The 60,340-nt window shown below is 40.5% G+C and overlaps 1 protein-coding gene and 2 pseudogenes across 1 annotated transcript; all 3 read right to left on the bottom strand.

Annotated features, from left to right (window-relative positions):
* Positions 1-29,775: 29,775 nt before the first annotated feature.
* Positions 29,776-46,045, bottom strand: LOC105055844 (serine carboxypeptidase-like 1). Its single transcript, XM_073247400.1, is given in 15 exon segments — positions 29,776-30,005; positions 30,008-30,044; positions 30,139-30,184; positions 30,293-30,406; positions 30,515-30,633; positions 33,373-33,444; positions 34,042-34,197; positions 34,278-34,358; positions 35,113-35,214; positions 36,319-36,356; positions 37,074-37,176; positions 37,281-37,403; positions 37,467-37,543; positions 45,582-45,727; positions 45,821-46,045. Coding segments are annotated over 15 exon segments (1,428 nt in total). The 5' UTR covers positions 45,991-46,045; the 3' UTR covers positions 29,776-29,961.
* Positions 46,046-46,772: 727 nt separating this feature from the next.
* Positions 46,773-48,577, bottom strand: LOC105055865 (uncharacterized protein C24B11.05-like; annotated as a pseudogene).
* Positions 48,578-49,238: 661 nt separating this feature from the next.
* Positions 49,239-51,474, bottom strand: LOC109505419 (zinc finger BED domain-containing protein RICESLEEPER 1-like; annotated as a pseudogene).
* Positions 51,475-60,340: the final 8,866 nt, after the last annotated feature.

Genomic DNA, 60,340 nt, shown 5'->3' with positions numbered 1-60,340 from the left:
AAAGTGTATTATAAGTCTCATTCGCTCATTAAAGAAGCTTTCTTTGTACTTACTTGTGCTATTCATTGTTATACTTTGTTTGAGTTATTGTTTTTATTTTGGAAGGGTTCTAAAACAAGGGAAGGTTGATCCGAACCTTGAATTGGAGTGTATTGGGTTGGCTTGTACCCGAAAAATAAGTGGATAGCTTGGGATAGCTAGAGTCGGAGTTTCTGATGTTTGTATTCGGGTTGAATACAAGTTAGTGGATTGAAATTCTCAAGTAGAAGCTTGGAGAGTGGATGTAGTGCAAGGTTGGCACCGAACCACTATAAATCCTTTTGTTTGTGGTGTGTCTAATTGCTCTTCTTTAACTCTTCATTATTCTCTTGCATTCTTCCTTTTAGCCATTAGCCTTGAATTAACTTTACTCTCCCCATTTATTTAGCTATTGTCAAACATTTTTCATAAGTCATAAGTTAAGCTTAAAATTTTTAGAAACCCAATTCACCCCCCCTCTTGGGTTGCATAGCTGGGCAACAAGTGGTATCAGAGCCCGATGCTCTAGCCCTACTTTGATCTAACCAATCAAAGAGCCAAAGATCTTATGGCAACTCAAGTCGGCATTTCTCTAGCCGAGGGGCAGTCCACTAACCGATCTCCACTTTTCAATGGGTCTAATTACACCTATTGAAAAGTTTGGATGAAAATATTCATTCAAGCACTAGACTATGATATGTGGAGTATCATAGTAAACGGCCCTTACAACACCCACTAAGATTATTGATGGTATGGAATCAGCCAAACCGAAAAAGAGTGGGATGAGGTTGATAAAAAATGGCCCAATTAAATGCTAGAGCTATGAATGTTCTATATTGGTGCTCTTGATGCTAACGAATTTAATCGCATTTCTACTTGCTTGTCTGCTAAAGAAAAATGAGATAGGTTAGAAGTAACCCATGAAGGAACCAATCAAGTAAAGGAGTCCAAAATCAACATGCTTGTGCATAAATATGAATTGTTTAAAATGGAGCATGATGAGTCCATAACTGATATGTTTACTCGCTTTACTAATATTATAAATAGTTTAAAGAGTCTTGGTAAGTTCTATACTAACAGTGAGCTTGTAAGAAGATTCTCAGGTCCTTATTAAAGACTTGAGAAACCAAAGTGACCGCCATCTAAGAAGCCAAGGACTTGAACATTCTACCCTTGGAAGAGCTTCTTGGAACATTGATGACTCATGAGCTGAGCATGAAGCAACATCAAGAGGAAGAAGTCAAAAAGAAGAGAACAATCGTCCTCAAATCCACAGCTCTACTAGATGAAGAAACTGATGACACCGAAAATGAAGAGCAGGATGAAGAGATGGCACTCATTACCCGAAGATTCAAAAAATTTTTGAGAAAAAGGAAACAAGGGATGAGGAAGAGGCCATTCACAAAAGGAAAACAGAGCAAAGAAAAGGATAAAGACCAACCCCTTATCTGCTATGAGTGCAAGAAATCGGGGCACTTCAAGTCGAATGCCCACAACTGAAGAAGGGTCCCAAGAAATACAAGAAGAAGGCCATGATGGCCACTTGGAGTGCGAGTGATGACTCAAGCTCCGAAGAGGAAGACTCGACTGAACAAGCCAACCTGTGCCTTATGGCACATGAAATGAGATAATTTCCGAAACTCCTAGTGACTTTACATTTGAAGAACTGCATGAAGCTTTTTGTGATTTAATTGATTAACTAAAGAAACTAGGGATAAAGAATAAAGATCTAAAATTGAAAAATCAATCTTTATTGAAACAAATGAAAGCATTTCAATTGAAAAATCCTCCCTGCTTCAAGAAAATCAAAGTTTAAAAATAAAATTGTCAAGTTAAAACCATTAGTTGAAAAATTTATCTTGAGTTCAAATAAACTTAATATGATTCTTGAAAATCAAAAGGCCGTGTATGATAAGGCTGGACTTGGCTATAACCCCTTGAAGAAATAAAAGTATCTGAAAAATATCTATGTAAACTCTTTAAGTAACAAGTCTTCTAATATTACTTGCTTCAAATGTGGTAGAGTAGGACATAAGTCATACACTTGCTTCTCTAACAAATCTGCAAACTCAAATGTAAAAAAAATATGGGTTCCAAAAGGAACCATTATGACTAACCTAAAAGGACCCAAGAGAGCTTGGGTACCTAAAACAAAACTTGACTTTTGCCTGCAAGTGTGTCTAGCATCCCAAGGAGGAAACAGAAAATGGTATCTTGATAGCGGATGCTCGAGACACATGACTGGTGATGAATCCCAATTCATCACTCTTGATGCTAAGAATGGAGGGATGGTCACCTTTGGAGAAAATGATAAAGGAAAGATCATCGGTATAGGTAACATTGGTATCACTCCCTCCAAATACATTGAAAATATTTTGTTAGTAGATGGTTTAAAGCATAATTTACTTAGTATTAGTCAATTTTATGATAAAGGATATAAAGTTATTTTTGAATCTTCTATTTGCATTGTAACTAGTCCCATTAATGAAGGCATTAAATTTATTAGACATAGACATGGTAATGTTTATATGATAGATTTGAATGATCTATCTAAAATAAACATGCAATGCCTAGTATCCTTAAATGCCAAAATTAATGAGACTAGTTGGCTTTGGCATCGTAGGCTTGCACATATTAGCATGCATTCACTTTCAAAATTAATTAAGAAAGAATTGGTTCTTGATTTGCCAAAATTGAATTTTAAAAAGGATAGAATTTATGATGCATGCCAACTAGGTAAACAAACAAGAGTTTCATTTAAATCCAAAAATATTATTTCAACCTCTAGACCTTTAGAGATTTTGCACATGGACTTATTTGGACCTACTAGAACTACTAGTCTAGGAGAAAAATGATATGGTTTTGTAATTATAGATGATTACTCTCGTTTTACTTAGGTTTTCTTTTTGGCACACAAAGATGAAACTTTTCAAGTTTTCACTAAATTTTATCGAAAAGTCACTAATGAGAAAGGATTTTCAATTCAAAATATTTGAAATGACCATGGAACTGAATTTGAAAATCAAGACTTTAAAAAATTTTGTGATGAAAAAAGAATTGGCCATAATTTCTCTACACTAGGACACCCCAACAAAATGGGGTAGTAGAAAAGAAAAATAGAACTCTAAAAAAATAGCCCGTACCATGCTATGTGAAAGCAACCTTCCAAGATACTTTTGGGCGGAAGCTATTAACACAGCATGTTACATTTTAAATTATGCTTTGATTAGATAAATTTTAAAGAAAATCTCCTATGAGCTTTGGAAAGGAAGAAAACCTAATATTGCATATTTTTATGTTTTTGGTTGCCGATGTTTTGTATTAAATAATGGTAAAGAAAGACTTGAAAAATTTGATGCAAAATCAGATGAAGCAATCTTTGTTGGTTACTCCTCCACTAGTAAAGCTTTTAGAGTTTTTAACAAAAGAACCTTAGTAGTAGAGGAGTCAATACATGTTGTCTTTGATGAATCTAACGATCTTCCTTCAAGGAAGAATGAAGGTGTTGATGATGCAGATCCTCTTATAGAAGGAATGAAAGAGATCACTCTGAAGGATTCAACAATTCAAGATGATGAGGAACATGAAGATAAACAGGATGAGGAAGGTGAAGAACATCAAGAACAACCTCGAGGTACAAATGATCTACCTAAAGAATGGAGGTATGTTCATAATCACCCTAAGGAGCTAATTATAGGTGATCCTGAGCATGGGGTAAGAACTCGTTCTTCACTTAAAGATGTATTTAATCATTGTGCTTTTGTCTCTCATCTTGAACCTAAAACTATTGAAGAAGCTGAAAATGATTATAATTGGATTAATGCAATGTAAGAGGAACTTAATCAATTTGAAAGAAATAACGTATGGATTTTAGTATCAAGACCTAAAAATTATTCAATAATTGGCACAAAATGGGTTTTTAGGAATAAATTAGATGAACATAGAAATGTAATAAGAAATAAAGCAAGATTGGTTGCTAAAGGTTATAACCAAGAAGAAGGAATTGATTTTGATGAGACCTTTGCACCTGTTGCTAGATTAGAGGCAATTAGACTTCTACTTGCATATGCTTGCTTTATAAAATTTAAATTATTTCAAATGGATGTCAAAGTATATTTTTGAATGGATATATTGCTGAAGAAGTCTATGTAGAACAACCCCCAGATTTTAAAAATCATGCTTTTTCTAATCATGTTTTAAATTAAATAAAGCTCTATATGGTTTGAAACAAGCACCCAGGGCTTGGTATGATAGGCTAAGTAAATTTTTACTTAATAATGGTTTTTCAAGAGGTAATGTAGACACAACCCTTTTCATCAAAAGAAATAAAGATGATATATTAATTATATAAATATATGTAGATGATATTATCTTTGGGTTTACTAATGAATCTCTTTGTCAAGATTTTGCAAAGCTCATGCAGGGGGAGTTCGAGATGAGCATGATGGAAGAACTTACATTTTTTCTTGGAATCCAAATCAAACAAACAAAGGAAAGAATCTCCATCACCCAAATAAGTATACAAGGAAATTACTCAAAAGATTTGGAATGGAGAACTCCAAAGCAATTGGCACACCCATGAGCTCTTCATGTAAGCTTGACAAGGATGAAGAAGGTAAAAGTGTAGACTTAAAATATTATAGAGGTATGATTGGCTCTCTATTATATTTAACTGTAAGTAGACCTGATATCATATTTAGTGTTTGTCTGTGTGCTAGATTTCAATCTAATCCTAAAGAATCTCACTTGAATGCTGTTAAAAGAATCCTTAGATATTTGAATGGTACTCAAACTCTAGGATTATGGTACTCTAAGGACTCATTAATTGATTTAATAGGATTTTCAGATGTTGATTTTGCTGGATGTAGATTAGATAGAAAAAGTACTAGTAAAACTTGTCAATTTCTTGGAGTTAACCTAATCTCTTAGTTTAGCAAGAAACAAAATTTGGTGGCACTATCTACGGCTGAGGCCGAATACATTGCAGCCGAAAGTTGTTGTGCTCAAATCTTATGGATTAAGCAACAACTCAAAGATTTTGGTATTAAACTTATTGAAACACCCATAAGATGTGATAACACCAGTGCCATAAATCTTACTAAAAATTCAATTCAGCATTCTAGGTCTAAACATATTGAAATCAGACATCATTTTATAAGAGAACATGTTCAAAATAAGAATATAATTCTTGACTATGTTTGTACTGAAAAATAATTAGCCGACATCTTTACAAAGGCCCTAAGTGAAGATAGATTCTGTGAAATTAGGAGAACTAAAAATTTTTGATCCATCTGCTTAAATATCTCTCTAATTCCAAGGAATCAATGTCAAAAATTCTTTGAACTTAATTCTTATCATTTCTCTCGGACCTAAAAGCTCAAGATTATCATTCTCATAACTGTTCATAGAGCAAAAATTCTTCTCCCAGAGTTTTTAAATTTTTTAAAATTTATTCATCATTTTTTTGAATTTTTATGAAACATGAGTCGACCCCCTAGGGTCGACCCAATGGCATACTTGTAATTTTCGGCCAACATCCCACGAGTTCCTCCCTTTTTGATTAAAAACCCATTCATAAGCTGATCCACTCCATTTTCATCTTCCTCCCTCCAAAACCCATAGCCCTCTTCTTCTTCCTCTCCAAATCTAAGGTCTAAGCCCAAGATCTTCCTCCCAACACCCCTCCACCTCAAATCGCCCCTTGGGAAAGGAGCTATTCCCATTTTTCTCCCTTGATTAGAGCGGTTGGAGCGTGCCCTAGCTTCCACCATTCTCTTCCAAAATGGGGTTTCTCTCCTCCAAAAATCCTTATTCATCCCTAATAACCCTCTACCTCCTCACACATTTGATCTTCCAAGTCTCCTTGCTTGTTCTAGTGGTGAGAATGGCTCCAAAAATGAAACTCCCTCAAAGAAGGAAATCGATCCGTGAGTTGGAAGAGAGCGTGCGCAGGAAAAGACAAGCTTCTCAAACCTCTTTTGCTTCCATTCCTGCTTTGGCATCTGCTCCAGGTTCTTCTCAGTTTCTACTAAGCCCCAGTAAAATTTTTTTATCTGTTAGAAAGGTAGAACCCGAGAAAAATATTGACTTCAGATTTTTTGAAAAAGAGGGGTTCTCCATTGGTTCAAAGATCAAAAATCAAGGTTGGAGATTTTACTGTTCACTTAAAGAAGTTACATATGTGGACTTGGTTAGAGAGTTTTATCTAAATTTGTGCTATGGCAATGGAACAGTAACATCCACTGTTAAGGGAATTGATATCTGTTTAGATCCTGTTATTCTGAGAGAGATTCTTCATTTGTCCTGTGAGGGATATTCAAACATGGAACTCCTAGTGAAGGAAGAAGGAATTAATGTGATTTTAGGAGGAACCTACTCGGGAAGCCTAAATAAACTAGAAGCCAAGATCCTGTCCATTGAAATGAGGATTCTACATCAATTGGTAACAAAACTTTTCTTCCCAAGAAGTGGTAGACATGACCTTCTTTCAGGCCGAGATATCTGCATCATGTTTCATGTGATTACCCAAACCTCCCTAAACCTCCCTGCATTAATGATAGAGGCAATGAGAGAAACACTGAATAGATCCAAGGCACATCTGCCTTTCGGTATGGCCCTCACATTGGTATTCAGGAAGTTTGGAGTTAGTTTTGAGGGGGAGGCATCAGCTAGACTTTCTCACTCTGACACCATCAACCAACATACTTTGCACCGCATGGAATTTACTAGGACTGATGGTGGTTGGATTAAGGGTGCAAAAGAAAGAGTTGAGGACAGAGCTGAGGAAGAAGATCCTTCATCACCTCTCCATGACATCAGGGCAGCATCTCCAGACATCCAATTTGTTTCAGATCCAGAGGCTGGCCCTTCAGAGTCCACTAGGAGGCACACCCCAGTTCAGCAGCCTGACAGCAGAGCATATCCCTCAGAGATCAGATTGGCTGATGATCAGATTGAGATGATCTCTCAGCGTGTGGCTTCCTTGCTTTCTCGTCAGTGGGGCACTTCAGCTTTTGCACCGGGATCCACATCATTTGATGCATCTGATCAGACTTTGATCCCCCACATCTCCACTGTATTTCAGATGATTTCAGATCAGTCAGTTCGCATTCAGCAGCTTGAGGGTTATATATTGAGACTGATTGGGAGGGTACTTGACTTGCAGGGGCAAGTGTTAGCTCTGGCCCATCCACAGCCACAGGAGTGCACTACTGAGGTCTCAGACCTATCTATGGAGGCAGCCAGACTTAGAGGTGTTGGGAATAGTATCCCAAAGCCAATCGTCAGCCTGTTGACGGTTGTGCTCCTTTTGTATTAGTAAATGAATTATAAATAAATAAAAGTTATTTTAGTATTTTTTCATCACAAATGTTTCATCTTCTAATGAACTCCTGTGTTGTGGTGAAGTCCTTAGGACTATTTAGACTCGACAAAGGAGGATTTGTCGTTTAGTCCTTAAACATGTTCGCGATCAAATGATACGTTGTTACCAAGGACGACAATATTTATCGAGCATAGGTCGTTGTGTGCCATATGGGTTGGTTGTCCTCATAACCAAAGAGTGTGGAGACACTGGTATGGCATACAGGTGAGATGTAATGGTACATCTGCACTGAACGTGACCAACTCCGGAGCTATTTCTGCTGTCAAGATTTACTCCGATGGGATATGGGTATAAATGTCCCTCCGACCTGAGACCGCACGGTGACTTGCAAGCAACTCACTGCACTTAGGCACTGGACTACCTGAATTTCTAATTCAGTGACGGAAGGTTGCTGGGTGTAGTCAAGTACTTGACTTGTCGGTGCGTGTGTCAAGATGGGATTGACCACTCCAGTTTAGGAGCTGTGTACAGTCGTGTTTCAATTTAGCAAAACCTTGGCCAGGGTAGTCCTAGTGAGGAGTCACAGGACTAATTGAGTTGAGCACGATTCGGATGATACATCAGGGTTGACAGTTTAACTCTGAGTCATCCTAAACAAGGGGTCAAAAGGGATGAATTATACGGTAACCATATTCACGTAGGTTCTGAATGTTGCGATTGCGATTATTCGACCTATCCGTCGTCGGGTACCATTGCTAGATGGTCACTTCGATTAGTACAGAAATTGGTTCCTGTGCTACCGGTTTAGGTTCGAACCTGCGGGGTCACACACATTAGAGGTTCCTTTCTGATCTGATGGCTGATTATGAGTCTTATCTATCTGGAACTCTATGATTGAGAATTAGGATTCTCTAATCATGAGTTCCACACATTTTGGGTACCGGGGTCAAAATTTTGAATTTCGAATTTTGAATTTGAAATTTGAACTCTTTGATCAGGGTTTCATATCGATGGTCTCTGATGCCTGATTGCCCATCGAATTTGGACTCAATATTTATGAGAGGTTTAATTAGTGATTTAATCACTAATTAACTCAATTTGATTGAGTAATTATTTTTGGATCAAGTCCAATTGAATTGGATTCAGTTTGGATTGACCCGATTAGGTTAAATGTTGACCTAATCGCTAAGGTGGTTTAGTCCCTGATTTGATCAGGGGTTAGGTTTAGTTAATTCCTGATTTGATTAGGATTTTATTAAGCCTAATTAAGCCTAATTATGTTGGGTTTAATTTGGTCTAATTGTGCTCAACCTATTTTAAACTAGGTTGGCTCAATTTGAATCAAACCACCTTGTTTTAAATTCCCTGCGTCACCCAACTTCCTTGCACCCATTTGAATTCACGAGAAGAAACTTCTCGTGAAATTTTTCTCACGTAAAACCCTTCCCCACATCCTCATTTGTGCGCCATATGGATGGATAAATTAATTAGTTAGCCATTCAAATTCAAAGCATGTTTGAATTTGAATGGATAACTTATCACTTGCCCTTTCATCCTTATCCATTTTGTGCGCCACATTACTTACACGAGAAAAGGTTTCTCGTGAAACTTTTCCACGCACAAAGAGCCACGCCCCTTCTCTTCTCACGCCCAAAAGGATAGGGATAAGTTGGTTTTCGTTTGAATTCAAATTTGATTTGAATTCAAATGTGTAACCTCTTGTCTTTATCCTCTCACGCGGATAAGACACGTTCGACGTTGTTTTAAAAAGAGGAGAAAGGTGGGACGTGCGTAGAAAAATTAGGAGAGAAACTTTGGGGCGTGAGGAAGGCTTCTGCATAAGGTGAAGGTCCAAAACCTTTCGAGAGAAAAAGAAAGAAAAGAGAGAAAATTGGGCGCAGGGTTTTTGGTGTGTACCCTAGGGTTTCTACCTAGGGTTCGGGAAGTGAGATTGGTGTGCCACGAGTGTCGTGAGTCCACCAAATTTTAGAGAGAGATCCATCAGCCTCTCAAGTAACTGTGCAGATGATCCGGAGCATCTGAGAAGTCGGCACACATCGATCGAAGGAGTTCGATCAACATCTGCCATCAAAAGGGTGAAATCACGAACTAGCATTCGTGAGGAGCTGATCAGACGGGAGCTTCGTGTGGACGATCCGCAGAGGCCAGACAGTTGGGTGGCTGCGACGTGATGATCAGAACCCTCCGACGGTGATCAGATTGCGGTGATCGACTACCCGCAAAAGGTGATGTGTTCTGAACACAGTACTGTAAAACGTTTACTGATTCAAATTTGAATTTCAAATTTAAATGCATGCTGTTGTATCATATTTAGATCCTAGTGTAGGGTTAATTAGTATTAATTAATGAGATTAATTAATAATTTCGCTGTAAAATAGTAATTTTGAAAAAGTTTTAAAATTACCATTTTGCCCCTGCACTAAATTTTCGCTTCAATTGGTATCAGAGCAGGTTCTAGAATATGATATACATATGCATGCGTAGATTAAGGTATAATCTATAAGTTTAAATTTGAAATTCAAAATTCGAAATTCGAAATTCAAAAAGATTTGAAATTTGAAATTTGAAATTTGTTAGAAGTTTCAAATTTGAAATTCAAAATTTGAAATTTGAAATTTGGTTGAAATCTCAAATTTGAAATTCAAATTTGAAATTTGAAATTCAAAATTCAAAATTTGAAATTTGAAATTTGGTTGAAATCTCAAATTTGAAATTTGAAATTTGAAATTCGAAATTTGAAATTTGAAATTCAAAATTCAAAATTTAAAATTCAAAGATTGAAAATTCGAAATTTGAAATTTGGTTGAAATCTCAAATTTAAAATTTAAAATTTAAATTTAAATTTGAAATTTGAAATTCAAAATTTAAATTTTGAAATTTGTATATTTAGATATACATGATCCAAGTAGCAAGTAATCTAATTGGGTTGGTTGCCATGGCCGTCCGGTCATAGGAGAAAAGTAGGGTTTAAAGGCCCTCTCTTCCCATTCGATGGGGTCTCCTATGGCGGTAGGGGTGCCGATGCAATTATATCCCATGCCGATGAAGCAGCGAAAGGACTTAATTAAGAAATTTATCATGAATGTGTTAGATTAGATCTAAAAAAAAATTTATGATTTATTTTGAGTTATTTTCTGTTATGAAATGAGCAATAGAATTGCTGTTTATGAAATGTGCTGACCCGTTTGTGAAATGAGTTAACACATTTGGTGAACAGAAAATAAAATCTTTCAAATTTAAAAATTGTTTTCGAAATGCCAAACCCTGACCCATCAGCCCAAGTACTTAATTAAAAGAATTAAGTGTTGTCTAGTAGGTCTAGAATTGTGAATTAAGACCTAAGACAATTGCATAAACTTTTGGGTCAATGGGTTAGATGAATTAGGTCCATAATTGGGTTAGACCTAAGGTTAGTTTAAAAAAATGGACTAATTGGAGTAATTGGTCAAATCTAATCAAAAGTTGAATTAGATTAGGTCAAGGATACTCTAGACTCAACTTCAATAGTTGTAGTTGAATGGGTCCATGTCTTTAACTAGACCAAGATGGACTTAATTCATGGCTACGCGGTGGAGCTCTATTTACTAAGTTGATCAAAATTAAAACTAATGAACCGGTTGGTGTCTAAGGTAAGTTCGGCAGTTTTGACCAGTGGTTCTTAAGCGGGAGCTACTCGCATTGATTCGATCATTGACGAGTTAATGGCAAATCCCCACCACTGATCTCACTTACCTGGCCAATCTGGTAAGTTAGATTTTGATTAGATCACTTGGTGATTAGAGCTCACCCATGTCATTAGGTAAATCAGTATGACTGATTTAGGTGCTCCTAATGCCAGCTTTAATTAAATCCTTTTTAATCTGACTTGGTGAAGTCAGTGGGAGGATTGAAATTGGCTGGATGATTTCTTCTCTACTATTCTTTAATAAAATCCTCAAAATTATTAGGTCCCTAAAATGATTAAGTTATAATGATAACTAAGTCATAGCCTCCCATTAAGTGAATGATAATGAGTCCATTAGTTCAATGATCATTGGAGGCCCAAAGGCCTGGTGCTCATTGGCTAATGGAATTATTATTCATAATATGATAATTTGATTGAGTCTTTCTGATGGTGGTTAGGTTGGCCGGCCAAAGTCGGGCCTGATCATTTATTGGTCCGATTCACTAAATTAAGTCATGTTAATGGTTGGACCTAACCAGATCTTTTCAGTGGAGGCCAAAGCCTACTGATTAGGTTCTGGGGCAAAATAAATTACTAGAAGTTGTTTAGAGAAACAACTGGTTAAGAACCTACCCATAGATGCACATGGGTTGACCAACCAAAGTTGGGCTCGTGTGTAGTCTGTGTGGATTCTAGTACCCATTAAGGAATTAAAGTAATTTCTCGAATTGGAGGATGAGGCTACCAGTTCGTAAAAATATTGGAAAAAACTTTAGACTAAAGTCCAAGTCTTTAGTATTAATTTATGTACTAATAGAGGTCTCGTTTTCCTTTAAGCAGCTATGGCCACTACCCTGTCGCTCCGGTCATTATTAGATAATGACAAGCTCATGGGACCCAATTTCGATAGCTGGTATCGAAAATTGAAAATCGTCCTTGAGCATGAACGGATCCTTTATGTAGTAACGGATCAGCACCTGAGGAGCCAGCTCCGAACGCTAGTAAAGCGATCCGAGACACTTACTTAAAGTGGCTCAATGACCGCACCACCGTTCGATGTATTATGCTGGCAGCAATGAATGACGAGTTCAGCCGAAGGTTTGAGAACGCCCAGCCACAGGAGATGCTTCAAATGTTGAACGACTCCTTTGGCACGCCTGACGACGTTGAAAGGCACAAAACTAGTTGTGCTATTTTCAATGCTCGGATGAGGGATGGGGCCTCAGTCACTGATCATGTACTGTATATGATCGAGATGATTGAGCGCCTAAGCAAATTGGGCTTTCCTCTGCACGAGCAGCTCGGTAAGGATGCGATCCTTAATTCCTTGCCCAAGTCCTTCCTCCCATTCCTTACTCATTTTCGAATGACAAAGCCTGCAGTAAACTACCACGGATTGTTGGGGTTGCTGCAGAACTTTGAGAAGGATCACCAACTCCATAAGGAGTCGGTGAATGTAGTGGGAGGGTCTTCTTCTCGTCGTCAACCCTTTGGGAAGGGGAAGAAGAACAAGAAGAAGAAAAATAAGAAGGTGCAATCTCATGCTGGGACAGTAGCACGGGGTCAGACCAAGAAGCGCAAGCATGACCAGAGCCAGGCGGAGTGCTTCTTTTGCAAGAAGCACGGGCATTGGAAGAGGAACTGTCCTCAATACATTGCCTCCCTGGACCCGAACAGGCCAAAGAAGAAGCAAGGTAATTATATGATAACTCCTTGCAACTTTTCGATTTGTGATACTACTGCCTGGGTATTGGATACGGAAGCCTTATCATATTTGTAATTCGATGCAGGGTCTGCAGGTCAGTAGAAGATTTGATGAAGGCGAGAGGTTCCTGAATGTTGGAGATGGAAGCAAAGTTCCAGTTCTAGCTTTAGGAATCATGAGTCTTGTAATCAATTCTCGTAATGTAATTCTGAGTGAATGTCACTATTGTCCAAGTTTTTTATTAAATATTATTTCTGTAGGCCTTTTGGCCATGTACGGTTATGATTTTTTAATAAAAGAAATATTTGCAATATCATTTTGAATGGTGTTACAATATTTGTTGGACAATTAAATAATGGAATTTACTTACTATCACAGCCTGTTAATGTGGTTCAAAAATTGGTAAACGCTCTAGAATAGATAATGTGTCAGAAGTCTACCTTTGGCACTGTAGGCTAGGTCATATCAATAAGAACAGGATAAACAGGTTGGCTCAAGAAGGAATTCTTGAAGTTAGTGATTGTGAATCACTTCCAACCTGTGAGTCCTGTCTTCTTGGAAAGATGACCAAGTCACCTTTTACTGAAAAAGGTGAGCGAGCCAGTGAACTCTTAGGTCTGGTACATTCTGATGTATGTGGACCCATGAGCTCAAGTGCAAGAGGTAGATTTTTCTACTTCATAACCTTCACAGACGACCTATCTAGGTATGGGTATGTCTATTTAATGAAGCATAAGTCGGAATCATTTGAAATGTTCAAACTATTCCGAAATGAGGTAGAAAAATAAACTGGAAGTGTATTAAAACTCTTCGATCTGATCGAGGAGGTGAATACCTTTCCAATGAGTTTCTGACGTATCTAGGGGAGAATGGGATTCTCTCTCAGTGGACTCCTCCTGGAACACCACAGCATAATGGTGTGTCTGAAAGGAGGAATCGGACCCTGTTAGACATGGTTCGATCCATGATGGGGTTTGCTGGTCTGCCGATCTCCCTCTGGGGATATGCGCTCGAATCGGCTTGTTACCTTCTAAATAGAGTTTCGAGTAAGTCTGTAGCCAAAACGCCATATGAGATATGGATAGGACGTAAGCCAGTACTCTCGCACCTTAGGGTTTGGGGGTGTCTGGCTTATGTTAAACGTTTAATTACAGACAAGCTTGGACCTAGGTCTGACAAGTGTAATTTTATAGGGTACCCAAAAGAGACCAAAGGGTATTATTTCTACCTTGCTGATGAGCAAAAGGTGTTTGTCAGCCTTAAGGCAATCTTTTTAGAAAAGGAGTTCCTTAGTGAAGGAACTGTTGCCTCTAAAGTCGAACTTGACGAAGTTCGACAGGTGGAAAAACCGACACATGTTACTGAACCTGAACCGAATTTGATTAGATCATATCCGGAGCCCATTGATTGTGCACCCTTAAGGCGGTCTGGTAGAGTACCACATCAACCGGACAGATATTATGGTTTCTTGGTCCGGGATGGTGATCCTATCGAATTTGATGAAAACGATGAGGATCCGATCACCTACATGGATGCAATGCAGAGACCTGACTCTGAGAAATGGCTAGAGGCCATGAAATCCGAAATGGAGTCCATGAAGGTCAACGATGTGTGGACATTGGTTGACCCACCCGAAGGAGTAAAACCCATAGGGTGTAAGTGGGTCTTCAAAAGGAAGAGGGGCGCAGACGGAAAGGTGGAGACCTATAAAGCCCGTCTGGTTGCCAAGAGATATCGTCAACGTTATGGTATAGACTATGACGAGACGTTTTCTCCTGTGGCAATGCTCAAATCCATTCGGATTATGCTTGCGATAGCTGCCCATCTGGACTATGAAATCTGGCAGATGGATGTGAAGACAGCTTTCCTAAATGGAGAGCTGGACGAAGAGGTGTATATGATACAACCTGAAGGGTTCACATCCACAGATGAGTCTAAGGTGTGCAAGCTACAGAGGTCCATTTATCGACTTAAGCAGGCATCTCGGAGTTGGAACATACGTTTTGATAGGACGATCAAAACGTATGGCTTCGTTAAGAACGGAGAAGAACCCTGCATTTATAAGTGGGCTAATGGTCCAGCAGTAGTATTTCTTGTATTGTATGTGGATGACATTCTCTTAATCGGGAATGATGTCCCTGCATTACAGGAATAAAGATTTGGCTATCGTCACAGTTCTCCATGAAGGATCTGGGAGAAGCTTCCTACATCCTAGGGATGAGGATCTATAGGGATAGATCCAAAAAGTTGCTTGGCTTATCCCAGTCCACGTACATTGATACTATGCTGAAAAGGTTCAGCATGGAAAATTCCAAGAAAGGCTATCTACCGATAGGCCATGGAATTTCTCTCTCGAAGAGGGATTGTCCGACAACACCTCAAGAGAGAGAGCGTATGGGTAGGATTCCATATGCTTCGGCAGTGGGATCTATCATGTACGCCATGACATGTACACGACCAGATGTGGCATACTCACTAGGGGTAGTGAGTAGATACCAATCTGATCCAGGGAGAATCACTGGAAGGTTGTTAAAACCATCCTGAAGTATTTGAGAAATACTAAGGACCAGTGGCTTATATATGGTGAATCGGACTTGAGACTTATAGGGTTTACAGACTCTAGTTTCCAGTCTAATCGAGATGATAGCAAGAGTGTGTCAGGATTTATTTTTACCCTTAATGGTGGGGCTGTCTGCTGGAAGAGTTCCAAGCAGCACACTGTGGCTGATTCAGTATGCGAGGCGGAGTATATTGCTGCATCAGATGCTGCCAAAGAAGCGGTGTGGCTGAGAAAATTCATCACCGAGCTCGGAGTAGCACCCTCCCTTGTTGGTCCAGTTCTGCTCTACTGCGACAGCTCTGGAGCCATTGCTCAGGCGAAGGAACCAAAGGCACACCAGCGGACGAAGCATATTCTGCGCCGCTACCATCTCATCCGGGAGATCGTGGATCGAGGTGACGTCGACCTTCAGAAGATCGACGGGAAGGAGAACCTGGCCGACCCATTCACTAAAGCCATTGCGGTGAAGGAGTTCAACGACTACAAGTCGAAGATGGGTATTAGATACTGCACCGATAGGCTTTAGGCCAAGTGGGAGATTGTTGGGAATAGTGTCCCAAAGCCAATCGTCAGCCTGTTGACGGTTGTGCTCCTTTTGTATTAGTACATGAATTATAAATAAATAAAAGTTATTTTGGTATTTTTTATCACAAATGTTTCATCTTCTAATGAACTCCTGTGTTGTGGTGAAGTCCTTAGGACTATTTAGACTCGACAAAGGAGGATTTGTCGTTTAGTCCTTAAACATGTTCGCGACCAAATGATACGTTGTTACCAAGGACGACAATATTTATCGAGCATAGGTCGTTGTGTGCCATATGGGTTGGTTGTCCTCATAACCAAAGAGTGTGGAGACACTGGTATGGCATACAGGTGAGATGTAATGGTACATCTGCACTGAACGTGACCAACTCCGGAGCTATTTCTGCTGTCAAGATTTGCTCCGATGGGATATGGGTATAAATGTCCCTCCGACCTGAGACCGCCACGGTGACTTGCAAGCAACTCACTGCACTTAGGCACTGGACTACCTAAATTTCTAATTCAGTGACGGAAGGTTGCTGGGTGTAGTCAAGTACTTGACTTGTCGGTGCGTGTGTCAAGATGGGATTGACCACTCCAGTTTAGGAGCTGTGTACAGTCGTGTTTCAATTTAGCAAAACCTTGGCCAGGGTAGTCCTAGTGAGGAGTCACAGGACTAATTGAGTTGAGCACGATTCGGATGATATGATCAGGGTTGACAGTTTAACTCTGAGTCATCCTAAACATAGGGGTCAAAAGGGATGAATTATACGGTAACCATATTCACGTAGGTTCTGAATGTTGCGATTACGATTATTCGACCTATCCGGTCGTCGGGTACCATTGCTAGATGGTCACTTCGATTAGTACAGAAATTGGTTCCTGTGCTACCGGCTTAGGTTCGAACCTGCGGGGTCACACACATTAGAGGTTCCTTTCTGATCTGATGGTTGATTATGAGTCTTATCTATCTGAAACTCTATGATTGAGAATTAGGATTCTCTAATCATGAGTTCCACACATTTTGGGTACCGGGGTCAAAATTTTGAATTTCGAATTTTGAATTTGAAATTTGAACTCTTTGATCAGGGTTTCATATCGATGGTCTCTGATGCCTGATTGCCCATCGGATTTGGACTCAACATTTATGAGAGGTTTAATTAGTAATTTAATCACTAATTAACTCAATTTGATTGAGTAATTATTTTTGGATCAAGTCCAATTGAATTGGATTCAGTTTGGATTGATCCGATTAGGTTAAATGTTGACCTAATCGCTAAGGTGGTTTAGTCCCTGATTTGATCAGGGGTTAGGTTTAGTTAATTTCTGATTTGATTAAGATTTTATTAAGCCTAATTAAGCCTAATTATGTTGGGTTTAATTTGGTCTAATTGTGCTCAACCTATTTTAAACTAGGTTGGCTCAATTTGAATCAAACCACCTTGTTTTAAATTCCCTGCGTCACCCAACTTCCTTGCACCCATTTGAATTCACGAGAAGAAACTTCTCGTGAAATTTTTCTCACGTAAAACCCTTCCCCACGTCCTCATTTGTGCGCCATATGGATGGATAAATTAATTAGTTAGCCATTCAAATTCAAAGCATGTTTGAATTTGAATGGATAACTTATCACTTGCCCTTTCATCCTTATCCATTTTGTGCGCCACATTACTTACACGAGAAAAGGTTTCTTGTGAAACTTTTCCACGCACAAAGAGCCACGCCCCTTCTCTTCTCATGCCCAAAAGGATAGGGATAAGTTGGTTTTCGTTTGAATTCAAATTTGATTTGAATTCAAATATGTAACCTCTTGTCTTTATCCTCTCACGCGGATAAGACACGTTCGACGTTATTTTAAAAAGAGGAGAAAGGTGGGACGTGCATAGAAAAATTAAGAGAGAAACTTTGGGGCGTGAGGAAGGCTTCTGCACAAGGTGAAGGTCCAAAACCTTCCGAGAGAAAAAGAAAGAAAAGAGAGAAAATTGGGCGCAGGGTTTTTGGTGTGTACCCTAGGGTTTCTACCTAGGGTTCGGGAAGTGAGATTGGTGTGCCACGAGTGTCGTGAGTCCACCAAATTTTAGAGAGAGATCCATCAGCCTCTCAAGTAACTGTGCAGATGATCCGGAGCATCCGAGAAGTCGGCACACATCGATCGAAGGAGTTCGATCAACATCTGCCATCAAAAGGGTGAAATCACGAACTAGCATTCGTGAGGAGCTGATCAGATGGGAGCTTCATGTGGACGATCCACAGAGGCCAGACAGTTGGGTGGCTGCGACGTGATGATCAGAACCCTCCGACGGTGATCAGATTGCGGTGATCGACTACCCACAAAAGGTGATGTGTTCTGAACACAGTACTGTAAAACGTTTACTGATTCAAATTTGAATTTCAAATTTAAATGCATGCTGTTGTATCATATTTAGATCCTAGTGTAGGGTTAATTAGTATTAATTAATGAGATTAATTAATAATTCTGCTGTAAAATAGTAATTTTGAAAAAGTTTTAAAATTACCATTTTGCCCCTGCACTAAATTTTCGCTTCAAGAGGAGTATTGGAGAGTGGATTTGATTTTCTGAGGAGAGAGATCAGAAGCTCTAGTGAGCATGCATCCACCCAGTTCACTGCACTACTACAGTCTGTTTCGAGAGCTCTGAACCTTCTAGACACCATCAGACTCTCTCTTGCAGTTCAGTCTGTTGCTTCTCAGCCTTCAGGATCATCTCGCCCACCTACTCGTGCCAGCACCTCCACTCATGGCAGAGGCAGACGGGGTAGAGGACGAGTCTTTGGTCGTGATCCTTCATCTCCCCACCCTATCTTCAATACATCTGATTCTGATCCATCCAGTCATGAGCTCTACTAGATCCTTGTTGTTAGTCTTATCTTTAGTCTCTTTCTAGGATCTATCTTTTGGGCCATGTAATGATTTTAACTGATTGACTTTTATATTTTGGTATATGTATTGGAACAACTATGGTATCAGTCACTTTTTGATTATGTATCTACTCTTTGACTTTTAATGTATGACCTTTGGTATCATTTGTATGCATGCTTAAAATACTATGAATTGCTATTTTATGTCTATGATATCCAATGGTATATTTTTTTGATTGCTGTATTCAGAGGGAGTAAACATTAATGTTAGTAAAATTACTGTTAGTAAAAGAAGCTAAAGAAGTAACATTAGTAAAATTAATTCCATCAAAAGACAAAAAATGTATTCAAAGAAAAAGGGAGAGTAAACAATGCTTTTTTGTTGATGCTGTCAAAAAGGGGGTGAAATTAAAGAATCAAAAGCAGATTAATAAAAGAATTAAAAGCAAAATGAGTAAATTATTAAGCAAAGCAAATGAGTTAATTCTTAGACATGCTCTGGTACCAAAATTAAATAATCAAATGAGAATGAGCAAATTTTCAAGATGCTAAGCAATTTAAAAAACAAGCAAATGAGCAAATGAGATATTTTCAAATGAGCAACTTTCAAAATTCTTAGACAAATTCTGCTTTGCTCTGATAACAAAAATAAATTTTGCTCTGATATCAAAATCATATAATCAAATGAGCAAATTTTCAATTTATTAAGCAATAGGCAAATTGTTTATGCAAATAAGCAACACAAGCAAATGGGCACATGTATCACATGCCAAAAGAATCAATCTTCTTTTCAAGCAAATGCACTTATAAGTAATTTTCAAGTTGGTAGTAAATTTTCTATTTATCTTCAACTACCTATAATGCATTTCATTCCTTTGAAATTCATGCTCATTGTTTCATATATATGCTTTTGTTCAAGTATTTTGTCATCATCAAAAAGGGGGAGATTGTTGCTCCTTGGATTGATTTTGATGATTACAAAGCATTTGAAGGGGTACTAATGATTTTCACTTGAAAAAAACTTATTGCTCTTCAGGGATAAAATCATAATTTTATCAAATCCTGATTTGAAAGCATCAAGTGATAGAACAAAAGATTTGTGATCCATTGATGAAAATTTTATTGTTTTTGGACTTGTAGTTTGAAAGATATTCATGTTTGAAAAATATGAGTTGACCCATGGCATATGAGATGATTGGCACGCTGAATTTTCGGATGGCACAATCTTGGCACACCCTGTGAGTCGACCTATGAGTCGAACCCCAAGGCATGAGTCGACCCATGAGTCGACCTCTGCGGGTTTTAGGCCAATTTTACAGAACCTTGCTTCCCTTCTCATTTTCTGATATTTTTCCACAGAGGTCGACCCATGAGTCGACCTCCAGGCATGAGTCGACCCATGAGTCGACATCTGTGACGGGATTATTCCGCAACGGCTAGTTTTTAATCCATTTTAAGTGCTTTTAATGCTCATTTAATATAGTCTAACGGCTCTATTTCAGCCCAGAATATTTTTCACTATTTCTTGAAGCTATAAAAGAGACAAATAGGTGGGAATCATTAAGAAGAGAGATTTTGAAAAAGGGATTTCAAGCAAACTTTTCAGCCCTAAGCAGAGCTCACTCAAAGCATTCAAGAAGCCTTTAATCCAAGCTCACCAACTCCTCAAATGCACATTCAAGTCACCAACCACCTTGAGAAAATCAAAAAGAGCCTTCTTCTCTTTGAGTAAAGTATATTTAAAGTCTCATTCGCTCATTAAAGGAGCTTTTTTTGTACTTGTGCTATTCATTGTTATACTTTGTTTGAGTTATTATTTTTGTTTTGGAAGGATTCCAAAACAAGAGAAGGTTGATCCGAACCTTGAATCGGAGTGTATTGGGTTGGCTTGTACCCTAAAAATAAGTGGACTAGCTTGGGATAGCTAGAGTCGAAGTTTTCGACGTTTGTATTCGGGTTGAATACAAGTTAGTATATTAAAATTTCCAAGTAGAAGCTTGGGGAGTGGATGTAGGTGCAAGGTTGGCACCGAACCACTATAAATCTTTTTGTTTGTGGTGTGTCTAATTGCTCTTCTTTAACTCTTCATTATTCTCTTGCATTCTTGCTTTTAGCCATTAGCCTTGAATTAACTTTACTCTCCCCATTTATTTAGCTATTGTCAAACATTTTTCATAAGTCATAAGTTAAGCTTAAAATTTTTAGAAATCCAATTCACCCCCCCTCTTGGGTTGCATAGCTGGGCAACATCCAGCGAGCATGCTTCCACTCAGTTCACTGCACTGCTACAATCTGTTTCGAGAGCTTTGAACCTTCTGGACACCATCAGACTCTCTCTTGTAGCTCAGTCCTTTGCTTCTCAGCCTTCAGGATTTTCTCACCCCTCCACTCGTGCTGGCACCTCTACCTATGACAGAGGCAGACGCGGTCGAGATCGAGCTCGTGGACATGATCCTTCATCTCCTCACCCCATCTCTGATTCATCAGACTCCGATCCATCCAGCCATGATATCTATTAGATCCAGTGTAGTATGTCCTTTCCTTAGTTTTTGTCTAGGATCTATCTTATGGGCCATGTAATGTAATGTTGACTGATTGACTCTTGGATAGTTTCTATCCATGTCTTTTATACTCTAAGTCAACACTTATGTATTGAAACATCTATATTTTCAGTCATCTTTTGGCTATATATATATACACTTTGACTTTCAATGAATATCTCTGAATATGATCAAATTGAATTACTTTTAAATTATGAAATACTTAAATAACAATATCTGTTAAATGGGTAAATTGATATATCTTTTACGATTGCTATATTGAGGGGGAGTAAAACAATAAGCAATAAAGAAACAAGCAATAAAGAAGGAAGCTAAAGATGTAAAATTGATCCCATCAAAAGGAAGGAATAGAGAAAATATATTATTAAAAAAAAAAGAAAAGGGTAACAGTAAAGAATCTCAATTGATACTGTCAAAAAGGGAGAGTAGAGAATCGAGATGAAGATTGAGCAATAAGAGCGATAAAGATTGAACATTAAGTAAATTGTTAAGCAAATGGGTACATGTGTCACATGCCTTTTTCTTTCCAAGCAAATGCACTTATAAACAAATTTTAAATTTGTCTTTAAACTGATTATGATATATTTCATTCCAATACTTGGCTATAATATCTAAGTGATGCATCTTCATAAATTTAAAATTCATGTTCAATGCTTTCTATATGCTTTTGCTCAAATATTTTATCATCATCAAAAAGGGAGAGATTGTTGCTCCTTGAATTGATTTTGATGATTACAAAGTATTTGAGGAGATTACTAATGATTTTGGCTTGAAAAAAGACTTATTGCATTTTAGGGGCAAAATCATAACTTTGTCAAGACCTGATTCAGAAGCCTCAAAAGCAAGAACTAAAGACGTACAATCTATTGGAGTAAATTTCAATATTTTTGGAAGTGTATTTTGTAAGAAAACCAGATTTTTATTTTTGAGTTGACCCCATGAGTCGACTCATGGCTTAAAGGGCTAAATGGCACGTTGAAATTTTGGCTGGCACACTCTGTGAGTCGACCCCATGGGTCGACCCCTTGGCATGAGTCGGCCCTATGAGTCGACCTCTGCTGCTCTACAGGCCAAAATTATAGAACAGTCATTTTCTGCTCTTTTCCACAGAGGTCGACTCATGAGTATGAGTCGACCCTATGAGTCGACCCCTGTGACGAAAAAATTCCGCAACGGCTAGTTTTTAACATGTTTCAATTGCATTTAATGCTCATTTAATGTGCTTTAACGTCTCTATTTCAGCCCAGATTACTCTCCACCATTATTTAAAGTTATAAAAAAGGACTTAAACGAGGAAATCAAAGAGAAGAAAAAGATTTGAAAAAGATTCTTCAAGCATTCTTATCAACCCTAAGTAAGAGCCCACAAAAAGAGTTCAAGAAGCTTTTATTTTAAGTTCAACTCCTCAAGAGTTCATTAAAGTCTCCAACCACCTTGAGAAAATCAAGAAGAGCTTTCTTCTAATTGTGTAAAGTGTATTTAAAGCTTTATTCGCTCATTAAAAGAGATTCATCTGTATTTCTGTATAATTAACTGTAATACTCTTTTTGAGTTATTGTTTTTGTTTTGGAAAGATTTCAAAATGTGGGAAGGTTGATCCGAACCTTGAATCGGATTGTATTGGGTTGACTTGTATTCGAAAAATAAGTGGTCTAGCTTGGGATAGCTAGAGTCGGAGGTTCCGATGAGTGTATTCAGGTTGAATACAGTTTAGTGGATTGGAATTCTCAAGTAGGAGCTTGGAGAGTGGATGTAGGTGCAAGGTTGGCACCGAACCACTATAAATCATTTTGTTTGTATTGTGCTTAATTGCTCTCCTTTTAAACTTCTTTATTCTCTTGCATTCTTGCATCCAACTATTACCCTTGCATCAATTACACTCTCCTTACTTATCTTGCTATTGTTAAATATTTTTCATCAGTTGTAAGTTAAGTTTAAATTTTTAGAAATCCAATTCACCCCCTCCTCTTGGGTTGCATAGCTGGGCAACAAAGATGCTGATCACCGATTCACTGAGATGATGTTGGCGAGCTGAGAATATTGGATCCTGAAGTTGTTCAACAAGCAGTCGAGAAGATTCAATTAATCAAAGAGCGACTTCAGACAGCACAAAGTAGGCAGAAAAGTTATACAGATAATAGAAGATGGAAATTAAAATTTTAAATTGGTGACCATATATTTCTCAAAATATCTCCTTCAAAAAGAATCTCAAGAATTGATGTTCGTGGCAAATTGAATCCCAGATACGTGGGTCCATTCAAGATTTTGAAAAAAAATTGGTGAGGTAGCTTATAGACTTGTCTTACCACCTTCACTTGCTGGAGTGAATGATGTTTTTCATATTTCTATGTTGAAGAAATATCTACTAGACCCAAGTCACATTGTGGAACTTGAACCCTTACAAGTTAGAAAAGATCTATCATATGAAGAATATCCTGTACGGATCATGGACCATAAAGAACAAGTGCTAAGGCATCATAACATTTTCTATGTCAAGGTATAGTGGAGTCATCATTCAGAAAGAAAAGCCACTTGGGAACTAGAAGAAGAAATGAAGCAGAAATATTCCTAGCTCTTCGAGACCACAAGTATGAAAAATTTTGAGGATGAAATTTTTTTTAGGGGAAAAGAATGTTATGACCCAGAACTAAGCCCAGCCCAATTAAGGTAATGGCCCAATATATAAAAAAAATAAAAAAATAGAAGATTTAATGGGAAGAAGAAGACTCCAAAAAAATAGAGGATTTAATAGGAGGAAGAAGACTCTAAAAAAATAGAGGATTTAACGGGAAAAAGAAGACTCCCGTTGAGAGTCTTCTTCCTACCCCAATAAGGAGCTTGAATCCGAGCCAATTTCCAACTCTCCTCAATAAAATGGAAGTCCCCTCCCTTCCTTGGCCATCAATCATCGAAAAATCTCTCTTTCACTTCCTCTTTCTCCTGATTTTTTTTGTTTCCTTGCTCTCGGATTGAAGGCTTTTGTCGACGATTTCATGACCCAAAAACACCACAAAGAGCAAGGTAATGAATCAAAGAATCCTCTCTTCAATTTTTTTAATTATAAATCAAGATTTCTACTGATTTATCATTGTTCTTTTTGAAAAAATTTGAGATTTTGAAATCCCTATTTTGGCTGTCCGTGTGTGTGTTTTTCGATGCCATCCATCATCAGCGAGCACCTGAATGTGGAGCCACGGTTGCGCCGCCCTGGGTTGAACCCCCACTCGCCATTCCGAGCGAGACCTCCACGAGATCGAGAAGGAGAAGGGGGACCACGGTCCCCCGTTCTATTTAAAAGAAGGAAGAAGAAGAGAGGAGGAAAAGAAAAAAGAAAAAAAAGAGAAAATAAAATAAAATAAAATTATATATATAAAGATTTTCATTAATAGCTTAGATTGACTAATCAAAAAAAAAAATTTGGATGCTACCACCTAGTCAATCCATGTGGGGACATTGGATTTTAAGAATTTTATTTTAATTATGATGAAATTTTGATCAAAGTATGATATTTTGTCATACCAGGTTCAAAGAAAGATTTTTAAGATTTTTAAGATCCATAGTTTGAATTGCTTTTGAGATAAATAGTATTTTATCTTTACTGAATTTATCGGGATAAATTATAAATTGATAATGTATGATCATATTTCATGTTATGCTTATGATTGAAGATATTTTCTTTGAAATTAATTATGATGATGTATGATCATAAAGAATAATACGACTAATTGATTCGAATATCATTTATGTATATTATTACTAAAATAATATATAAAATTAGAAGATGATATGATTTGACAATCTGACTATGTAAAGGATCCCATCAATGGAGGTTTATATGTTGGCAATTAATTTATCCGGAGGGTTTATGTCACCAGCGAGACCAGTGATATATCACCAGTGGGATCAGTGACAAACCGTCAGTAAGATTAGCGATTTCGAAGGACTTTGCTGCCAGATGATTCATAGTTTACCGTAAGAAGATACGCGGTATCATGACCCTGTCACAAAAAAAATGTGATCATAATTAATGGTTGAAAAGAAGAACTTAAGAAATTTGATGAATTGAAGTTGACAAACATAATTTAAAATTGTAATGAATTGAAAATTGATATATGAATATATAATAGTGCAATGAATTAAAATATGAATTCCTGAACTTATATGTTTATCAATAAACTGATATGTGTAATATTATTTTCTAATTTATTCAGTTAAAGGTATATATTGCTTATTGGGCTATTTAACTCGTGATGAGTTTTATATTTTCTTTTACAGATTCAGAAAATTAGCATGACGTGGAGTTTTTATTGGGAGTGTGATTAGAAACAGAGTTAGCTTACTTTATTTGATTTAGAATTTTCTCAAAATTGATACAAGATCTTATTTAATGTTGACTTTATCAAATATTTATTTTTCTTTTGATACTGAGCTTTGATTTGTTAATTGAACTAAGATTTGATTATTAAATATTAAAATTTATTTAGCTATTTGTTCATGATATTATGATGAGATGCCTTGCATGCTTGTGGGAAAAGTTTCTTATGAGTATACGGTGGTTGCCACGACTTCCGGCTCACAATCTAGATTCGAGGGCATGATAATTTTCAATAGAAAAAGGATCACTTTCTTAGTTGGTGTGATGGCGCATTATTAGATGGTCTAAGATACACGCGGTAGAACGGTTCTAACCAATAATTTCTGTAAAGCAAGGCCTTACAAGTAACAACAGCTCCATCATCCTATCTAGTTGCGCCATCTGCATCTCTGTAAGAGGCTTTCTAACTTTTAATTGCCACCCAGAAGATCTCCAGCTCCACCGCGAAGCCACAACAACGTTGCATTTCACTGCCACGGAATATAAGTCGGGGAAAATGGAGGAAAGAGGTGCCGGATCCAGCCAGGAGTCTTCCCAGAACCGGATATTTTGCCTATTCAGCGAGTGCAATTCTAAAAGGCTGAAAGATTCTTGCAAACATCCCTCCAGATGGGAGAAAAGGATAACAAACATCTTTTGACCCTAATGCCAAACCTCTTTCTGGAGTGATAAGAACGTCTGATCAACCTATCCCAAGTTGACTGAGAATCGTTAATGAACTTCCAGACCCATTTAGCAAGAAGAGCAGTACTATTCATATTATCAATGTTCTTAATATCAACCCCACCTTCCTCCTTAGATTTACACACATAATCCCAGTTTACCAAACAATGAAAGCCACTCACATGACCAGGTGCTTTTCATTTTTTTGATGAGAAGAAGGTTAAACCTCCATTATTTATTTATATATAATAGAGTTTGGTTACATCAGTGATGTAACAAAGCATTACTGTATCCTTATCAGAGTGATAACAACAGGTTCACTACATCTGAGAAAACGCTATTGTTTCCTCAAATTCAGCTTAATATTGAATTTGTAAGATTATGCCTGAAGTCAAATTATCTCCCTTAATCCTGATTCTCTTACCACCAGCAAATTAGACATCCCCCGCAAAGCTTTCAGTATCACGTGGTTGCACTGTAAGCAGCTTCTGAGGAGTGTGTTCTCGATCTTAAAGATGAAAAACATTTCGAATAGGAGTTAACAGCTTCATCTGGTCCGATGTCATTTGAGACGTCCAAGAGAGAAAAAGCCCTACAATTTGTTGAGCGGCTGGTCTTGGACGGTAAGCGTGGAAGTCAAATAATCTTTTATTCCGTTCTTTCCAATGACACCACTGACCAATTATGAGAAGCGCATCTAGTCCATGTCTTCGATTTTGATCTACATTAGTGATCTTCCAAGTGCTCCATAGAATGTCCAGCGTGGAGGTCAGGCAGCTGTAGGTCTGAAAGTAGTTGGACCCAGACTGTTCTTGAGAAAGGGAAATCAAGCATAAGATGGTCATTTGTTTCTGGGGCATCTGCACAGAGTATCCAATGATCATTCTCAATCCTTCCTCCGTTAGATAGATTGGCTTTTGTGGGAATTTTATTGTTGGCACACAACCAAGCAAATAGTTTGGCTTTTTCCGATATCAGGACTTTCCGAATGACCTCACTCATTATTGGTCTTACTCCTCCATCTTGAAGTAAGCGGTAGTTCTTTCTTGTTGTGAAACCTTAGTCAGTGAACCATTTCCATACAATAGTATCAGGTTGTTTGATCAACCTGACCTGTTCAATGCTTCCTTTTAATCTCTGAAGATCATCCAAGAGTCCTTGTGGAAGTAGAGTACCGAATGACCTGATATTAAGTGGGCCACTTAGCACTCTCTCCATGGAGGAGTTTCTATTCAATGCTCTTGTGTATAAATGCAGAAAGAGATCCTTCAATGAATGGCTATGAAGCCAACAATCTTCCCAAAGTAGAGCTTTAGTGCCATTGCCAACATTATATTTGATTAAAAGCTGAAATGAAACATGTGTGGCCTCTAATCCTTTCCAAAATGGAGATGGTGCTCTGCCTTTACACTTCAGTCTCCAATATGATGCTGGGTGGATGGAAGTGATAAGCTTACACCAAAGATCATCAATATTAGAGTAGAGTTTCCACCACCACTTACCAAGTAAAACCCTATTGAAGATTTTGAGGTTGAGCACTCCTAGTCCTCCAAATTTTTTTGGTCGACAAACATTCAGCCATCGCATGCGATAGTGCCCTTGTTTGCATTCTTCACTCCCTCTCCATATGAAAGACCATCAGATTTTGTCTATTTATTGGATGATGGATTGAAGAAGAAGTAGAGTGTTCATCCAATATAGTGGAATCCCTGTGATCACGGCGTTAGTGAGCACTAATCCATCTGAGAGATTAAGCGATTTATCTTTCCAACCAGCTAGTTTTTTCTGGATTTTCTTAAGAAGAGGATTCCAATCCATCTTTCTCAGCTTAGAATGATAAAGTGGGAGACCCAAATAAGTAATAAAAAATGTGGCCACTTTGCTTCCTAAGATGGATGCCGCTTTCTGAAAGCAGCGATTACCAAGCCGAACACTTGGGATTTTTCAAAGTTGATCTCGCCATCATTTTGCCCGTGCCTCCTTTGGGTCGGTGGATAATTTTATACTTCAAAAAGCATCATAAAATAAGATGTCAATCGAACTATTATTATAAACTAAAATTCTATTTACATTATGACTTAGCATCGCCAGTAATATTACAACTGCGGCATTACAAAGAGCATACCTCCCTCGAAAATCACTATTCAAAAGAAAACAATGCCTCCCAAACACTTTCTTTTTTTTCTTTCTCAATTTGGTTTTCTACCCCCCATACCACTAGCGGAGACGAAGATGGCATTGATGATGCCGACCATCGGTCAGTTACCATTATTTTTCTCACCGATTGCTTGATTCCACTACTCCCAAATATACTTGCCGAAATTTTCTTTTCAGATAAAAGCCTCGATCTCATCCTTGAGGCCATGGCTGCGGAGGAAACAGTGGTACTTCCTCCTGGAGGAGATAAAAGCCTCGATCTCATCCTTGAGGCCATGGTGCGGAGGAAACAGTGGTACTTCCTCCTAGTCCTCCTATCCAGAAGGATCTTCAATCGTTCAAACTATCATAGATATTTTTGGCCCTCGATTTCCATCAGAATCTAAGATCGAGGAGCAGACAAAGGAATGTAGTTGTCGAACCATCGGGCAGGCTCCTCAATTTGTTGCTCTTTGTGGTTGGCAAGATTCCTCTTCGGCTTAGGTCATCTAGGATTTTTCCAATCCCTCTTCTTTCCAAAATCTTCTTTCCAAAATCTTCTTTCCTTCGGTCTGCTTCCGCACCACCCCACTTTCTCTACCTAGATGTACTTTCAAGCTCAAATCAGTAGATCGATATAATCCCTTGAAAAAATCTTGTCAAGAGAGAAGATGAGATACTTATTCTGTAGCTCTCACTTGAACGCTAATATTACCACTAACTCATCGAAATCACACATTTCTAGCATGACAGCATTGAAGCGCATGACGTGCACATGCAGTGACTCACTCTCTTCCTGCAGAGAAAAAAGAGAATTGAAATTTCTTGATTGAGCTCGACTACTACCAAAATGAATAACAAACAGCCTACCAAATTGCTCAGATGAATAGATGAACTCAGTTGGAGTCCTAAATACCACATTCGTACCAACTTTGAGGTAGCTGAGAAGGCAGACAAGGAAATGTCTAAGATACCCTATAGCATTACGAAGATTTTATAACTTACAAGCGATGAAGAGAATCCATGGAGCTATCATACGGCTATAGTTAAGGTGCCATGACTTTGACAGCCCTCTGAGGACCATCAAACACTCTCTTCTTCTCCCCCATCCCCCCTCTCATTCTCTCCCCTCCCTCCTCACTCTCTCTCTCTCCCTTTCTCTATTTCCTTCTCTGCCTCTCCCTCTTTTACCAATTTCTCATTTCGATTATCAAAACCATCCCGATCCGCCACTAATATGATTCAGTACGCTCCGAACTAGATAGTTTAAGACGGTTCCACAATCCTTGGTTAGCAGCCTTCCTTTAAAAAACAACGGACATGCAACAAAGTTGGTGTACACATGGGTTTATAATTTTGAAGATAAATTACTCTGAAATATTGGTAGCTCTTCTCTCCAATTCTTGGACTTCTTGTAAGTACATTTTATCATAGAGGACATCAGTGGACCCCAAGCGTTCTCTGGCTTCGGCAGATTACAATCGGGCTACTGATTTTGGGGCCAATATTCACAACTCATGGAGGATAATCATGTTACAGAGGGGCACCAGATAGCCACCTTTGAAGCATAACCAACATTCTTTTGGCCGGTATTCTGGAGCTGTGTGTCCCCCACCCTGCAAGGACAAGAAAAAAACGGTGGATAAAACTTCATTATATGAATAAAGTCCCATATGATCTCCTACTATCGGGAGGCAAATTTCTGTTTACCTTCACAGTTGCAAATGTTAGGTTATTTGAGTAAGTTCTCGTGAACCTGAGAAGTGAACGTCAGAATTATAATGGCATGTTTTAAAAACTACAATGTGAAGCTCCCTAATGAAATTGGTTAGTCTTTTAGATGAATTGTGCAACAAGAGATCACCCTGCAACTTGCCCATCTGCAGACCATGGCCGCCAGTCATCCATGATGGAGAAGTTGAGAGATCTAATCCATGCTTGCGTGCCCACAAAGGGTACAGCCAAGTCATGATCACCACTGAACAAGATAAGCAGCATCAATAACAACATTTTGGCATGGAAAAATAAAAATTTAGTATAGCAGGTAAAATTAAAATGTCTAATGCAAAAGGTGTAGGGACTTCACCTGTATACCAATGCTCGGTAGCCTCTGCTGGTCAGATTTAGATGAAACTTTAGGGAACTTGGGATATCGTGTGCATAAGGTAGGCCATAGTTGCATCTCTGCCAATGTTGCACTGTCCCCTGTTTGGCATCATCAAAAATATGCACCTTCACTCCATTTACATCACTTGTATCCCAACTAGAATAAATTTTAATTTGCTTTGTTGAATTATAACACCATGAGCAAAGCTATGTAACAAATAAAAGAATGATATTCTATGGTAACTCACAAAGAAGCAGCATTTGACTGAGACTATTGAAGGGAATCGTTGTGCTAGCATGCAAGCAAATATTAAAATGTGCTTCTAAAAAGAAAGAGCTCTATATCATATGTATTTCTTGTATTCTCATAACTACTAAGAGAAAATTGATTTACTGATGCTGCATCATAACCTAAACGACTGGTTTCCATACTAGTATATAGTTTAATCTTATTCAGTTCCTCGACAAAGAATTCAGACACATCCTTTGGTAATTCAAAAACAGAACATATTTATCTGATTGGTGAAGATAATATATTATGCTGGTAGCCCCTAATGCAACACTATTCAAGCAAATGAACCCTGAAATCCTATTATATTTGCTTATCAATTCTCAAATTCTTCAAAATTGCATATTAGTCTCTAAAAGTTATACCTGTCAACACATATGCAAGTCCTTGCCTAGTTTAACCACTTTTTGTGATTAAGGGTTACCTGAGTTGTAATATGACTTACATGCTTTTGACTACCATGGGGGATAAGGAAGAATATGAAATTAAGTTATTCCTTAGGTTTCAGGATTTTAGGCCTAGAGTTTCTCTCACCCCACTATTTCCTCCATCACACCCCTTCCACAAAATATAAAGAAAAAATGAAAAAAGAATTGAGGGATTAATATGAAATTAAGTTGTAACTGTCTCTCATCCTTCATTGCTCCAGACAGCTTCTACATTAAATCACAACCATCAATATGCCAGTCACAATGATTTTAGGGACTTATTGCAAAAAGATGTACATAATTTAAGATTAACATGGTCGAGATATTTTGGACAGCTAATAATTAAAACATCAATTAGCGGATATTCTACAAATGTCTGCTCTATCTGTGGTTAGAGATTGTAAAATTGATCCGATCCGATGGGTATGCACCCTACCCAAACCCGGTCAAACCCGAAAAATAGGGTTTGACCGGATTTGGGTTCGGGTTTGGAAAAAATTCAAAAACTGTAGCATGGGTATGGATAGTGCTATTTTCTACCCAAACCCGATCCGAATCTACAGGTATGGATAATACCTGAATATATATATATATATAATCTCTCACTCACTCTCTCTCTCTCTCTCTCTCTATATATATATATATATATATATATATATTCAATTTCTAGTTAATGTGACAATTATATTAGTTTCATCAATTATTGAATTGTATTTGTATATTTTTTTCTTCATTCTCATTATCTTTTAGTATCTTAAGCTTCTTTTTTACTTAATATTTTTTATTATAGAATAAGAAAATTAATATTTTTATATCTTAAAAATATTATAATTTTGAATTCTTTGTCTTTTTGAAATAGTCCTAATAGAGGTAGTCTTGTTTTATTTAAAAATAATACCCTTCCATCTTTATAAAATGAGGAATACAAATTTATTCAAAATATCAATAATAATAATAATTATTATTATTATTATTTTTTTTTCTTCATTATGGTTTTATCTTCAAATAGACAATTCCAATTCATCCCATAAAAATTAAGTTTAAAATAAAAAACACGTCAAGTGTATGTCAACCAAGCCAATAAAGTAATTGAATCTAATAAATAACTATTTCTACACTATATAATCATCAACATATATTTTATAATAAAAGTAATTAGTAGCTTTGGTTCTAAAGTAAAAAATTGAAAGTAAAATATTCTCATCACATATTGCAGCTAAGTAACTTGTGGAGTTGCAGTTGTCACTTCGTAGAATTATTTGAAAGTTTGGTATTCAAGTTCCCTACTTTTTTAACACTATACTGAATTTTCATGGATAAAATAATGGACTTAATGGTTTTGTTCTGTGTTGAATTGTAATTTTTTTTCTATGTTTGATTTCTATAAATCTGGACTTATAAATTATGTTCTATGTTGAATTGATAATTCTATTTTGGTTGATAATATGCATAAAATTATTTTAGTTGTTTATTTTTTTAGGTACGGAATAGGTATAGGACGGGTATGGGTTGGATATGGAGAAATGAGTTACACGTGGGTATCCCCGAACCTATTGGGTATAGGGATAGATATTTCTTTTCTTATCCGATCGGATATCGGATAGGATTTGGATATAGGGTATTAAATTCGGATTTGAGGATGGATAGTACAATACCCTACCCAAACCCTATCCGTTGCCATCCCTATCTGTGGTTAACAGGACATCAAGGACTCTATGTAGTGGACCATATCTTTTCAGGGATTGTTAAGAAATTCTTTATAAATGAAAGGATTGATGCACGGACCAAGCATATTTGACAGACTTCAATGTGACAATATTCTTTTTAAAATGGAAGGATTAGCACACAGATCAAGTACATTTGACAGACTTCTACGCAACAATATCCTTTTTAAAATGGAAGGATTAGTACACAGATCAAGTACGTTTCAACATTACAATGCAGAAATATCCCATGAATAACTTTGGCAAACTGTCTTATTACTACCCTTAAAATGTTAAATTTGTGTAGCAGATATCCATAACATGTGCCATGAGATTCCATGTTACTTACACTATTCTCACTACATAAGAAAAAAAACAGCTCAGAAGTGAAGATAATCAGGTATAGTACTTATAATACCTTATGAATATTGAGAACCTCTCTAACAGTATCATTGTTTGCCCAGAAGTAGGAGAGCAAGTATCCAGAACTCTATAACAAAATACATGGCTAGAAACAGTGAGATTTCTTGTCCAAGAAATGCATTATAACAATTTCAAATTTTATGCAAGTGGGCAATCTTTACATGATTTAGCATGTATAAAAGCAAATAGGAGCAAATCTAAGTGCATATGTGGAGGTCTGTTTGCACTAATTAACAAGCACATACACATTTGTATGGAGATAAACACCTGCACAGCTGAACGTGCTGCACATATCAGAATGCACAACCAAGCACACATAAATGCATAAACATCAGCAGTTATGTTACACATGAACCAACATAGATGCATGTACAAGCACTCAAACATGAAGATAAATTAGGTGTAAGATATTACTTGACGGGCCATAAGCAAACCATATGAACTAATAACATAGCAAGATTCTAAATTTAAGTTTCAAACAAGGATCAAGTTTCAACCTGAGTGCAGTGATAAGAAGTAGCTTCAAAAGTCTAAATGCATTTTAAGATGCTAATGCATTTGCGCACATTGATAGATGAATTTAGAAAATGCATATTACAACACTTGATAGCATCTGAAAGTGTTGGTGCATGTGTTAGTTTGTGTTGGAGGGGTGGGGATTTACTCTACACTCCAAAGGAAGGTCAGCTTTTAATAAAGGAAATTCTTTAATATCCTCTTTAAGCAATCTCCTGCTATATGCAGCAACTATGCTGGGCTTTGGGCTCACAAAAAAGCATACCGGCTCCAAAATTTGGGGTGTGTTTATTCCCTCAATACACTGCATGTATCCAAGAACCTTTTTCCAGTTAAAGAGGTCAAAACAGATGTTTTAGCTTTAAAAGTGAATAGCACACCAACCTTATTTATAGACTGCAGATGACTTGCACATTGTTCATTTGTAGGACTAGCATATTCTCCTCCACAACTTTTCTTGGTTGACTGAAAGAAAGAAATAATACAGAATTAAATATTATATGCTTTCTCCCAAAACTAAGTAATACAAATACAGTTCTTCATAATAAGAAATCATAGTGTAAAAAACTCAATAGCATTAGGCTTGGATACTATAAAATATCTGCGACAAAAGTCTTCCCAAATTACAATGATTGCTATGGCGAAGCTGGGATGTTTAGCCAACTTCAAAATAGCAATATCTATGATACAATTCATATGCAACAATCATGGTGCCCTTTTAGTGGTTGCTTTCTGAATGCTACTTGGACTATCTAAGGTCAGCATGATGCTTAGAATTCTGTAAATCAAACTTAAAATAATAAAAGAATTTTACTATAAATTATCAATAAATTGTAGATTAGCTAGAATTGATATAAACGAAAGAATTTAATGAAAATCAATTATATAACTAACAGACACATCTACAGCCATGGTCCAAGAGAGACCATCATCAGATATCTTGCAAAAGAGGTTTATCTATTTATTGAACAATTTCTATGATGTCATATTTGCCTTCCAACATATATCCTATGGTTTCTTTTCATCTCCAATCTAATGCTAATCATTATTTAAAAAAAAAAAAAAAGGAACGCTTTGTTTGATGCATCTGACAAACCTCAGCAATGGATTCCTTAACATGGATTCTGATTCCTCAAGTTGTTGATGATGTCAAGTGTTCGCAAGGAAAGCATAAAGGGTTTGACATAATCTAGGAAAATGTTTTGATAAATTTTTTCACCTCATAAAGTTCGTCAGATATAAGTCCCATCCCATGAGCATATGGGACAAATGCCCCATTATCAAACTTCTCATCTGTTACTGGGTTGCCAACCAGATAACCCTGGAACCATATCCAGAAAAAAAGTTTACAAGCACGTAAAGATAAGTTGTACATAAGCAAGATTACAGGCACAGGAAATAGACGCGAATATTTTTTTTTGCTTCTTATGGCAGAGAAGATCTCAAGATCAGCAAGCAAAATGGTATGTAAAGAAAAAACAAAATCAAGAACAGCCGCAGAAGAAAAGAAAGGCCTACAGTGTGTAACAATGATCCCTGTACAAGAACATGAAACAAAATTGTGATTTTTGTTAGTGGTCATGCCCCTGTGGATCATTCAGATTGGAACCAGCTCACCAAAAATTTTTTACATATGTTACTAATGGAAATTCCAGAATAATGTGATGATGACATTTTACTGTTATATTTTAAAGTTCACATAAAGACCACTTCTTTGCTTCAACAAACCATGATTATGTTGCAGTACTGATAGTCGTTATGTCTTATCTGCGGTGGATTGGTCCATATCGTACAAGAAAGAAATAATGAGCTACTTTGCTGTGCAATATCTTATTATTAGAAAAAGTGGAAAACACCACATGTCAACAAAAAGGTGGTCCTTTAGTGGTCAAAATGAACTGCCCCTTCATGATCGTTGGTGAAAGGTTTCTTCTGTATACCATGATGGAAATAACATGCAGTTTAAGGTCAAAATGCAGTTAGATTTAACTATCATAGACATTCTCTATCAGCAGTGACGATGAAGAGTATGGATCTTTCTCCCAACAGTCATTCAGATTTTTATTAAAATAAGCTTTTCTATTATCTCAATGTTATTTTAGTCCTGGATGACTCAACTTGGCCATGTATGTAAAGCGAGCAAGAGAGAATTAATAAAGTATGCACTATTGGATGTTAATTTGTGAATAATTTGTGCATTTAATTTCCAGAGAACATCCAAACAGCTATATATGCAGCTTGGTCCTGAACCAGTCACCGTTCATTATTGCTTTCATAGACTGCAGTTCTTATACTTTCTGATAAGGCAAAGAAAATCTAACTGATGTTGCCAATTTATCAGGAAAGATATAGAGGAAGAAGTCAATTATATTTTGTTTATGAGTGCACAAACACTTAGGTATATTTTTTGGTAAGGTCCACCAACCTTGAGATTGTAAAGCAGTTCATCTCCATCTTGAGCACCTGTAACATCACAAACCTTAAAGGCATAAAGGCATATGAATGTATGAATACATCAAATTTATCAGGGGAACAGTACTTCAGGAAGAATTCTGAAAAATTCAAAGTTCTGTATATTCTGTCTGTGCCTCCTGTCTAAACCTCACCTGTACTCCTGGACTGCAAAAACTTCTTTTCTCTTCTTTTGTTCCTGCTGCAGTTCCTTCACCTCTTGTAATTATCGTTACTCTTGTACATACGTTTTATTCAGCTTAATAAAACTGGTGACTAATGTTGCTAATGCACATTAGTCTCCTTCTGACTCAAAAAAATGAAGAGAGCAAGAGAGAGAGAGAGAGAGAGAGAGAGAGCTTTAAAAAATTACGATATCCATGATTAAATATGACCTGCTTAGTAATTCTTAAATTGTCGGCCATCATAAATTATCCACATTATGCGCTAATTAGTTTCCACTATTCAATATCTGGGCATTGTTCTTCAAGCCCCTTTGCATTTATGTTCAGAAAACCTCAAAGAAACTATAAACATGGACAAATGATTTAATGCAATATTGAATGCATGCCGCCATTCTTGTTAGTAAGAAGTGGAAGCTTTCTTCCCTCCTAATAATCATGGTATCTTTTGATTACCAATGTTATAACAGAGACTGTTGAATTGTTATCACATCTGATTTTAGAGAATTATCGATCGTCCAATAAACAATGGTTTTCAAGAAATTACCTTTTGCTATTTCTTGAGCAACAACAGGCACAACAATACCAGAATACGAATCTCCACCGATGTAGAGTGGATTGGAAAGGAACTCCAGGTGATCAATAAGCCACTGCATGACAACTCGGCTGCTCGTAAATCGATCGGACTAATCTCCTCCTGAACATCTTAAACATCCGAATTCAATAAACAGAAAGAAATAGCGAAAGCTCCCACCTTTCTAAGGAAAGTGTGGACTTGTCGGGCCGCTTTGGTGTCCCCCGTCTCGTAGCTTTCCTCCACACTCGAATAGGAGAATCCAGTTCCCACCGGCGAATCGAGAAAGATGATGCTGCACACCTGAAGACCCACCAGAGCTCAGAGAAAGAGAGAGGGGGAGAGAGAGAGGGAATGAGATCAGACCTTAGTCCAAGAATATGGGTTGTAGACCAAGGTTGGCAGGCCTTCAGTGTACCCGGCAACGTCAAATTTTAGAGGGCCTGCAAGAATAGAGACAGGTTCAAATGGCATCAATCCTCTAATGCTTACATTGCAGAGTTGATGACCCATTGCAGCTTATGCAGGTATTATGCGACATGATCGGAGACTCATTCCTTGCAGGATGATCCATGATCGAGCATTAGTCGATCCTTGTATAATACAAGACTCCTTCAATATCAAACCACCCCCTGTTTGCCCTAAATGCAGAGGATCCCTACCTTCGAACCAAACACTGGCTTATTTAAAAAACAAGTGCGTGGTTCTACAAATACATAGAAATGAAGCATTGTTCAAGTAAGAGGTAAATGCTTCTCTGTTTTACAAAAAATCCTGTCAGACTTCTATATGTCAAAGAACCTATATACCATGACTAATTTGGCAGGACATAACATCCTTTGGAACTCTCCGAAAAAATTGCGATCCCCTGCTATAGTCCCGTGGCTGCAAGCGTCCGCTGAAGCGTGACTATTAAATTATTACTATAAGTGATCTCTACTTCATCTTTTTTTTTTAAATCCCCGGGGTAATCAATAGTTGCGCTTATCACAATCTGGATTCTCTATTTTCTTTCTTTGTATTGTACTCTATTTCCCTCCACTCTCTCGTGTGAATATTTTTCTCCTTGTATTCTGTTTTACTTCACTCTCTTTTGTGTAAATATTTTAGCAATAAAAGCCAGGTGACAAACTTTCTGCTTCCCTTTCACTCAAAAAAAAAAAAAAAAAAAGAAGAAGAAGGAGAGAGGAAAATGCTTTGTCTCTGTAATAACCCGCCCCCCCCCTAAAAAAAAAAAAAATCCAAAAACCTCACACGTTGTGCACGAGAGGCTGGGAGAAGGAAGACTCCCGATGGGAGTCTTCCTCTTCTCCGACTTTGGCTGGGGAAAAGGATGCTTGGGGCTTTCAAAAACTTGAATTAAATCCCTAAAAATCCATCTGTAAAAGGGCTCTTCTCCTCCCTTGAATTTCCTCACGAATTCCTCAAGAAACCGCCACCGATTCCTTGGAAAATTGCCGCCAGTTTGGGTCTGTTCATTGAGTTCTTTTCTTGGGATTTCACCGAAGAGGTCGCCGGATCTCTCACCGTGGGTGTCGCCGAACCGTGGTGAGGTTCTCTCCTTCTCATCCTCCTTTTCCTAGCCTGGCCATCACTGGATTTGGTCTGATAAGTCGCCGGATTTCTGAGAAACCGAGATTCCCCCCTGTTTTCTTTTCTTCCTCTTTCCCTCCAGCACCGGTCACCATTGCCGGCCATGCTTGGACTACCGAGGGTCATCGCCACCGCCACCGCCGCCAAAAGGGTTTGCTGGTCGGGCTCGCCGCCATGGGTGCCCGGCCCGGTCTTCCACGACCGCGCGTAGGAGAGGGAGAAAAGGGGAAATAAACCCCCTGTTTTGGGAAGGAAAAAAGAGGAGAGAGGCTTCTTCTCTCTCTTTTCTAAGTTATGATATTTAATTAGTTAATTATTTATTTAATTATTTATGAGAAATTCAAAAAAAAGAAAAATTTTAGAATTTAAAATTTAGAGACGATGGTATGGACCACAGTGAGCTCCGATAGAACATCTACGATATTTAATTTAATTTATTTAATTTATTTTAAAATATTAATTTAAATATATAAAAAAATAATTTTTTAGACTAAAAGATATGGGTAAGTTTAATTAAAATTATAAATTAATGAGCTTCTTTCACTATTTTTTCTCTCCATAAGCTCCACTCTCTACTTTCTCTTGCTAATTTTTTTTTCTCTTCATGAATTTCTCTTTCTAAAGTCTTACAGATCAGTGAGGATCCAGATACTTAAATAATCTCAATCTTCATTGATCCTAGAAGAGATTCTAGATTTATTTTATTAAAATGTTTATTCATAATTTTTTTATATATAATTTTTATGTTGATCTTGATCATGTAAATATGTGACTGTTTGCATAAGATGTCGAGTGAAATATCTTATTTTTGAAATTTAAATTAAAAAATTTATTGATTGCTGTGTTTGATCAATCATTGATAGAGAAAAAAATTTCTGTACATGATTATCATTATATATATATATTTTTTATTGTTAGATTTGTACATTGATTTTATATTATTAAAAACTCATGTTGATAGATTTATCGTATTTGAGATATCATTATTTATTAATTTTTAGTATGAATACCTTATGTGTGGACTATATATATATATATATATTTTTTTTTTTTTTTTTATTATATATTATATATATATCAATGATTGTACAAGCATGTGGATATAATATACTTAAATTGGTCAACTGTAAACTAAAAATTGATATGATGAAAGCAACCTAAATAATTGGATAAGAAAAATATGGTTTGGACTAGTCTCGTCATGTGGACAGTCAGTCAGAAGTTTATGTTTGAGACAGTCTATAGGAGCTTATGCTTGAGACAGCCTTTGGAAGCTTATACTTAGGATAGTCTATCAGGAGCTTATGCCTGGACAGCTCCGTGGACTTATGTGTAGGATTTTGATTAAAAAGCTATTGAGGCATAATCTTGGTTAGTCCAAAATCGAAAAGAAAAAGATTAAAAAATTTGAAATTATGATAAGAAAAATAAATAACGAGATATGAAATAATGCTGGTAAAAGATTTCACTTGTTGGCATATAATAACACATCTCTTTTGACAAGACAAATGATTGATATATATTTTGTAGATATTTATAATATTTTGAAATTGAATATGAGATTTTATGCTATATTGCTTATTATTTTTTTCAGATTATATTATTATAATAGTGTGATATGTGGATTTTTATCAGGCTGTAAAGCTCAAACCCCTCATTTCTCTTTTTCTTCTCAGAGTTACAGGATGCTCATGATTGGCTATGATTTGGACCTGCGGATGAGCGAATGAATAGATAGAGTATTATTAATATACAGCCGAATGATAAAAAGAAATTAAATTTGTAATTGTATAAATTTTGTTCATTGTTATTAAAGTAGACTATTATTATTTATAGATATTAAGGTATTATAAGAAATTTTATGAATCTTGTATATTTTTTAGGACTTGTTCTAGGAGTATGTGGCAATAATATACCCGATTCGGATGCTGGGTTTGGGATGTGACAGTCTCAACAGCTTGCTTTTATGAACCACGAAGGTTTATAAAACCAAAAAATCCAATGAGATAATTTAAATTGGGTCATGTTAGGTTTGGCTACGCAGATTGTGTCTTAATTTCTTTGTGAATGTCACATAAGCAACGTTTGTGCCTGCTGTGTAACTTTGTTGGAAGCTTGTTATAGGATTATAAGTTGTGCTCAAGTTGATTCCTTTCAGCGCTCCTTCCTATATAAGTTCAAGTTCGTCCAACTCGGCAACATGATCCACACAAGCTTGACCCAATCTACCATTGGGTTAATAGCTTCCAACCAAGCTCACTCCAAGGAGCTTATATTTGACCTAATTTGGCACAAGGTGTGGCTGGGGTTGAGGTAGGTCTAAATTAAGCTGACCCAAGTTTCTGCCTCACTTCCTGACTGTCTCTATTGAATATGAGGGATCACATCAACTGAACCCACAGAATGATAGAAGCTCATCCTGTAATCTTTCTCCTTTTTCTTTTTCCAATAGGGAGAAATGATTGAGACTCCATCGTTGTAGGGCTTAAGAAGAGTTAGATATATTAGCTCCAAACATTGAGAGACTATTCCCATACTTCAAATCCATAATATCTAGATCATAATAGAGCTACCTTAGCATTTCACCAAGATTCGTTTTTTGAAAAAAAAAAAAAAAAGGTATTTTAGTGCACAAAACTCGGTTTGAGAGGAAGACTGTATAATATGCACCATTAAAAGAAGATCATTTTCATATTTCAAACATGTAATATCCAAATCACAATCGAGCAATCTTGAAGCAAATCCATAATACTCAGATCACAGCATCTTTTTTTTTTTTTTTTTCCGTACAATAGTTACCTTTCTTGACAATAGATCCCTTCTACTCTTTCAATTGTCTCTGCGGATAAAGAGCAATGATGCAATGACTTAACAATCTCACTGAAAAACAACCACTTAATGGCTTGCAGCTTACATTTTGCTTTACGAGCATATTTTAACTAGATCAATTCATAAAGGATATATCTGCTATACACTAGAATTTATTGTCAGATTTGACACCTCGAGATTCAGCCCACATTGAACCCACAGCGAGATTCACGACGAAAAACGAAGTCCCACGAGACCAAAATCACCCCAAACGGAGCTCGGATGGAGGAGATACGAGCTTTTGAAGTTAGCACGAGACTCGATGCGGTGGAGGACCGCTGGCGGCGGCGTCGTGATGCCCAGGCGGGGCCAACGGCGGGACGCACGATCTAGACAGCGGCCCAGCCCGTGCGCAGGCCCGCATGCGGGTGCGGCCCAGGCCCGCGCACGTGCGCTGGCCCAGGCCCAGCGCCCTGTCGGGCCTGTACCCGATCCACCGTGGACCGGGCGGTCCACGGGTGGGCCTGTGGACCATGTGGGTATTTCCCACGCATTTCTCATGGTCCACAGTACTATTCTGTGGACCGAAATGTGATCGAAGGGCCCAGGGACGTCCCGATCTTGATCCGACGGTCCAGGGGGTTATTTGGCTTTATTTAGGACTCTTAATCTATCTCTAATCAGGTTTAAGCCCTTTAAATAGGGCTGATTGGTGAAACAGAGAGTAGGTGATCCGATTTTCTACTGAAGATGCGCTGTACGGAGCCGTACAGACCCAGAGAAGAGAGAGAGGCGTGAGGCCGCTGTGAGAGAGGAGCAGGGCTCCTGGACAGCGGACGCCGATCACTTCAGGGGTTCAGGGGGTCTTCCAAGAGAGAGAGCTTTTGAGAGGGAAACTTCTAGAGAGAGAATTGGGTGTACAAGGGTTGAGGGTGAGGTCTCCTCTTGTAAATTTTTTTTTCATAGTGAAGTTTGCATGCCCCGTGGAGACGAGCCCTTTTGTGGCTGATCTACGTATTTTGATTGTTTTATTTTGTTTCCTCTTTCTTCCTGCTGCATCGCGTGGTACTGAAAAGGTCTTGGGAGATGGTGTCTTGCCAAACATCCATCCAACAAGTGGTATTAGAGCAAGGTGGTACAAGATGCAGATTGCAGCGGTGGTGAGCAAGACTGAAGATGGAGAAGATAGGAACAATCAAGATGGAGATCAACAGTTTGATGGTAAGAGCAATTTCTCCTTGTGGCAGGCAAGGGTGAAGGACGTGCTCATCCAACAGGAGTTGATTGATGCTCTCTTATGCGATGAGAAGCCAACCACCATGGAGGTGCGGGATTGAAAACGGCTACAGATGCAAGTGGTGAGCACCATCCGCATGTACCTGATGGATGAGGTGGTGATCCATGTGCTGAGCAAGACTTCTCCGACGGTGTTGTAGTCGAAGCTCGAGGAGTTGTACATGGTGAAGTCTTTCACCAACACTCTTTTTCTTTGGAGGCAGTTCTACCAACTGCGGATGACTGAGGGACAGAACATACAGGAGCATCTAAGCCACTTCCAGAAGATCCTCACCGACCTCCTCAGTGTGGCGAGAATGTTGAGGAGAAGATCAGGGCGCTGGTTTTGCTGGCGTCGCTTCCCCCTTCGTACGAGTCCTTGGTGACTGCTCTTCTAGTGGGAAGAGCACCATCAAGATAGACGAGGTCACCACGGCGATACTCCAGAACGAGATTCTCAGGAGGGAGAACTCAGCTTCAAGCTCAGTAGCGGTAGCTCAGCTTTGGTGGCTTCTGGAGGAGCAGGAGGCAGTAGACGAAGCGACAGGAGATCGCAACGAGGGCGGTCCAAGTCCAGAAGGACTTGAGCAAAATCAGGTGTTACCGATGTGAAGAGTTTGAGCATCTAGCAGAGATTGCCTCAACTCAAAAATCGGACAGTGGCTGCTGTAGCGACGGCCGGCAGCAATTCAGATGGAGATGTCCTGGAGATATCTGACGAGGTATTTACTTCTTCCCAGCAGTGGATATTAGATTCTGCATGCCCCTATCATGTATGTTACAGAGAGGAGCAGTTTGACTCCTTGGAGAACAGTGAGGCACTGTATATCTGTTGGATGGATCGAGCTGTGCGATCAGAGGTATTGGACGGTCAGCTAAGGACACATGAGGTGCAGTGAGGAGATTGGGAGAGATCCGATACATATCCAATTTCAAACGGAATCTTATCTCACTTAGCAGACTGGATTCGAGAGGCTACAGGATGATAGCTGGTGGAGGAATCCTGAGGGTGCTACGCGGCGATAGGATTGTGCTGGAGGAGAAAAAGGAAGCAGAGGACATTATTACCTGCGGGGAGCCCAATGCGAGTGGACTTCGGGAGCCAGGTGGAGCCCAGAGTGAGGTGGAGCTCCAGGAGGCGGATCGGGCACGAGACAGGAGATTCGGGAGGACGAGAGGCGACGTCGCAAGGTGAGATTCCTATTGCCGCAGGATGATGCCCCAGCAGGTCTCAGATCAGGAGGAGCACAGCATACAATGGAGATGAGATCGAGCAGTCTGGCTCGACTCCCATGTTTGCCAATCCATGATCAGCAGGCGATTGCCCCAAGGCATGGGGCAAGGAGATCCAGAAGCTCTCGAAGTTTGGAGGAGGCCGAATATCGAGTCAAGATAAAATTGTTAAAATTTGATGCCTCGAGATTCAGCCCACATTGAGCCTACAGTGAGGTTCGTGGTGAAAAATGAAGTCCAACGAGATCAAGATCACCCCAAACGAGCTCGGATAGAGGAGATACGAGCTTTTGAAGTCAGCACGAGACCCGAGGCGACGGAGGACCGCCGGCGGCCGGCGGCGAGCCGGCGAAGCGGCGGTGGTGCGACTGGCAGGCGGTGGTGCACGGCCCAGGCAGGGCCAAGGCGGGACGCGCGACCCAGCGGCACGACCCAGGCGGGCGCGGCCCAGGCCCGCGTGCGCGGGCCGGCCCAAGCCCAGCACCCTGCCTGGGCCTGTACCCCGGTCCACCATGGATCGGGCAGTCCACGGTGGGCCTATGGACCGCGTGGGCATTTCCCACGCGTTTCTCCGGTCCACGGTACTATTCTGTGCACCGATCGCGATCAGATGGCCCAGGGAGTTTTCGATCTTGATCCGATGGTTCAGGGGCTTGATTTGGCTTGTTTAGGAGACCTAAACCTAATCTAATTAGGTTTAAACCTGTTTGAGGCCTTTAAAAGGCCTGTGCCTCAACAGAGAGGTCTTTGCTTAAAGATTCCTAATCCATCTCTAATCAGTTTAAGCCCTTTAAATAGGGCTGATCGGTGAAACAGAGAGTAGGTGATCCGGTTTTCTGCTGAAGACGCGCCGTATGGAGCCGTACGGACCCAAAGAAGAGAGAGAGGTGTGAGGCTGCTGTGAGAGAAGGAGCAGGGCTCCTGGACAGCGGACGTCAGTCACTTCAGAAGTTCAGGGGGTCTTTCAAGAGAGAGAGAGCTTTTGAGAGGAAACTTCTAGAGAGAGAATTGGATGTACAAGGGTTGAGGATAAGGTCTCCTCTTGTAAATTTTCTTTTTCATAGTAAAGTTTGCATGTTCCGTAGAGGTGAGTCATTTTGTGGCTGATCCACGTATTTTGATTATTTTGTTTTGTTTCCTCTTTCTTCCTGTTGCATCGCGTGGTACTGAAAAGATCTTGGATGGTGGTGTCCTGATCAGACATCCACCCAACATTTATATATCTGCTGTACACTAGAATTTATATATGGCTACACTCAAAACTCCTCATGTCATCTCAGACTTCTGCTAATGGCTAATATTACTTCCATCTCGTTCACAGAGCCAAGTGTGACCAGACAGTAACAACATCAGCCATGACATGGTTTGAATTCCCCACTTCCATTCTGATAATTTTCTTACTTGACCCTATGGTCCTCAAGTCTCTTCCTCCTGCTGTTCAATCCATATTTAAACACTTTAACCAATGTAATAGGCTATCAAAGTAAACTAAACTTCTAAGCAGCAAAACGACGTCTATTAAACTGAATTCGTCGACTTGCATCATGATCGCTAAAACTAAAAGAACCTTACCAATCTCAAACACCAATCCTGAGAACGCCGAGCAGCCCGGGCCTCCTGTCAGCCACACCATTAGAGGGTCCTCCTCCGGCTTCCTCTCAGACTTTATGAAGTAGTAGAAAAGCTGCGCATCATTCACTTCATCCACCTTCACGTATCTAAAACACGCAAAGTAGAAGCACAACTTTCCTAAATTTTTCGACAATTGCGAAGCACCAGCCGTGCACCAATTAAAATTATGGAAAGCTCACCCGGTTTCCAAATAGAAGGGCAGGGTTCCATGAAATCCTGGAAGATGGGTGATGGTGTTCAGAGCCGACACAGGAGAAGGACATGAATAAATTTTTAGCAGCAGCACAAAAAGTATAGAAAGTGCCGCCAAGGAAGAGGAGAGCTTTCTAGCTTCCTTAGCTACCGTCATTTTTTGGCCCCTGCAAATTAAAGGTCAACGGCATTCTCCACCCCTTTTGAGAGGAAAAGGGACAGAGCTGGTAGCTGATAATGAGCAGGGTGGGGGTTATTTTAATGGTACAAGACAATGAGCATCTGCCAAGTTTCAGATCAGCTTCTAGATGAAATTGGACCGGCAACAGAAGGTGAATATCGATGGGAGACCAATTTTGACAAGTCATGACGTGGCCAGTTGTTTTTATGGTCTAGCTACTTGCCACTTATTTCTAATTGTTAATTATTTCAACAAGGTAACATCTAGGCCTGCAAATGGGTCGGGCCGGACCGGATCCTGAGTGATCCGACCCGATCCGGTTACTTGATCGGATTTTGATATTGGATCCATACCCATCCCGATAAAAAATCGGATCGGATCGGATCGGATCTATGGTCAAATTTATTGACCCATCAGATCATTCGGGTCGGATCGGGTCTATATATAATCCAACCCCAATTCATGAAATACGGGTCCGGTTCGGATCTGATTCGGATCGGATCCGATTCGGATCCAATCCTGTTTAATTTTTAAATAGAGCGCATTATAAAGTAAAAAAATTATTCATGTAGACAGAAAAAAATAAATAAAGATAATAAAATAAAAGAATCCTGCACCTTCTTTATAATCTACTGGATAAATTATGAATTGATTAGAAATCAATACAATTAATTTGATGCCAAAACTAACACCAACCCTATGTAATAGTTGAGATGCCACTTAAATAAACTTCTCCGATCTCTACATCTGTAGCAGCTTTAATTGCCTTGACCACAAAGGCAAATAAAAAACAAGAATATCAATAAAAGGTATATGATGCAGTAATATAAACAAGAATATCTTCGGTAGCTCGAACCAGCATCTGGCTGAGAGAAGTGCTTGAGGATGTCAAAGACGTCTGCTGTGGCTGGTGCGTCGGATGGCGAAGACAGATCAGTTGGTGGATTCAGAGTCTCAAAGCATATAATTCCTTCAAAACAGTCTTCCAACCCCAGCTTGCTAAGTACTTTGGCCGCATGGACCTTATCAGCATTTGTGAAAATCTATTTACAGTACCAAAGCTACATGCATCAGATTACAGTAAATCTTAATAGGAGAATTTACCATTCCATGCAAGTGTTTGAGAAACTTACCACTTTGCGAATTGGCAGGCTCAGGAGAAGATGTCTAAAGACAGGATCTGGCTTCAGCTTGTCATAAGGTAATCTTCCATGAACAAAACTGTTGAATACCAAAATATATGGTTAATATAACATAGACTATCACAAAATTATAGGCATCGAATGTAGTGACCGACAAGGATGGAAAATGTGGCATTCATTACCTGTGGTAATCATCATAATCAAAATTGTAGCCAATGGCTTGGGCAACATATAGCAGAAAACATATTAGGAAACAAACAGAATAGTAATTTCAGATATTGAAAACAGGAGAAAATATTATGTATCATACCCTTAGATCGGCCATGGTTGTCCCGTAGTGCTTGTACAGTACATTACATATGTCTGGGATCTTGCTCTCCTCAATCCCTAGCTTATCGACCATATAATCTGAACATAATAGCAATAGTTGTGAGCCAGATGTGCCCACTATAAACTCTCTAAACATAATACAGAGAAACTATCAACAAAATTCAGAGAAGTGAATGCACATCTCCAATATTTTTACAGCACTCGGTTGCTATGCCAGAGCTATAAGGGTACAGAGTATCGTCGAGATCTATATGTTGTTACAAAGCATAGAGTTGGTAAATATTTGCTTTGCTCAAATAGTATGTCTCAGAACAAAACTCCAAAGCAGAATACATACCAAAGAGAAGGCAATCATATTTAGGTGTCTGAGCCGCCGGTATCGGTCCTCGAATTCTATTTCGATCTGCTAGAATTTCAAAAGAAGAATGGAAGGGTCTCAGTCATACCGAACAAAACTAGCAAAATAGAGATGGGAAGGATTATTATTTTTCTCAAAATATAGTATCCAATCATCCAAGAAGGTGCATTATACGTTTTCTCGGTAGGAAATGAATATGAACTGAATTAAATGAAAGCTCTTTCTTCCTCAAATTTATAAAACATATGGTTGTATTAAAACCTCCCACTTTTTAGTAGGGGAAAAAAAAGAATTTCAGGCCGTTAAAGTTTAAACTTGAAGTTACTATAATGGAAATAAAAAAAAATAACACGATTCACTCACCATGAAGAGTAATTCTCAAATTCACACTTTTGCAAGTTGTTTTTCCTCTCACAGTCTCACTTATCCAACTTATAATTTCCTTACAATTCACAGATCCGAGACTTGATTAGAATTTAGAAAATTATATAATTTACAATATATCTGCTAAAACATACCTGGATCATGTCATATAAGGGTCGGTATATCGTTGCAACACTGTCAATCATGCATAATTGCCCTAGCTCTATTTGCATCTCTGTGACAGCAAATAACAGCAGTAGATGCCATATTAGATCTTGTATGACACCAATGAAAGAGAAGATGCATGTCAACCACTTACTAAAAAGAACTTCTTCTTCAGCATCTAAATACTACCACCATCCCGTGCCATGTCCTCTATGTTGCTATAAAAAGATATAGAAAAGAAGTGAGGATGGACATAGGAAGTTAGATTTATGCACCATTCTGGTTGAAGCTTCTTCAATTTGTATTGTCTAGACAACATTGTCCAGGTGTTCCAAGGTCATGATGTTTGCAGGAATCAAGAAAAGATTATATGATTTCAAAATCATTAAATATCACACTAAGTAGTTAAAATGGTTTATTTAGATATGTGCAAGTTAGTAAGAGATGTGGTTTAGAATAAATTTTCTTTCTTTAGAATAATCAAGCTACAATGTTCATTTTTACTTTAGAAAAAAAAAACATTCATAAACTAAACTTGAGCATTCAACAACCAAATTAGATAAAATGCGGTAGCAATATGAGTGTGGCACCAGCTTGTAACAATATAGCAAAATTAGACACAGTATCATGAAAATACAGTATCTTGCTTAAGAAAATATAAGATAAACTAAAAGAAACATTAGTGAATCAGAATGATATCCACACTCTAGCTGTAAATAAGATCTCCCAAGATGATGTAGCACCTGTAACAACCAAAGAAAAGTAAAACATAAAAATATATAGAAGGCAAAGAAATATGCAAGTACTTTTAAGATAAAAATTAACAATATAAACATAATAATAAAGTTAATTATTACCAGTATGAGCTAATCCTCAGCATCAATGATAATAGCTATTTCATAATCTTCAATCTTGTAGTTTGTATCTATGTATAAAAAAATAATGAAAGTAAAAATTATAAAATTTTAATACCATAATGTATGATAAAGTTTATGAATATTTTAAAAATTGAACCTGCAATATAAGGCAAGGTGTCTCGAAGCCAATCTTGAGTGCATATTAAGGCCTCAACTGTATTAGGGGATAGGCTACTACGAAAATCATCCAAAACCCTTCCAGCAGTGCTAAAGGCAGACTCAGATCAACAGTAGACACTGGAATAACCAATATATCACGAACCATCTTAGACAATATTGGATATTTTGATTCGTTAATTCTCCAATAGTCTAGAATGTCAAAATTTTGATCCCCTAGAGGATGAACCTGTTTTTTTAAAAAAATACATTGTAAGTTATTTTATTAGCAATATTGAATTATATTTTAATACAGATATATAAATTAAAGATCATAAAATACCTTCTCTTCTAAATAGATCTCTAATTCTGACTTAGATGGTTGAGTAACTTCTTCTTCTTGAATAAATTCTTCATAATCTTTCATGAAAAGACTCTCATCTCCTCTATCTTGAAATGTAGACACCATCTCCTCCACTTGAACATGAGAGCCATGTGCACCATACAAAATTGTATAATAATCATAAAGACTTTGAATAACATCACGCACCTTATTGATCTTAATTGAAGCACGATCACCGTTACTATAGATTTTCTGAAAGCAATGCTTAATAAGCTTCATCTTATGTCTTGGATCAAGAACAACCTCGACAGCAAGAATGTGAGAGCAATCTTTTCAATACTTGTCAAATTTTTCTTACATTTTTAAGGTCATCATCATCACAACTGCATTTGAACTCCTAGATTCTTGAATTAGAAGCATTTGTATTCTCCAAATCTCATAGAAATATAAATTTGCAGTTGTATTTTTTGTTTGTGAAAACAATTTAGTTATGTGATGGAAAACCTTTAAAAAGTTGCAAATAATGGTGCCTTGAGACCAATCTTCTTCAGTTGGTGCATTTTTAAAATTAGGATATCGAGCCTCAAGTTGCATAAACACTTCTTTGAATTGTATAGCATCATTTAGCATGAGATATGTAGAATTCCAACGAGTAGGTACATCTATGCATATCCTTTTCTTGCCATTCATTTTTAATTGTTTGACAATTCCCATAAATGTTTCCAATCTTGCTTGAGATGACTTTATAAATTTAACAGCCTCTCAGATCCTAATAATAGCACCCTCCACTGCCTTCAACCATCATTCACAATCAAATTAAGAATATATGCACAACAGCGCAAATGAAAGAACCTACCATCTAAAAGTAAGTCTCTTCTAAATTATCTTTGAAGTTCCATGGCCACAACTGTATTTGCTGATAAATTATCAACGGTGATTGAACCTAACCTTCTTTCAATGTTCCAAGATGAAATGCAGCTTGCAATACAATCACTAATGACTAAGCCTGTATGTGGTGAAGGCACCATCTTAAAATTGATAATATGCTTTTTAAGTTTTCAATCATTAGTGATGTAATGTGCAGTGAGACACATATATCCCAATGTCTGATTTGATGTCCACATGTCAGATGTTAAGCTAATTCTTCCATAATTTGCTTTAAACAACTCATATAGTCTTCTTTTTTCCCTTTCATATGCTTTCAAGCAATCGAATGCCAATGTTGTCCTTGAAACAATATGAAATTCAGGTCTAAGATTTCTAACAAACATCCAAAAAGCCGGATGTTCAACTGTTGTAAATGGTATCTCTTGTAGAATTATCATTCTTGCAAGGTCCTCATGGCTTTTCTCTTGATCAAATGAATAAGGAGTTAACTCATTCAATGCAACACTATCTTTTGATGTTATATTACCTATTAGCTATTTCTGCCTCTTATCAGATTTTTTTTTGACTTACAGTTCTTTGTATGTTTGTGAAGATGACTTGTCCCATTTTTAGGATCAGCTGAAAAAATAACATGGCAATAATTGCATTTAGCCTTGTCTTTCTAGTTTTCTACCTCAGAATAATGATTTCATATCTCCGACCTCCTTTTTTTGCTCGTTTTAGAGCTATCTATATTAGAGGGCTCTACTAGTTGCGAACTACTACAACCAAGTGCACTTGAAACTTCTACTGTATTTTCATTGCTATCCATCACAGACATAAACCTATTTCACATAGAATTAAATAAAAATAAACAAGCATAAATTATAACTAATTATATTAGAAATACAAAATGAAACAAAACCTATATCAAACTATATCTTCAGACACATAAAAGAACATAGAAACTAAAAGTCTAAAATATATCTTGGGAGAGGGAGTGGGTCTAAAATAAACGAAATTAAAAGTCTACTACAATCGGGTCTGAAAGAACATGGAAACTAGAAGTCTAAAATAATTAAATAAATAAAAATAAAAGGCTACTACAACCGGATCTAAGAGCTTACGGCCATAAATGGAGTGGGAGAGGGCAGCGACGAAGCCGAGGAAGTGGCAGTCGGAATCGGAGGATCACAAGCGGCGGGTATCGTCAGGAGAGGGAGGGGCATCCGAGGGTAGAGGAGGAGGAAGGTGGAGCCCCAAGGGGGTGTGTCCGAGCAGAGGAAGAGGAAGGCGGAGGAGTTGGATGGGGGCGTGAGGGCATCGATCTCCGATGGTGGAGGAGGAGGGGGGCAGGGTTGCCTGCGGCAATGGGGGAGGAAGGTGGAGCCCCGAGGGGGGTAGGGGGGTTGCCTACGGTGATGGGGTAGGGAGTTGCATATGCATGGATCAGACATCGGCGGTAGGGATGTGTCGGCCCACGACAGCGACGGAAGGCCACGAAGGCGAAGGGGCCGCCGCAGGCACAGTAGACTAATCGTGGCAGATGCGAGGAGGCCACGACAGTGGAGTTGGAGGAGGATGGTGGGGAGGAGGACGTTGGGGAGGAGTTCATACTTGAGAGAGAGACGCCGAGATGAAGAGAAAGATTGAGGGAGATGCTGAGACAGAGAGAATCGGAGAAAGCTTGAGGGAGACGTCGACCGAAGAATCGAGATCTGAATAAATTTGGAAAAAAAAATTTCGTGGAGAGTGGAGATCGGAGAACAGACGAAAAAATTTGGGATTTAACAGGGAAGAGGAAGACCGAGATCCGGAGCGAATGAAAACTGAGATTCTGTGAATGAAATAATAAACTATGGACTTGTTGGGTATAAAATACCCACAGCCGAAATCCTCAGCGGAATCAACTACAGAACGGCTCCGCCCGGACTCCTACGGGAGCCGGACTCCGCCTCCGACATCAGCTACAGAACAGCTCCGTCCGGACTCCTACGGGAGCCGGGCTCCACCTCCGACATCAGCTACAGAACGGCTCCGCCCGGACTCCTACGGGAGCCGGGCTCCGCCTCCGACATCAGCTACAGAACGGCTCCGCTCGGACTCCTACGGGAGCCGGGCTCCGCCTCCGACATCAGCTACAGAACGGCTCCGCTCGGACTCCTACGGCAGCCGGGCTCCGCCTCCGACATCAGCTACAGAACGGTTCCACCCGGACTCCTACGGGAGCCGGGCTCCGCCTCCGACATCAGCTACATAACGGCTCCGCCCGGACTCCTACGGGAGCCGGGCTCCGCCTCCGACATCAGCTACAGAACGGTTCCACCCAGACTCCTACGGGAGCCGGGCTCCACCTCCGACATCAGCTACAGAACGGTTCCGCCCGGACTCCTACGGGAGCCGGGCTCCGCCTCCGACATCAGCTACAGAACGGCTCCGCCCGGACTCCTACGGGAGCCGGGCTCCACCTCCGACATCAGCTACAGAACGGTTCCGCCCAGACTCCTACGGGAGCCGGGCTCCGCCTCCGACATCAGCTACAGAACGGCCCCGCCCGAACTCCTACGGGAGCCGGGCTCCGCCTCCGACATCAGCTGCAGAACGGCTCCACCCGGACTCCTACGGGAGCCGGGCTCCGCCTCCGACATCAGCTGCAGAACGGTTCCGCCCGGACTCCTACGGGAGCCGGGCTCCGCCTCCGACATCAGCTACAGAACGGCTCCGCCCGGACTCCTACGGGAGCCGGGCTCCGCCTCCGACATCAGGTACAGAACGGTTCCGCTCGGACTCCTACGGGAGCCGGGCTTCGCCACCGACATCAGCTACAGAACGGCTCCGCCCGGACTCCTACGGGAGCCGGGCTCCGCCTCCGACATCAGCTACAGAACGGCTCCGTCCGGACTCCTACGGGAGTCGGGCTCCGCCTCCGACATCAGCTACAGAACGGCTTCGCCCGGACTCCTACGGGAGCCGGGCTCTGCCTCCGACATCAGCTACAGAATGGCTCCAACCGGACTCCTACGGGAGCCGGGCTCCGCCTCCGACATCAGCTACAGAACGGCTCCGCCCGGACTCCTACGGGAGCCGGGCTCCGCCTCGGTATCAATTACAGGTAAGCTCCATCCGGACTCCCACGGGAGCCAGACTTCACCTTTAACTTTGATTGCAGAGGACTCCGCCCGGACTCCTACGGGAGTCGGACTCCGCCAGCAGCTTCAGCTCCGAGAGGGTTCCGCCCGGACTCCCACGGAAGTCGGGCTCCACCCACGACCCCAACCGACAGGAGGACCCCTCCCGGACCTCTACAGAGGCCAGACTCCGACCACTGCCAAGCTTCAATCAACAGGTCCGCGCCCCTTGGCAGGTCACAATAACAACCATGATCCTGTTCCACTTCTTGTAGCAGATTCCGCACGGCTCCATCACCCCCTGCGGCGGACCTATTACTCTCTGACAGGCTGTGTCAACGGCCATGATTCTGCTCCACTCCCTGCGGCAGGTGCTGCGCGACTCCACTACTCCCTGACAGCTAGCGGCAACGGACGCCGCTCCACTACCTGCAACTGGCTCTACGTAGCAGGCCGTAATAATAGCCACGTGTCTACTCCACTATCCTTCGCAATCAATTCCCCTGACCATGGGCGGCCCACTACCAGACGGTTACAAACGTCGCCATCAATCCGTTGCCCCCTCCGCCTATAAAAGGGGGACTCAGATACGTTATTCTCTAAGCTCATTTCTTATCTCCAAACTCTGCTAAATTCTCCGTTCGAGCACTCCATTCTTGTTGAGGTAGAGAACTGACTTGAGCGTCGGAGGGTCTTGCCGGAGCAACCCCACCTCCGATTTAGACTTCCCTTGTAGGTCCCGGCGGCGACCGCGGCTTCTCCGACTCCAGCTTCTCCGGCGCAAGCAGATTTTTGCACCAACAGGATTGGCGCTAGAGGAAGGGGCCTGTGTCTTCGCAGTACCCTTGTTCTTAAAGGAGCGCTCAACGGATCCGCTTCCGGCCATCTTTTCCGGCGCCCAATCCTCCTTCCCTCATCGGATGCCCTCTCACGAGGTCTCTGCACAACTACCTCCGGTTATGGTCGCCGATAAGGGGTGGCCGGATGACCGGTCTCTGCCGGATTCCGTCAGCGTCATCTCGGGGGAATCCCGGCGGGGGGCAATCAGCGCACCAGTTGCATCCCCCAAGCGACAAAAAGTTGAAGAACCCATAATCTTCACTGAAGTGGACACCCAGGGAGTCCAATTCCCTCATAACGACGCAGTCGTAGTTTTCTTGAACATAGCAAATTACGATGTCCGTCGCATTCTCGTCGACAACGGGAGTTCGGCCGACATCCTGTTCTACGACGCCTTTTCAAGAATGGCCACTCTTAGCGGTCATCTGAGACCAATTTGCTTCCCCTTGATAGGGTTCACCGGTGATGCCGTTCCAACGGAGGGAATGATAGCTCTGACTGTGACCGCGGGCCAGTATCCAAAGCAGTCCAGAGCTTTGGTGAATTTTCTGGTGGTGAAGGCGCCATCCGCCTACAATGCAATCCTTGGCCGACCCGGCCTCAATGCCCTCAGAGCTGTTGTTTCAACCTATCATTTGAAATTGAAGTTCCCCACCAACCAGGGGATCGGAGAAGTCCGGGGAGACCAAGCCCTGGCCAGACATTGCTACAGCATCGCCTTGCAAAGGAACGATCAAGCGGACCTCTGTCCGATCGATGGATTGGATGCTCGCGATGACCTCACTGAAGAGAGGGGCGGTCCTATCGAAGACCTAATACCAATCCCTTTGAATGATGGGAACACGGAGCATGTGGTGTTAATTGGCTCCAACCTGGGGGAAGAGGTGCGGACGCGTCTCGTAGATTTTCTCTGAAGGAATGCGGATGTTTTCGCATGGGTCCCGACGGATATGCCGGGGATCGACACAGAAGTCATGGAACATCATCTGGCGGTCGACCCTAAACATCGGCCTACAAAAGAAAAAATCCGGAGTCATGCCCCAGAGAGGCAGAAGGCGATAGCCGAGGAAGTAGATAAGCTTCTCAAGGCCGGATTTATTAAGGAAGTCAATTATCCTGAGTGGATCTCCAATGTTGTTTTGGTCAAGAAAGCAAACGGCAAGTGGAGGATGTGTATCGACTTCAAAAAGCTGAATAAGGCTTGTCCAAAGGACGGCTACCCCCTTCCCAGAATCGACCAACTGGTGGACGCTACCTCGGGCCATGAGCTCCTAACTTTTATGGACGCGTTCTCCAGCTATAACCAGATTAGAATGGCATCGGAAGATGAAGAAAAGACAGCTTTCATCACTAATCGCGGTCTTTACTGCTACAGGGTCATGCCGTTCGGCCTCAAGAACGTGGGCGCCACCTATCAACGACTGGTGAACAAAATCTTCAAAGAGCAGATCGGCCGAAACATGGAGGTTTACGTGGACGATATGCTTGTAAAAAGCAGGTCTTCCAGAAATCATGTCGCCGACCTCGAGGAAACCTTTGGCGCTCTTCAAAAGTATAAAATGAAGCTGAACCCGACCAAATGTGCTTTTGGGGTAATCTCAGGAAAGTTCCTGGGCTTCATGGTATCAGGGCGCGGGATTGAGGCCAATCCAGAGAAAATTTGTGCCATCCAAGAGATGACCGCCCCAAGGTCGATCAAGGAGGTTCAGTGCCTCACGGGGAGGATTGCGGCTCTTAATCGCTTTGTCGCGAGGTCGGCCGAACGATGTTTGCCCTTCTTTCAAACCCTCAAGCGCCGAAGAACTTCTGTTGGACCTCTGAATGCCAACAGACATTCGAAGAATTAAAAGGCTACCTTAGCTCACCCCCACTGCTGGCGAAGCCCGAACCTGGGGAGGAATTATTTTTGTACCTGACAGTCTCTCCCACAGCCCTCGCAGCTGTCCTTGTCAAAGAAGAAATGAAAGTCCAGCGGCCGGTCTACTACATTAGCCGCGCACTGAGGGACGCCGAGACCAGGTATACTAAATTAGAAAAACTGACCTACGCCTTGTTGATTGCAGCTCGGAGACTCCGACCTTACTTTCAAGGGCACACGGTGACGCTACTCACCGATCAGCCGATCAAGGCGATTTTGCACCGAGCTGATACCTCTGGGAGAATGGCGAAATGGGCAATTGAGCTCACAGAATTCGACATCAACTACAAACCTAGACCAGCAATCAAAGCCCAAATATTGGCAGATTTCATAGTAGAGTGCACCATCCCCGAGGAGGCCGAACCTGAGCAAAGCAAAGTTGACGACCTGAAGACTCAACCGAACTCCCCCAACGAAGAAGCCAGTCCCTCCGATTGCTTTTGGACCCTCTATGTGGACGGATCTTCCAACATGGCTGGCGCGGGTGCAGGCCTGATCTTGGTCAGCCCGGAGGGAGTCGTCGCGGAGTACGCTCTGCGTTTCGAGTTTCCCGCAACAAACAATGGAGCAGAATATGAAGCTCTGATTGCAGGATTAAGGATCGCCAAAGAGCTTAGAATAGGTCAACTCCGGGTGCACAGCGACTCCCAACTTGTGGTGGGGCAAGTCAGCGGGAGCTATGAAGCACGGGAGGACAGCATGGCCAGATATCTTGAGAAAGTGAAGGAGCTCACCCCTACCTTTAGCAGTTTCGACATCAGGCAGATTCCAAGGTCGGAGAATACCAGAGCCGATCTTCTCTCCAAACTGGCGACATCGGCTCCGGCCGAATTGCCCAAAGGCATCCTCTTTGAAGTTCTAAAACATCCGAGTACGGAGGAACTACGGCCCGTAATGGAGATCGACCACGAGCCCAGCTGGGTCGACCCACTGATAACCTATCTTAGGGATGGAATTCTCCCCCAGGACACGAAAGAGGCCCGGAAACTCCGAAATCAAGCCTCCCGGTACATCCTTTATGAGGGCAAATTATACAAAAGATCATACTCCTTGCCCCTCTTAAGGTGTCTCCGGCCCTCAGAAGCTGACTACGCTTTATGGAAAGTACATGAGGGGGCTTGCGGAAACCATTTGGGTGCCAGATCTTTATCCCACAAGCTACTCCGCCAAGGGTATTACTGGCCAACAATGCATCGTGATTCGATTGAATATCTCAAGAAGTGTGATCGATGCCAGAGATACGCCAACGTCCAGAGACAACCCGCTACCGAGCTCACACCTTTGAGTGCCCCATGGCCTTTTGCACAATGGGGGATGGATATTCTTGGCCCCTTTCCCATGGCGTCTGGGCAAAGGAAGTTCCTCCTTGTGGCGATCGACTACTTCACCAAATGGGTCGAGGCCGAACCACTAGCAAAAATCACAGAAGCAAAAGTACAAGATTTCATTTGGAAGTCAATCGTGTGCAGGTTCGGTCTGCCTAGAACTCTAATCACTGATAACGGACGGCAACTTGCGGGAGCACGATTCGCCGAATTCTGTGAAGATCTAAACATCTCCCACAACTTACATCAGTAGCCCACCCTCAGGCGAACGGCGAAGCTGAGGTAACTAACAGAACCCTGTTGCAGGGAATTAAGACAAGACTGGAAAAAGCAAAAGAAACTTGGGCGGACGAGCTTTATCATGTGCTATGGGCGTATCGAACCACCCAGAGGCTACCTACAGGGGAGACTCCCTTTGCTTTAGCCTTCGGTACGGAAGCCGTCATCCCGATCGAGCTTAAACTCTCGTCGGCATGAGTCGTGGCATTCGATGAACCCCAAAATGCACAAAGTCTCAGAACCAACCTCGACCTGCTGGAAGAAAGGCGGGAGATTGCTCAGGTTCGAATGGCAGCCTACAGACAGAAAGTTGCCCGATATTACAACGCCCGGGTCAAGAGCAAGGCCTTTAAAGCAGAAGATCTGGTGCTTCGACGAGCTGCTGTCTCACAACCTCAGGACCGGGGGAAGCTCGCCCCGAACTGGGAGGGACCTTATGAGATCAAGGAAGTAGTTCGGCCCGAAACTTATTATCTCAAGGAGCTCGGAGGAGCCGACCTCCCACGACCGTGGAGCTCAGAAAACTTACGGATGTACTACCAGTAACTTCGTTCTAGTCGAAAATCGCATACCCATGCGTCTTTAGACGATTCAAGCAAACTGTGTCAAAAACAAAAGGGCAATCTCATAAAGTCGAAGGCCCGGTTCTTTTAGACCGGATGGGGGGAGAGGCCTTACAACGCCCATATGTGCCCCCACAGCCCTGTTAGGGACAGGAGGAGAACCTCGCCCTAACTTGAGCAAAGTCGAAGGCCCGATTCTTTTAGACCGGATGGGGGGAGAGGCCTTACAACGCCCATATGTGCCCCCACAGCCCTGTTAGGGACAGGAGGAGAACCTCGCCCTAACTTGAGCAAAGTCGAAGGCCCGGTTCTTCTAGACCGGATGGGGGGAGAGGCCTTACAACGCCCATATGTGCCCCCACAGCCCTGTTAGGGACAGGAGGAGAACCTCGCCCTAACTTGAGCAAAGTCAAAGGCCCGGTTCCTTTAGACCGGATGGGGGGAGAGGCTTTACAATGCCCTAATGTGCCCCCACAGCCATGTCAGGGACAGGAGGAGAACCTCGCCCTGACACGAGCAAAGTCGAAGGCCCGATTCTTTTAGACCGGAGGGGGAGAGGCCTTACAGCGCCCTAACGCCCCTCCACAAGCCAGGCTAATAACGAGAGAAAAACCTCACGCCGGCTCGAGCAAAATGAAAGGTCTGGACTCCTACGGGAGCCGGGTTCCGACGCCAAAGAAGGCTTCACCCGGACTCCTACGGGAGCTGGGTTCCATCCACGACGCCAAAGAAGGTTTCATCCGAACTCCTACGGGAGCTGGGTTCCGACGCCAAGGAAGGCTTCACCCGGACTCCTACGGGAGCCGGGTTCCATCCACGACGCCAAAGAAGGTTTCATCCGGACTCCTACGGGAGCCGGGTTCCGACGCCAAGGAAGGCTTCACCCGGACTCCTACGGGAGTCGGGTTCCATCGCCGACATCAGCCGCAGGACAACCCCGTCCGGACTCCTACGGGAGTCGGGCTCTGCTGACAACAGCAACTGCCGATAGGCCTTGTCCAGATCCCTACGGGACCCGGACTTTGCCTACGACTTTGATTACAGGGAGACTTCGCCCTGACCCCTACGAGAGTCAGACTACTCCAACTTCAGGAGGGCTTCTCCGTTCGGACTCCCAAGGGAGCCGAACTTAGCTCCGACTTCAGCAGAAAAAAAACCCAAGCAAAAAAGGAAAGCAAACAGTGCCCGAAGGCAACGGAAGCTCGAACCCCCAAATTCAAGCCCTAGGAGGGACTTCGGGCCCGAAGGGCCCCAAGCGAACCTGCAACCGTCGACGGAATGACAATCGGATATCTTCGAACGGCGTAAGAACCGAAAAGTAGCTCGGCAAACGACAACCCCACATGAACAAAAGAGGTCATCGACGACCTTGGGACGACGTGATGCAGACAAAGAGAAGGAAAGGAAAATGAAGAAGTTTGACAGATAACTATTTAAGGCGAGATGCAGACGAGGTAACAAAATCTCTTTTTCATTTAACAAGAGTATACGTTACAGGATCCGGTGGGTCAGGAAAAAAAGAAGAAGAAGATACACGTCATCACAAGCCTCGCAAACACGGTTCGGGAAGGGTGCACCGGAGGCCGCTCCGAGCTGCGAACTCCTCTTCCCGTCTCTGTCCTTCTCGATCGCGTTCTCCAGTGTGTGTAATAGCTCTCGCCCCATCTCGCCTCATTCTGTCTCCGAAGTCCC

This window comes from Elaeis guineensis, chromosome 13, assembly GCF_000442705.2.
Source record: "Elaeis guineensis isolate ETL-2024a chromosome 13, EG11, whole genome shotgun sequence".
Classification (NCBI taxonomy): domain Eukaryota; kingdom Viridiplantae; phylum Streptophyta; class Magnoliopsida; order Arecales; family Arecaceae; genus Elaeis; species Elaeis guineensis.
Note: the sequence above shows the minus strand (reverse complement) of the source record. Positions and strands in the feature narration are given on the sequence as shown.